This window comes from Cryptotermes secundus, unplaced genomic scaffold (assembly GCF_002891405.2).
Source record: "Cryptotermes secundus unplaced genomic scaffold, Csec_1.0 scaffold610, whole genome shotgun sequence".
NCBI lineage: Eukaryota > Metazoa > Arthropoda > Insecta > Blattodea > Kalotermitidae > Cryptotermes > Cryptotermes secundus.
In genome coordinates this window covers 351223-418976 of record NW_019734319.1, presented here as the reverse complement: position 1 = coordinate 418976, position 67754 = coordinate 351223, and the positions used below count along the sequence as shown (strand labels likewise).

The 67754-nt window shown below is 40.3% G+C and overlaps 3 protein-coding genes across 8 annotated transcripts; all 3 read right to left on the bottom strand.

Moving 5' to 3' along the window:
* Positions 1-7184: 7184 nt before the first annotated feature.
* Positions 7185-21022, bottom strand: LOC111868608 (zinc finger protein 467-like). 3 transcript variants are annotated; one of them, XM_023859422.2, is made up of 6 exons: positions 20803-20991; positions 19969-20027; positions 19158-19322; positions 15449-15613; positions 13259-13426; positions 7185-7858 (listed from the first exon to the last, which is right to left on the bottom strand). In XM_023859422.2, the coding sequence occupies exons 2-6, from the start codon at positions 20023-20025 to the stop codon at positions 7358-7360; spliced, it is 1056 nt and encodes a 351-aa protein (XP_023715190.1). In that variant the 5' UTR covers positions 20026-20027; positions 20803-20991; the 3' UTR covers positions 7185-7357. The 3 variants fall into 3 exon arrangements, with proteins under 3 accessions (XP_023715190.1, XP_033609007.1, XP_033609008.1); XM_033753116.1 differs by having other exon boundaries at positions 19158-20990; XM_033753117.1 differs by lacking the exon at positions 7185-7858 and adding an exon at positions 12229-12455 and having other exon boundaries at positions 19158-21022.
* A 4044-nt stretch (positions 21023-25066) lies between these two features.
* On the bottom strand, positions 25067-55299 carry LOC111868601 (DNA ligase 1). 4 transcript variants are annotated; one of them, XM_023859395.2, is made up of 18 exons: positions 55231-55299; positions 55011-55082; positions 54635-54751; positions 53035-53144; positions 50515-50612; positions 49641-49854; positions 48126-48312; positions 46154-46326; positions 43277-43500; positions 42757-42885; positions 40702-40841; positions 39109-39310; positions 38674-38880; positions 37659-37875; positions 34905-35140; positions 34261-34458; positions 33197-33289; positions 29215-29429 (listed from the first exon to the last, which is right to left on the bottom strand). In XM_023859395.2, the coding sequence occupies exons 1-18, from the start codon at positions 55248-55250 to the stop codon at positions 29349-29351; spliced, it is 2718 nt and encodes a 905-aa protein (XP_023715163.1). In that variant the 5' UTR covers positions 55251-55299; the 3' UTR covers positions 29215-29348. The 4 variants fall into 4 exon arrangements, 3 of the variants coding, with proteins under 3 accessions (XP_023715163.1, XP_023715164.1, XP_023715162.1); XR_002843533.2 differs by lacking the exons at positions 55011-55082; positions 55231-55299 and adding an exon at positions 25067-26102 and having other exon boundaries at positions 29287-29429; positions 54635-55000; XM_023859396.1 differs by lacking the exons at positions 55011-55082; positions 55231-55299 and adding an exon at positions 54844-55000.
* A 1979-nt stretch (positions 55300-57278) lies between these two features.
* Positions 57279-64208, bottom strand: LOC111868599 (ubiquitin-like modifier-activating enzyme 1). Its single transcript, XM_023859388.2, has one exon. It carries the CDS (start codon positions 64039-64041, stop codon positions 60886-60888), a length of 3156 nt encoding a protein of 1051 aa, XP_023715156.1. The 5' UTR covers positions 64042-64208; the 3' UTR covers positions 57279-60885.
* Between the last annotated feature and the right edge of the window lie 3546 nt (positions 64209-67754).

Sequence of the window (67754 nt, the reverse complement as noted above, 5' to 3'; positions counted from 1 at the left end):
GTTACTTCAAGTTATTCACTTCAGACCATACTAATTCAGCGAGATTTAAGAAAGTATAAATTAAACTGTAAGCGCCATCTGTCGACTACAACCTCATGGAAAACCACGAAGTGTAGTAAAACATGTGGCCGCTCAATACACTGGCCTAACTGACTCGCGTCGCCGCACCTCCGCCCACCAACCACCCGCCCTTTGGGGGTTACTTCAAGTTATTCACTTCAGACCATGCTAATTCAGCGAGACTTAAGAAAGTATAAATAAAACTGTAAGCGCCATCTGTTGAACAGATGTTGTAATGTTCAACAGATGGCGCTGCACTTTTATTTCATACTTGCTTAACTCTCGATGATTTAACTGGGTCTCAAGTTATTAACTTTCTGCGTGACCCCAAGATCGGTCGTGGGTACGGTCCCACGCTTCGCCATCTGTGGAGTAATGTTCAACAGATGGCGCTTTTTATTATTTCATATGAAAATGAATCGTAAGGGAGCTGTCCCATGCTTCGCTATCTGTGGAGTAATGTTTCACAGATGGCGCCACTTCCCTCGCTTCCATAGTATTCATATGAAATAAGAAAGTAACGCCATTTGTTGAACATCACTCCACACATGGCGAAGCATGTGTCCGCTACTATAGTATTCATATGAAATAATAAAAAAGCACCATCTCTTGAACATTAGTCCTCAGATGGCGAAACGTGGGACCGTAACCACGACCGCTCTTCGGGTCAGGCAGAAAGTTAATTACTTGATACCGAGCTAAATCTGCGAGAGTTAAGAACGTATGAAATAAAAGTGCAGCGCCATCTGTTGAACACATGTTGTTTTAATATTCAACAGATGGCGCTACAGTTTAAAATGTTTTCTTCTTAACTCTCGATGATTCGGCGTTGTCTCAAGAAATTAAGTTTCTGCGTGATTAATAAGGGTGGTTGAGGGTGGGGTCCCAGGCTTCCATCCTCGGTACCTCCTGCCCTACTCTATAAAATGAATTCTTCAGAGGAGCGGTTTGCACAGCCCAATAAGATACTAAGATGCTATATTTTAACTACACTTCGTGGCTTTCCATGAGGTTTTAGTCAACAGAATGCGCTGCAGTTATATATGAATTTGTTGCTAACTCTCGTTCATAGAACTTGGTCTGAAATGAATAAGTCAAAGTCACCCCCCTAAGGGCGGGTGGTTGGTGGGCGGACGGTGAGCCAAAATTTTTTTCTTTTTGATCCCATGTGGATTTTAATAAAACCCGCTTAGGTTGAGTGTCTTAATGAGCGGCCGCAAAAAGCAAAAATATTCCCTCGCCCCGGTCCCTCCCTCTATCTCTCCCTCCTCCTTTACCCTACCTCCTAATTTCTTTCAAATTTTTTTTTCTCAAAAATCCTACTGGTTTCGAACCAGGGACCTTCTGAACACTAAGCTGATGTCTTACCCCTAAGCCACCAGCGCCACTGAAATTCACTTTCTTTTATCTTCCTCTTAAGCTACATCTTCGGTTATAATTTCAGAAAAATCAATTAACTTACTTTCTAAATCACAAAACTATACTTGGTTTCGAACCTTCCAACTCTTGTTCACTACGCCGGTGTTTTACCAATAGGCTACCGATGCCACGGAAATTTTTGAGCTTTAATCTTCCTCTTATGTTACATTTCGCTATATAATTCCATAAAAATCTTATTACAAAAATACTTCTGTATTCGAACCACCAACTTCACATTTACAACGCCAGTGCCTAACCGCTGGACCACCAAAGCATGTATGAAATAACTGTCTACGATCGTCCTTATATTATACGACTTGGTTTATAGCTGCAGAAAAATCACATTTATCATCCACTTTTCAATTTCTATTGACAAAAGACACCGCGGTCTCTAACTCCGTATATTCCCAATTCTATGCCAATGTCTTACCCATGTACCACCAGATCTATACAAATTTGATACCTTCACCTTCCTCATATAGTATGACTTGCTTCCTACATGCACAAATTTCTTAAATTTTTTTTCTCACAAAAACTGTTATGTCTTCGAACCACGTAACTTCTGAACCATACACCAGTGCCTTACCAAAGGCCCACCATGGTTATGGCAAATATTCGCCTTCGTCTTCCACATATCCTACCGCTTCGTTTGTACAAAATTCCTCTTTACTTCTTGCTTCGTGTCAAAGTAATTTTACGACTGATGGTTGGCCAGTCAGTTTCTCTTAATTTAGAGCCCATTCATACCCTCTTGACCAGATCTTAGTCTTGAAGTGGCTTCACTGTCTGGCCTTTAATAAGAATCCTTTCTGGTGACAAGACGGGTGTATCCCTTCTCACTTGTCATAGGCAATTACTTTCTATATTTCGTCCATCCTTCTCTAAACTAACTGCACATGGCTTTATTGGCAATATACGAGGGGAAGTCAATAATTACCCGCAATTCAGTTGTATTTGTGTTTCCATTGGCAGCACTGTCGTTTTGCGCAGCATCGCCATGCGTGGTTTTCTTGTCATTATTTCTGCACAGGTTTGATGTTGCTAGGTCAGTTCCATCGTCGCTGCCTGGCCATTAAGCAAGGCGAACAAGGTTTCTCCGCTGTTTGCATCAAAGAGGAGCAACGTTCAGTGATCCGGTTTTTGTGGTCAGAAGGTGTATCAGGGGCCTCAATCCATCAAAGACTTTCAGCACAATACGGGAACAGTGTTTTGCCGCAACTGAGTGTCTACGAATGGATTGAAAAATTCAGAAATTGTCGCACAAGTGTTACGCATGAGGAAGGAGCAGGACAACCATCCACGACCACAAATGGGAACAACATTGAGCGTGCACGTGACATGGTTCTGTTAGACAGACGAGTGACTATTGATGAAGTGGCAAATCGTCTGCAGATATGTCATGGTTCTGCCTACGAAATCATCCACAACAGACTTGGGTTTCATAAAGTCTGTACAAGATGGGTCCCAAAACAATTCACAGTGTTGCATAAACAAACACGCTTGGACATCTGCCAACATTTGGATCGCTACGATATCGAACGTGACGTCTTCTTAGACAGAATCATCACGGGTGACCAAACATGGATCATCATTGCGAGCCCGAGAGTAAATGGCAGAGTATGGAATGGAAACATCCACAATCGCCCAGCAAGAAAAAGTTCAAAAGCCAAACATCCGCAGGAAAACTGATGCTTACAGTTTTTTGGGGGCTCACAAGGCCCAGTACTGGAACATTATCAGGAGAGGGGCACAACAATAAACAGTGCTCGTTACAGTGAGATGCTTACTGACAGGCTAAAGCCTGCAATTCGAAGCAAACGCCGAGGACTACTGTCGAAGGGTGTTGTTGTTGCATGACAATGCCCGTCCACATACTGCTGAGACCCTCCGGAAACTCAAGTTTGATGTAATGGCTCATCCTCCGTATAGTCCTGATTTCGCCCCTACTGACTACCACTTGTTTGGTCCACTCAAAGAGGCATTAAGGGGCCGTCAATTCACCTCGGACCAAGAAGTGAAGGAAGCGGTGCTTGCGTGGCTTACTGCTCAGCCAAAAACCTTTTCTGAGGGCATCAGAAAGCTTGTGCAACGATGTACCAAGTGCGTTGAAAAGCGAGGGGACTATGTTGAAAAATGATGTTAATGTAAGTTTTCTATTTGTATTGAAATAAAATTTATAGCTACATTGCGGATAATTATTGACTTACCTACGTATGTAGTATATAATCGCATTTCGATTTCCACGAATTAAATAGTGACCAGCCCCACCACATCAGAAAGCTAGGAGCCGCCACTGGAATTCCAGCTGGAGAGGTTATTCACCACAGTTTACCTGAAGGGCACATAAAATTACTTCAGTACAACGAAGTAATACTGGCGGTTTGCGACGTTTCAGTTCAGTCCTGCCTTTAGCTCACCACGCTTTTGTTATGAAGCGAAATGGCGTATTTTTGTGGTGGTAGCAGATTTACGGAAGAAGTATGTTGTGTCACTAATGAATTAATGATTTATGGATCATGTAATTTCGTGAAGTCTGATAAACAGTAATCCGTTTATCTTGCCCAGTGTGGTTAGATTACCACATGACATATGAGACTACGAAGTGAAATTTTAATATCTTCAAGGTTACGTGTACAATACATTGAATTTGTGCTGGGATCTCTTGACAGATTTCAACACGATTCCCTTCTGCATACCTGGGCAAAAGGGCATGCAATGGGCGTTTTTTGGTAATCATCTTTGTGGTTAATTTTATGGTTCCGTCAGCATCTTGATTGCATAGCGTAGATTCGTAGGATGATTGATCAATTGGAAAGGTTCTGGAAGGAGGCAATTGTGGCCTGAGAGACGTACTACCTAGGCATTAGCTTTGAGAGGTTGAGGAAAACTATGAATAACCTTCGTCGGAATAGTCTATGGACCACGCAGGGTGCCCATACTGGCACTACTACATATATCTAGAATTTCTTGTTATGGGCTGCAAGGCTGACGTACAGAATAAGCCGTATGACAAAATACAACAGCTAAATGGCCATTCCCCACTATGTATGCACTGATGTCTATTCAGATGACTCCGACGACTAAATGATTTATTACACACGCTGCAGCAAAATGTCTGCTCCCCACTGTGTATGTGCTGATGTGTCCTCAGATTAAACTGTTGACTGAATGATTCACTATGCTCATCACAGGAATATGACTGCTCCTCACTATGTACAGGCTGAAGTTCATTCAAAGTACTCTGGAAAATGAGTGAGAGTAACATGACAAGTCCTAGTAGGAAGAGAAATGATTTTGACACCCCAGTGGAGTCAGATGTTAAAATGGGTTGGAATGAAAGGGGTGACAGATAAAAGTGGCATGGCAAGGAGAGGGAGGAAGACAGAGTACACGACCCCTTGTGTGGTGCAAGCCTGTGTGTCTGTTAGCAAGCATGTCAGTTGTGAGTGAATAAAAATTAAAGATGTATAGGTGACACAATCTTAGGGGGTTGGGACTAAATGCACTGAATTTAAGTGTAATTCCTTCAAGTTATTAGTGTTGTGTCATTCTATTATATTAAACTTCTGAATTCCAATTAACAGTATGTAATTTTACTGAACAATTACACAATCACACCTAAATTTAAACATACTTCACTATTTTCAGTTGACTGCTCTCCTCCACAGCAATGGTGATTGGAGGGGGAAAAAAAAGAAAAAAAAAGTCCCTAATATCAAAAACACCTTTTTGTATCTCATGATACAATTTCTTTGCTATATGATATTAACAGTAAAAGGAGGCATGCAAGTCTTTCATAATCCCTTCAATTAAATCCAAGTGTACTATTATATTAACCCACAAGCTGATTCAACACTTCTTTATTGAACTTTCTTTTTGTAATCAACATACAAAATGACATTTTACCTGTTAACAATCAGCAGGGCATACAGTATGTTCATGTGACCAATCAATAATAGTCACCTCAATTTACCAAATTCAAATGATGTATCNAAAAAAAAAAAGTCCCTAATATCAAAAACACTCATGATACAATTTCTTTGCTATATGATATTAACAGTAAAAGGAGGCATGCAAGTCTTTCATAATCCCTTCAATTAAATCCAAGTGTACTATTATATTAACCCACAAGCTGATTCAACACTTCTTTATTGAACTTTCTTTTTGTAATCAACATACAAAATGACATTTTACCTGTTAACAATCAGCAGGGCATACAGTATGTTCATGTGACCAATCAATAATAGTCACCTCAATTTACCAAATTCAAATGATGTATCAATTTGTAACTAAATGAGCAACAAATTTATTCACAGCACACAGTGGAAGGGCAGAGATAACATAAGAGCAAAAGACAAATGATTCTGCAGAATTACGTTTACAAGCTGTTGTTCAGTTTCAGTAACTATGCTCTACTAATCAACAGCTTCCACAGCTGAAGTAAACATGATAACTATACATGAATATCAAGTCACGCCTGTTTCCACTCAACAAGACGGTCCTGTGCACATTCAGCAATTAGAATAAAACACATAGTGAAACGCAATGACATTTTGTACCATGGGATGCATGTATTTCCCATATCTACAACCTCTTTATTTGACCGTCACAACACAGCAAATATAGAACTTCAAGGACAATGCTCAGTATAGTTCTGCAACTATAGTTCCCATATCATTCAGAAAGGATAGCAACTGCAAACAACTCCAGTATCTTACAGCATTCTGCAAAAATGCAGGACGCAATAGAGTAAATATGTGACTTATGGCAAGAAACACTGTAGCATGCCACATGTCACATATATTTCCTTTAGTCTAAACCCATCTCTACAGCTCTATGATTTACTAAACATATCAAAATGTTTGCGCTGATATGTCTTCAAATTATGATGATGGAATGACTTATTATACACATTACAAATAAATGGTCATTCCCCAGTATGTATGACCTTGTGTTTCCTCAGATCACTCTGCTGATGGAATGACTTATTACACACATTATAGATATGTAGTGTGTTCAAAAAGTACCCAACCTTTGGTCGGCAGAAATACATTTATTGATTTGGAGGTACAAAACCCTAATCCCCTTCAAAGTAGTCTCCTTGGTAATGCACACACTTCTCCCAGCGCTTCCGCCATTGTTGAAAACACTTCTGGACGTGTCTTTTGGAATGGTGATCAGCCAGGCGGTTGCATTCCGCATGATGTCTTCTCTTGACTCAAATCGGATTCCTTTCAGCAGAATTTTCAGCTTGGGAAATATCCAAAAGTCACACGGAGCCATGTCGGGGGAGTAGGGAGCCTGACGAAGCACAGGGATGTTGTGTTTGGAGACGAAAGTCTGAATCAGATACACAGTTTTGGTACAAATTTTGCGGACACTCTCCTCATGCCCAAATCCTCGGTCAAAATTGAATGTACCGATCCAATGCTTACCCCTATCTCGTTCGCAAGTTCTCGGACTGTGATACGACGGTCCTCCATGACCAAAGTCTGCACTTGCTCAATGACATTCTCATTTCGGCTTGTTGAGGGTCTCCCTGAACACGGTTCACTGTCCACTCATGTGCGGCCATCTTTGAAGCGGTTGTACCACTCCTTTATCCGTGAGTTGCTCATGGCATCATCCCCGAAAGCCTGTTGAATCTTGCGAATGGTTTCCACTTGGGTATCGCCAAGCTTTTGGCAAAATTTGATGCAATATCGCTGCTCATGTTGTTCCGTCATTTTACACCTTACTGGAATCCGACGAGCGCTCACTACACATCCACACTTATAGGCCAACTGCCAGCGACTGACGCTTTCTGCGGGCAGGAAAAAATTCACAACTGCGCATGAACGTACCCTCCACATCTCCACCGAAGGAAGCCTCCCACGCTTCATTGGTATACACCGGAAAAAAGAAGGCTCGTAAATGGCCGTTCCCCAGTATGTGCGCGATTATGCCTCCATAGATAACCCTGATGTTTAAATGATATATTACAAATATCACAGCTATATAGCCGGTCACAACTATGTAGGCTCTGATGGTTCATCAAGTATTGCTTAAGACTGAATGACTTATTACAAAAGTCACAGATAAATGGTCGTTCCCCACTATGTATGCGCTGATGTTTCTTCATATTACTCTGATCATGGAATGACTTATTACACACATTACAGATAAATGGCCGTTCCCCACTATGTATGCGCTGATGTCTATTCAGATAATCCCGACGACTAAACGATTTCTTACACACGCTGCAGCCAAATGTCTGCTCCCCACGGTGTATGTGCTGATGTATCCTCAGATTAAACTGTTGACTGAATGATTCACTATGCTCATCACAGGAATATGGCTGCTCCTCACCATGTACAGGTTGAAGTTCATTCAAAGTACTCTGAAAAATGAGAGAGTAACATGACAATTCCCAGCAGGAAAAGAAATGACTTTCACACCCCAGTGGAGTCAGATGTTAAAATGGGTTTGCATGAAAGTGGTGACAGAAAAACGTGGCAAGGCGAGGAGAGGGGAATACAGAGTACACAACCCCTTGTGTGGTGCGAGCCTGTGTGTCCTTTAGCATGCATGTCAGTTTGTGAGTGAATAAAAGTTAAAGATGTATAGGTGACAATCTTAGGGGACTCAGTTCACTAGACACAGCCACCCCGTTACCATGAACAAATGTGTGCGAGTCATTTCCATGGATGCCATGCAATATTCATTCAGAATGAAAATGTTTGGCTTTTGTCAGAACATGGGCACTCCTTCCAGATGTGTAAAATAGTAATGGGCACATCACACTGTGTAGAAGGTGTGAGTACACTTCACAACAAATGCATACGTGTCAGTCAACTGTGCCTCATTCAAAGGCATATATGCATGATTCCCTTCTTCCTGATGAAACTGAATGACTGCCACGATGGAATACATGGCTGCACCAACTGCATTTTGTTATCCTGTCTGTTGCTCCACACGTCTTGATATGACAAGACTGGACACCAAGAAAGTAAACCCGAAACATTACCATCAGACATTGTTCTGCTGACAAACTCCCAAAAAACGCTGCTTCACTGGTTGCTGCATTCAACGTTGGTACAGTGGGTCCTGGTTATCAGTGGTTAATTGTCACTGGAAAGGTGCCACTTGAAGCAAATCCCCTTAAAGAATGGATTTCCACCCACAACACATAATATAAACAAAAGAGTTCGAGTTTAACAGGTGTCTGTAAACTGAGAAGGTAGCATGCCTGCCATGAGATATTTTAAAAAAGGAACTGCAATTCAGCAAACCGAACACCAACTCCTGCACCCATTCCAAATTAATGGCTACACTGTACTGAAATAACAATATTTTACATATACAGTGCGTTCAGTTAAGGAAGAAACTTTCCAACACCGCTGACCCAACCCAACATTCCTCACAGATTGCTACTGTACCTGCTGACAGCAGAATGAGTCATTAGTATGGATAAATGCACACCGTTACAGTTACAGCAGCAATCTGTGAGAAATATTGGGGTCAGTCAAGTGTTGAGAAGATTCCTCCTTGACTGAACACCCTGTATAAATTTAACATATAAATATAACACTTCATACCTGTTATTACCTTCCAAAGTATACATAAGAATAACTTTACATTGTGTCTGTGTGCGTGTGAGAGTGCACACTGAAACCTGGAAGGACCTGCCCTTTGGTTCCAGCTCGCAGTTTTGCTTNCCACTTGAAGCAAATCCCCTTAAAGAATGGATTTCCACCCACAACACATAATATAAACAAAAGAGTTCGAGTTTAACAGGTGTCTGTAAACTGAGAAGGTAGCATGCCTGCCATGAGATATTTTAAAAAAGGAACTGCAATTCAGCAAACCGAACACCAACTCCTGCACCCATTCCAAATTAATGGCTACACTGTACTGAAATAACAATATTTTACATATACAGTGCGTTCAGTTAAGGAAGAAACTTTCCAACACCGCTGACCCAACCCAACATTCCTCACAGATTGCTACTGTACCTGCTGACAGCAGAATGAGTCATTAGTATGGATAAATGCACACCGTTACAGTTACAGCAGCAATCTGTGAGAAATATTGGGGTCAGTCAAGTGTTGAGAAGATTCCTCCTTGACTGAACACCCTGTATAAATTTAACATATAAATATAACACTTCATACCTGTTATTACCTTCCAAAGTATACATAAGAATAACTTTACATTGTGTCTGTGTGCGTGTGAGAGTGCACACTGAAACCTGGAAGGACCTGCCCTTTGGTTCCAGCTCGCAGTTTTGCTTGTAAAATTTCTTTATAGCCTGATAACACAGCATCCAATTCAATTCAACCTTGGCAGAATTTTCACAAAAAGGATCATGGCGCCAAAATAATCCACAGCCTTATTAATTTTGCTGAAGGTTTCTCTTAACCTTTAAGAGACAGCCCTTTAAATTCCAGTAATGGCTGCGGGACGGATTTAATGTAAATACCCACAATTATAAAGCAATAAAAACTGTAATCATTTACTAAAATTGCTGTGATTTCTACAATTTTTGTGATAAACGAACCAAATAAACACTGCTTTTTTCTAGAAAGAATATAGAATCAGATATTGTAATTTACAGACTTTATAAAATGTGTAAATATCTTTAGACTGATTTCAACAAAAATATTCCCCAATTTGTCATCTGTCTACAAGAATTCATACAGTTCTTGCAAGTATGAATGCTGCTGAAGTGGCAACACAGCAGATGCGCTAGCCGGGGTTAGGCCTGCATGTGTCAGTGTATATTCACGTACGTTCTTTCGGTATGCAGAGATATGGGCGAGTATCTATTCGTTCATAAGAACCCTGACTGTTTTTTATCGCTTATAGCTACACAACAAGTTCTCTGTTCTGACAGTGCTGAGTTAGTTTTTATAGGAACTTTCAAGGCTACCGTCCTTATGCCACAGCCAAACAGTATCATAACTTTCAAAGCTAGCATTCAGTGAAGTTGTCAGCCCACACCATGGCGACGTCTCGTTTGGAAGACGCTGACATATTTCAACTCATAAACGACTCCAAATCATATTGTTGTACCGACAATTCTGAGAGTGGCGTTGAGGAAAGTGAATCAGAAATTGATTTCGACNCCCATCATCTTCGTCGGCAATCTGGGGACCACCACACCAGCGTGGCAAGAGGAGTGTGAATAATTATTCAGGTGGAGCTGTGGGGTTAAATACCAATGAAGCTCCACACATGAATAATGATTCCACCCCTTTCTGCGTTTTAATGCTCTATTTCGTAGGGATTATCCGTCTGCTGGTGGAAGAGACGAATAGGTACTACCATCAGCACATAGACAGACGTCAAGACGGACCTTCTCCGCGGCCTGACGTGACCGAATCCGAGATGTTTCTGTTTCTAGAAATAATCATTCAAATGGGACATGACAATAGAGGCAGACTAAAGGACTACTGGTCGACTCTAGAACAATTTGCCACGCCTTTCTACTCTTAGACAATGAAACGCGACCGTTTTCTACACATTCTTCGTTTTCTTCATTTTGCAGACAACAGTACAGAAATTGACAGGAATGCCGACAGTTATGACCGACTATGGAAAATTCGGACCATCTTCGACACTCTCAATGACGCATTTGAAAAATATTATAACCCTTCCGAACATTTGGCCATTGACGAAATAACTGTAAAATACAAAGGGAGGGTGGTTTTTAGGCAGTACATTCCTAAGAAACACAAACGTTTCGGAATCAAAATCTTCAAAATTTGTGACGCCGCTGGGTATACTTATGACATGAAAGTTTACCTAGGAAAAGACAGGACACGTGACAGCGACACATGCTACAGTTAGGGACCTATGCAGACGTATTGAGGGCGTAGGTCACAAACTGTACATGGACAATTTCTTTTCTTCACCCGACTTGTTTGACGAACTGATGACAAAGAACATAACGTGCTGTGGGACAGTCAGACCTAATCGGAAGGGCTTGCCCGACGATTTTCGACGAAGACAATTTCGACTGAAGAAAGGGGACATTCGTGTTAGGGTGAGACACAACTTGACAGCACTAGTTTGGAAGGACAAACGTGACGTTTACATACTGACAAATATGCACTCTCCTCCAGCAGAAGGCAGTTTCTGTGATGAGCACGGAAATGCCATGAAGCCAGCAATTGTTGCTAACTACAACAAGCACATGGGTTATGTCAACAAAGCGGACAGAATAGCAAACAGTTATAGCATCTGTCGTCAAACCTGGAAATGGACAAATAAATTATTTATCCATCTCCTGGATCTGACGATTCTGAACAGTTATATCGTGTTGTCATCCTGTGGCGCAAAATTGTCACACAGAGAATTTCGTCTCGCCCTTGTGCGGAACATGCTGGAGCATGCGGGAAGGGGCCCCCCTCGCCCTCAATGGCCCAGGGGTCGACCCCCTGCTGTTTCATCGGAGTCATTTCGAATAGAGGAGGCCAAACAACAGCACCTGCCGACTTCCTCTACTTCGAAATTGAGGTGTCGAGTGTGCTCTTCGCGTGGGAAACGAAGAACCGTCCGGATAAAGTGCGTGAAGTATGACGTCGGACTCTGCATTTCCGGATGTTTCCAAGATTTCCACACGAAGCCAACATTCCGTTAGATGACGCAGGTGGGAAGAGGGACAACTTATAAAGCTGGTGTCCAAAAATCATGCAAGTAGAAAAAGAATTTATAACTTAAAATTAGATTTTAAAAAGCCGGCCGCACGCGTGGACTGTGCGATGACATATGGAGTCATTTGTCCCCTTGACTTTATTTTTGTGACTCCATATGTCACCTTTAGGCTTTAAAAGGTTAAACCTTTTAACTGTTCGGGTATTTATTCTGAAATCACACTCCCACCTTTATCATCCTATGCTTCTTTATGTCTGCCAGCTCAGTGATAAGCCATCATGGCATGTAGGGAGAAATACTGCACTGTAAGGATAGTCCTGCGTTGCAAACTTCACCATCTGAGTACAGAACAGGATATGCTTCTACAGGAAGAATGGATGTTCTCACGTTTCCTCACATGCAAAATTTCAACATACATGGTGCAGAAGGCACAAGTTTAATACAGACTGCAGTGTTTACACAAGATTTATGATAATCTGGACTTCACTGTTGAGCCATACACGAAACATAAATTGTCCATTTTAGAGTGGAACAGAAGCAGCAGAACCCGAAACACTGTCATCCAGTCTCCGTTTCATAACATATTCACGAGCAGAAAATAATCAAATAATTAAGTAACAGGAAAACACCAAGTATAACATGTAGTAGTTAAACTTCACTTACAATGTAAAAATGTGCCTGTCATGTTTTGGCTCTATAGGGCCATCATCAGAGGGTTACATGCTCAAGAGGAAACTGCTTTGTGTACACTATTTATAGCACTAACATTTAAATAATACCAGCAGACCCTGTGAATCCTGTAACGTAGTACAAAAGGACAGCTTACTGGATTCGATGGACAAGGGATATGTGGTAGATTTTTCACGCAATGGAATTTGTCTCAAACATTTTTCAGTTTACACAGTATTTAATTTAATCTATGCTAGATCTCACTGAAAGAAAACAGGAGTGGCAAATCAGAAGGAACATTCAACAAACTAAAGTTGTCTCAGACATTTCAGAAAATCCCTTCAAAATCCAGCGAACAGCATGATGAAGTTGTCATGTATGCAGACAGAGATGGGAGATCAGAAAGACAACTGGCATTTCTGCTTACTGTGATATCTGCCTAAAGATGGACGTATAGAAACATAGAGCTCACCTCTGGTTCAGCCTTCACTTCTGGAAATGTTATTGGGAGAGGATCTGCTTTCTTTTCTGCGTCTGAGTCTTCTTCAGTTTTAATATTCATGTCCTGACTTCCATTACAACATGCTGGGTATGTCTCACCATATGGACCCACTAAAACTTTATCTGTATTTGTGTAGCTCTGTAAAACAATCATATCTTTATCAATGATGACTGTACATCATACATGAAACGGTGTCTGGTTTCCATTACATCAAACCCATAACAGCTGCTTTGTACAGATATTTTCTCTACAGCTTTGAAAATCATTAGAAGGTAGTGAGTTCAAAGCACAGTAACCTTGTTGAGAAACTAATGATCACTGCAGTAGAGCAGAAAATATCTATGACTCCTAAAAATTGCACAATGAGGAGCCTCATAACATGATCCTTTGCAACCACAATTACAATGACCAAGTCAAAAGGGATGAAATGGAAAAGCATACAGCAGGAACGGGGGAAAAGAGGAATGCATGTAGGATCTTCGTGGGAAATCCAGGAAGAATCAGACCACTAACAACACCCAGACATAGGTCAAAGGATATTGAAATGGATCTTACAACACAGGATGGAGTGGGGTAGACTGGATTTATCTGGCTCAGCACAGGGACCTGTGGGGAGAGCTTTTGTCAACGTGGAAATGAACTTTCAAGTTTCTGAAGATGCTGCAAAATTTTTCAGTTGCAAAGCAACTGACAGCATATCAAGAAAGGTTCAGCTCCATGGAGTTCATTATGGCATCTAAGGGCTCCTTACTGTCTTCACACATGCCCCAACTTGGCTCTGTATCCTGAGGCAAACATACCCAGTCCAAACCCTCTGAAATTATTTCTTTAAAATCTGTCTTAATAGTGTGACGTGTTGCGCTATGGATGACACCCCTCCCTCCCCGCCAGTCGTGATGTGCCGAGAGGAGCCAAAGTGAGCCGAGTCCCAGCACACTGGTCACTATGCAACACGAGTAAACAGCGGTTGCTAGGCAAAGCGGGTAAACAGTGGTTGTGAGAGACGACGGTAATAACAGCGGTACACAGCGTTGCTAGCACCACGGCGGCAGACAACAGTGGTGCCTATGACGTGGCTGTTTCCTGTGTTGTCCGGAACAAGGCTAAATAAGGAGCAGCGAAGAGTTCACGAGTTACAGTTCTCAAGTTCTTGAGTTCTATAGTTACAAGTCAGTCACCAGTTAATTGCAGTACAGTATTTGAGATACTGTCAATAGCAGTAATGTTGAGCTTGTAAATTGTGTGATTGTAAGAGCAAATGTGAAATAAAATTTGCTATATCAAATACGGCGTGAAGTTATTTGTCGCGATATACACACAACACGTGACAACAGTATCCTTCTATCTACACACAGGTCTCCCAAGTAGTCTGCTTCCTTAGCATTGCTGTCAAAAACTTTGTATGCATTTCCCACTCTTGAATGTGTGCTACATGACCTACCCACAGCACTCTACCTGAGTTGATCACTCTCCTACATAATATGCCAAACGGTTATAATGTCTACATGTGTGTAAGAAACTCCTCACATGGATTATGAAAACAAACTCAAACTTGTCACAATATATTTACTTTCTTTGGCTAAGAGAACTGACATATGACAATAAAATTCTAGTCTATGCGTACAAGAATAAGGTACTCACCATGCTTTCTTTCACAGCAGGAAATGTTTCTTCAGCTCTCTGTAGCACAATTCTTGGCAGTCTTGTTGCAAGAGAATGCAGAAACTTTTGTAACCTTGGAACTTTTTTATCATGTATGATATTTTGTGGGGCTGACTGAAATTAACATGTGAGAACCCAAGTGACATATAATGTCTTGGTTCTAATAAGTGTACGAGCAACTAACTGTGAACAGTTCCCTAAATCTGTAAAGATTTTTCTTGCCACAGAATTTATCTCAAACATTCTGAATTTAAAAATTATTTAATCTCAATTATATTTGATCTATTTAAAAAGTAAATGGGTGCGGTATATCACAAGCAAGATTCAACAAACTTCCACTGTCACAAGCACTTAAGAAAAAGCTCCCAAAGTCCAGTTGGCAGCACAGTGAAATTGTTCCATGTGCGTAGACAGAGATGGAGATCAGAAAGACAACTGGAATTTATGAGTATCTGTGTTATCTTCTGAATAGTGGACAAACAAAAACATACAGCTCACCTCAGGTTCAGCCTTCATTTCCTGAACTGTTATTCGCAGAGGATCCTCTTCTGCTGCATCTGAGACTTCCTCAATTTTAACATTCATTGCCTCGTTTGCACGTTCGCAAGCTGCGTATATCTCACCATGTGGACCCACTAGTACGTTCTCTAAATTTGCGTAGTTCTGCAAAATCATATCATATCAATCATGGCTGTACAAGACCATACACAAAACAGCATATGCTCTTCTACCTACAGTGCTTCTCCAGGACTTCTAGCCCATAAGAGCTGTTCCATAGAGATTTCTTCTCTACAGCTTTCAAAAGTATTAGAATGCAGTAAGTTCATAGCACAGTGACCTTCCTGCCTAACTAGTGCCACTGCAGCAGCATGGAAAATATCTGTTTCTTATGGTACCTAAGAACTGTATAATTTCTGTTTAATTCGCTTAGTGGGAGGTGGAGTCCAACTGGGTGGCCACTGATTGGCCTACTGTAGCCTGCCCTGGGTGATTATGATGGTGAAATTGGTGGAAGGAAGATCTGCAGGGAAAACTGAAGTACTAGAAGAAAATCCGCCCCAGTGCCACTTTGTCCACCACAAATCCCACTTGACCAGACCTGGGATCGAACCCAGGCCACCCCGATGGGAAGCCAGCAACTAACCGCCTGAGCTATGGCGCAGCCTTAAGAACTGTATAATGAGGAGCTTCATAATTTGTACCCTTTACCAAGCATGACTAGAATGATCAACTCGATGATGATGAAATGGAAAGGCCACACAGCACACATGGGAAAGAATAATTCATTTAGGATTTTGCTGGGAAAGTCAGAAAGAAAGAGACCTCTAGAAAGACAAGGTGTAAAGGTAAAGCTATCCCTGCAACATGCCATGGAGGCCCATAGGGTTGTGAGGCATCAAGGATACCACATTTTTTTTAACAACTGACTCAATGATGGAAGTGAGACTGTCAGCCTTTACAGATTTCCTGGTACTTATTTCTGTTACAGGCTGAGTTGACCCCAGGGTCATGACGCAGCCACATTACATAAATTGAAAAATTCAATTACCTCCAATGGGAATCGAACCTGCATCCTTAGTGATTGTAACATAGTATCTCAACAAACTACGCTATCGTATGCCCAGGCCTAAGTGAAAGATAACATTAACGGGCAAATGTCACATATATATGGCGCAAGCAGCAACCTGAGTTGGCCGAATGACACATATATATGACGCAGGACACGTGCTCTCTTTGGGAGTGCTGACAGTTTGACCTTGGGTTTGAAACCAAAACAAACCTATGTGAGGTCATTGTTAGTGGTTCATTTCTTAGCTCTGAACAAAGAAATTGTTTATCACGTTACTGGTTTTGATTCTTGAGCCATGCAGTGGCTCCGGTATGACGTCATGGGCTTCCAGCCCCTTGATCGAGGTTCTTAAACTTATCGCCCACCCCCTCCCCATGCGGGACTGGGTCACGTGGTGTTGCCCTCTCCCCGCCTATCCACCCCTGGGAGCCTTGCTTGGAAGTTAATTCGAGTTCGGAGGACAGTTCTGGTTATGCATCCATAGGGCCTTGCTCGGGGCGCCGAGCCAGCCGAAGTGACTGTCAAATTCCTGTTCGGCTGGGAGTCCAAAATTGGTTTCGGCAAGTAGTGGGCTGGTTTGCGGCCGGCAAGATCGCCCGCAGTCGCCCGTCGTTGGGTTTGTAGTATGGCGGCAACTTGTACCAGTTTAGTTAAACCTGTGTTTATAATTTATATTGTGTATTTGGTTTAGACTCAGCCTGTGGCCCAGCTAGAAAGTAGTAATGTTTTCATGCAACCAAGGCAAATTGTTGCACCAGTAAATATGGGCCATTCTGCCCGAGTTAGATGCCGCTGTGTGCGAGCATGTAAATGCGCAATTAGTTGAGTTGTTCTGTTTAATTTCTTGGGCTCGTGCACTGTAACGATGATGAGTTCTTGTCTTTGGTTATGTGTTAGTTGTGTTTATTAAATTCTGTTATTTGTTATTATATTGACTGCCATCATTTGTAACTAGACTTACCTCGCTGCTAGCTTGGATCCCTTACTCTAACTTAGGGAATATGCGAGCATAGCACGGGAGCCGTATGACGAAGCACTTTTTTCCCCCTTCCGATTGAGGAAAGGTAGACGGAACCGGAAGGTACCGGAGATTGTGGGTGTTCAGGGAAGGTGTGGCCGAAGATGAGGAGCAGCACAAGCTGTCATCCCGGCAAATTCTTCAATCGCACAAGCCGAATATCATGGTCAGTGGCGTTTCTCGGGGGAAGGCCAAAGTTATTAGGGGGCCCAACTGAGTTGACTGAAGGTGAAACATTCACAACACTGGTAAACCAAAGGGAAACAAAGATGTCGTGTGTTTCGCTAAATAAGAAAAGCAGGAGGACACTCTTCTATTGTAAAAAGGGTGGTGTTCCTCTGTGAGAGGTGGACTGCTTCAAGAAGTGCCACGCATGTCAGAGTGTATCATAAACTGTGAAGTGACGCAGTTCAAACTTGTGTACAGTCTGAACAATATATTATTGTATACAGTGTGACTATATTTACAATATCACCATGATTCAAGGTTGAAGCAAAAACAATGGGTAAATCCTTTGGAATGTCATAACATATATATACAAAAGACTACATTTTGCATTTCATGACAAAATAATCACAGTTAATTTTCGTTTCTAAAAATTGATGCTTAACAGTTTGGGATGAGCTTTTATCCAGTGGCACAAATTCATACGCTGTGCATGGTCGCCTGGTTCCAGATGTTGTACCCTTTGATCATGGTAAGGATATAACACTTCATCATGTAAAGTTCGCCACACCTGCATACGTGATACGCCGATGCGAGAGGCCATTCTACGAGTGGACAGACACGGACTTCTCTGAACCATCTCAAGAATATTCTCTCGTGTGTTTATCATTCATACATCCTCCCTTTCAGACTGCACAGAAACACTTGGAAGAGAACCAGTATCACGCAATGTCTGGTGAATTTGCGTAAATACACTTCGAGATGGAATCCTTTGATTGGGAAAACGCCTTTGGTATTCAACAGCAGCACATGCATTGCCACCGCAAAATCCACACACAAAATGCATATCACAATATTCCACGTGTGAAAACACAAGAGGCATTTCAGCAACTCCGTACAACTAATTTACCAACCATTCACGACACGGCCGCAACGTACTCTGTACGTAGCACGTGAGCTTACGGCTTGTGTGAATCACCACACTCAAGGACAAACATAGATAAGACGTCTCAGCTGACAGGTACAGTGCGTGGACTCGAAGACCACACTTTTCTCGGGTCATTATCTCCATAACCGTTCACCTTTGGACATAGGTGTTTTGGGTTATATCGGCATACTTTAACATAAGGAACACCCTCCCGAAGTTTGGCACATTCCTCCTGGGACATCCTGTATGTATCAAAGCACTAAAACGCCAATGCCAGGGAACGGCTGGCATCGTCCGGGTGCAAAAATGCGCCCACACCAGTCAAAGAGTTAAATTGTGGAAGCGACACATCACAAGGAACATTCAAGTAACTACAACTATATACACACACTTCAGAAAAAGGTCTTCAAAATTCAGTCAGGTGCACAGACAAACAGAAAGACAGATGGAGATCAGAAAGCAAGTGGCATTTCCGCATATTTGTGATATCTGCCTAACAGTGGGCATACACAGATACACAACTCACCTCAGGTTCAGCCTTTATTTCCTCAACTGCTACTGGCACATGATCTGGTTTCTCTTCTGTGTCTGAAACTTCATCTCTTATGCTCATGGCCTGATTTCCATCATGGTATGCTGGGTATATCTCACTATGTTGACCCACTAAAACATTCTCTGAATTTGTATAGCTCTGTAAAACCATCATACCTTTATCAATTACAGCTGTAGAACACCATACAAGAAACAGCATATGCTGTCCTTGCTATGGCTGTCTTTCATTACATCTAATCCATAACAGCTGTTCTGTACAGATTTATTCACCACAGCATTTAAAATCATTAGTAAATATTAAGTAAACAGCACAAGGACCTTCATGAGAAACTAACGGTCATTGCAGCAGCACAGAAATTATCAGCTATTTATGGTATCTAAGGGTTCATTTCTGTGCCCTCGGGTACCCATAATGGTTCTGTATCCTGGACGGAACGAAATGAATCCGAACTCTCCCAAATTATTTCTTTAAAATCCGTCTACATAAATGTCTCCCAAGTGGTCTCTTCTTTTCAAGTCATCTGTCCAAATCACTCTACACATTTCTCATTCTCACATGTGTGCTACATGACCTACCCATTACACTCTCCCTGAATTGATCATTCTCCTCATAAAATACCAAACTGCTGTAATATGAACAACCTTGTGTTAAAAGAAACTCGCCAGGGAGATTATGAAAAACTAACTCAAGCTTGCCATAAAATGTTCAGTTTCTTAGGCCACAAGAACTGAGAGATGATGACAATAAAAACTCTTTTCAGTGCACATAAGCACAAAACACTCACCATGCTTTCTCTCACAGCGGGAAATATTTCTTCAGCTCTCTGTAAAATTCTTGGCATTCCTGTTGCAAAAGAATGCAGAATCTTTCATAATTTTGAATATATTTTTAATCACGCATGATGTTTTGTGGGTTGCAAATTAATTCACTTACAAGAATCCTTGCGATACAGTATCTTATTTCTAACAAGTGTACCATTACCTAACTTGAAAAAGATGCCAAAGCCTGTTAGAAAGATACTACTGATTGTGTACAAAGACAATATTAATGTGGATTTTTTGGTTCTCTCAGAAGAACTACGAAGCTTAATGTCTTATGAGGCGTTGCAGAGTGTTACAGTTTGTTATGTAAGTTTCAAAGGCAGCTGATTCACCAGTTTTGAAGTAACCCCCCTGCCCCAAAAACGTCGGTAACGCGTTACCAGACTGCACGGCAATACATCCTAGAAACAGTAAACATAATTTACATAGTTATTTTTCGGAGCCGTAAAATAGTATTCACTAAGCATTTGTACATTCTCCTGCAACTTCAACCAGTTCAACATTGATCACCTGCTCTCATGACTTCCTTTATAAGTCGGATTGGTATATGTAACAGGGGAGAAAGGTTATTAACTGTAAAAACTTGGAATCTAAAGGAAACATGACGTTCAGAAAAGGTGTTGAAAAGTTTACAAGAATGCAAAGCAGAACTTGCAACAGAACATCACGGTCACAAAACGTAACGTCGTTTACTTCTAACAATTTTTAAAAATCTGAAGAATCGAGTGAAATTTTTCTAGTGCTCGTAATCATTCCCTGAAGAATACACACATTAATTACACAAACACAATGCTTACCTACACTCGACTCAGCAACATGCGCAACACTAAAACCATTAATATCGATTAATGTGATTAATATGTCCTTTGCTCTCCGTTGCAGTCGTTGGTCGTGATCCTTTGTCCGCTGATTAGTACAGTCTGCGTCCACTGGGAAGCAGCACTAGCATGATCACTACGATCACTACGTGCGATTTAAAAAATGAAAACCAGTGAATTTTTGGCTACGCACGGCTGAGAAATAGAGCACAAACCATTTGTAGGATTCGCATCCATAGATATAAGTGATGGTAAAAAGGTAAAGTTTTCCCTGTGCTTAACTATTTTTATTATTGCTAGTGGGGTGCGACTAAGTCCCTTGTACTGCGGCCACTTCTGGCCAATTGTACCAGCCCTAGATAGGTGAGGGTGATTGGCAGGGGAAACCGGAGTACTCGGAGAAAACCTGCCCCAGCGCCACTTTTTCCACCACAAATCCCACTTGAACAGACCCCGGGCCGCCGCGGTGGGAAGCCAGCGAATAACCGCTTCAGCTATGGCGCGGCCACTGTGCTTAACTAATTAAGCACTACGCCATGAAGGCGTATGGGGGAGTGTCTGTATAGGAGTAGATCAATATTTTCTTGACCTCGGCACTAGCTGGAGGTGAGTGGTCAGTCGCGGCCGCTCTAACCCATGGGGAAAGAGCCCCCGGTACCCACTGGATAGGAGGTTGGGTGGACCCCCTAGCCGGTCTGGATTACATGGAAAAAATTCATCCTACCGGGACTCGAACCCCGACTCCTCGGTCGTCCAGCCCGTAGCCAGTCGCTATGCCGACCGATGGCGACTACGCTTATAAGTGATGGTATTAGCTGGAAATTCTGGTTAGCCAAGATGGCGCCCACTTTCACAACGGAAGCACTAGCAATTGGTGAAACATTAGAAATCAACGAAAAAATAAACTCGGAACAAAATTTCGTGATTTTGTCGGACTGGGAAAGCGTGCCAAACGGAATCTGTAACACATCTACAATGAACAACATATTGCACATCACTCAAATGCTTAAAGACAAAATAAAACGACTGGAATCGCGGGGGAAAAATCCAATTTTACTGGATCCCTGTGGAGTTGAAGTTAACGAGAGAGTTGACTTGAAGGCAAAACATTCAATCAAAGTAACCAGAGATAGTCAACTACTACTACCAGTGGTAGATCTTAAAGCCAAATGGTACATAATAGTACATGCGTCCTTACAGTATACACTGACCTCCAAATAAGAATTACCGTATTTACGCATGTATAGGCCGCACATTTTTTGCCAAAAATTCAAGAGGAAAACTGGGGTGCAGCTTATATGCGAAATCACACTTCATTTAAAAAAAATATATATTCATAATTAGTAATACAGGGTGTTCTACTCCTGAAATAATATTCCAAGAAAATTATTTTTTCTATAATTTCTGTCTGAAAATTGTGCTGCGGCCTACACATGCGTAAATACGGTACATATATCTCACTTACCTTTCATGTCAGTGTCATTACAACTTGGGCACCAAGATATGCATAGGCATATCAAGACAGAAACATTTTAACAGAGAGCACCATACATCCATGAGACACTAGTCTGAATTGCTGTTAGCACATTTCATTAAACGCATAAAAACAAATAATTCAATGTCTTGCCACACTGGTTCAGAAAGACTGCATGGAGCAGAAGACAACAAAACCACTGATTCATGTGTTCAACTTCAAACCCACCTGCAACCAATCTCAAATCCTACAAATAAAACATCCTTGGACAAACCTCCATGTAAGTGTGTAATCAATTTCCAGTGCTTCACAGAAATGTCTGCTTCCATTCTGATGAACCTGGAGAACATCAGGTGATCAGGTGTTCTCATCATGTATTTGGTCATGATCAGCTTCATTTAACATGGATAATGTGGAATGAAGGAAGCAGTCCCAGCACTTGTGTCAATGGTTATGCTTTGCTGATGTACACTGGTAGCTAGGTTCTCAGACAGACTTACATTAAATCCCATTTCTCTGATGATATCAGGATGTAACCTGGTCTCAAGGGCCAGTACCATTTTCAAACATAATGCAGTACTGCATACAATTAACTACAGTATACCACAGCAATAACTACAACTACTGAACTACAGTACTCATTGCAACTACAGTATACCCCAGTACTGGCAAGAACTACACATGCCACACTAGCTACAACTACATGCCCACCAGTCCAGCCCTGTTACATCCCAGCAACTTAAACAGGAATACAGGATTTAGTCTAGGCTAATCATGGACCCTGGCTACCAGCATACATCAATGAAGAAGCACCTCAAACACGCAGCCACTAGTAACGTTTGCTAACATCTGAGTCTTCCCACGTTAGAAAATAACAACTGTTGCCCTGGATATAAGTCAATGCCTGACTCCAGCCACTGGTCTCTCCACTAGACCCTTTGCAAGAAGGACACAGATTCCAAGGGCAACTGCATGTATACACTGGCTACATTGCTGCATCACTCACACAATTAATCCCTGATGGTGGATGATGAGACTGCCATTAAAATGGAAATTCATTCATTATTCATACAGCTAATCATCCAATCAAAACAGTTTCACACCCTGTCTACAAAATATTTAAAAAATGATATGGGTACAGTAGGCCGCCTCTGTGGTCTAGCGGTCAGAGTTCCTGGCTACAGATTCCCGACACTACCAGATTTTCTGAGAAGTAGTGGGTCTAGAACGGGGGTCCACTCAGCCTTGTGAGGATACCTGAGGAGCTGTTTCAAGGAAATAGTGGCTCTGGTCTAGAAAACCGAGATTAACAGACGTGGGGAGCATNGGATTTAGTCTAGGCTAATCATGGACCCTGGCTACCAGCATACATCAATGAAGAAGCACCTCAAACACGCAGCCACTAGTAACGTTTGCTAACATCTGAGTCTTCCCACGTTAGAAAATAACAACTGTTGCCCTGGATATAAGTCAATGCCTGACTCCAGCCACTGGTCTCTCCACTAGACCCTTTGCAAGAAGGACACAGATTCCAAGGGCAACTGCATGTATACACTGGCTACATTGCTGCATCACTCACACAATTAATCCCTGATGGTGGATGATGAGACTGCCATTAAAATGGAAATTCATTCATTATTCATACAGCTAATCATCCAATCAAAACAGTTTCACACCCTGTCTACAAAATATTTAAAAAATGATATGGGTACAGTAGGCCGCCTCTGTGGTCTAGCGGTCAGAGTTCCTGGCTACAGATTCCCGACACTACCAGATTTTCTGAGAAGTAGTGGGTCTAGAACGGGGGTCCACTCAGCCTTGTGAGGATACCTGAGGAGCTGTTTCAAGGAAATAGTGGCTCTGGTCTAGAAAACCGAGATTAACAGACGTGGGGAGCATTTACGCTGACCACGTGACACCCTCTATCCACAAAAGTTGGCACTAACTTTGCCAACAAGCAGCGGTGCCTCGGTCAGTATAGTTTGCTTGTGGACTGCAGGCCATGGAGTTTATGGGTACAGTAACTGCTGCTAGCAGGTAAAAGCACTCTGTTCTTTAAGAGGGATGTATGTTGCTGCATATAATTTCAATAATCTCTAACTATTCAATGCAGGTTTCTCATTTATGGTGTAGGCTGACAAATACTTAGGCACATAATGTTTCTTTGTCATCTTCAATGTGTGAGCATCAGACTGGACACTGCGTCCATACTGCATACTGTGGCAGGCAAACCCTCAGGTACTAAATTCTTCCATTTTTATTACAATGGGCATAACATCACATGAACAATTACTGCCTTTTTCCACATCCTTCTATTTTTCTCATAATGTGTGTTGGTCGATATCTCCACCACTGCAACGGAACACAGATGAGTTAACACGATGTCTGACAAACTTGAGATACAGTATATGCTACTCACAGGAAGACTGAGAAACTGAACTTCCAGGCAATGGAGCATACCAGTCTTCTCACATTTCCATTGCCGCGTGGGTTCGTAGTGTCAGCTGGTCCATAATGTGCATCAGTGATTCCTCAATTTGCACTGCTCCATTTTGTTATGCGTGTTCAACTCAAGGTGATAAAAATTCTCAGAAATTGTGGTTGCCAGCTTCGACAGTGTGCTCTCGCCTTTAATCATCTCTGGATATCTCCAAATACCATGGATATTGAAACGTTGATAAGTGCGGTACAGTATCATCTGCTGTTATGGGACACTGCAGGCGCTGATTACAAAGATAAAAAAAAAAAAAAAAAAAAAAAACACCAGGCTTGGGTTGAAGCATTGAAGATTTTATTTGAAGACTATGACAACCAGTCTCAAGACCAACAAAAATTAATTGGTGAGTACAATACCATGCTACAACGGGTACTTTGTATTGTTCTAATGTTATTGTTTACATGCTTTTACATGGGAATATGAAGTTAGGCTCTTTCTTAATCCTCTCAAGCTGCCATGGCAATTTACCACTATCACTAACAAAATATTTAGTCAACATATCTCGAAAACGTGTGGTGTTTTATTTACAACAAAACTACTAACGGTAGGCCTCTCTTCTAAACCACAAAGTCAAGGAATCATCCAAATTGAACCCATCTTGATCACGTACAAAGTTATGTAAAATATAACAGCATTTGACAATGTCAACTGCAAAATCAACGTTTACATCCAGTGGCCTGTGAAATATTCTCCATTTATTTGACGGAATGCCAAAGGAACACATAGTGTCTAGCTCGCGATAATCTGTAGCTGAAGACACGTTTCTGTACTGGCAAATGTGTACCAGAATATGGTCGTAACAGATGCATAGACAATGCAAATGCTTCATCCCCCACAAAAGCAAATGGTACTGCGTCATTACTTCCAGGCAGCTGTTTAGGTGGAGAAATTCTTAGAAGGCCGAGCTCCATTTGTTTCCAATGCGAAGAATTCTTGAATATAGTGGAGTCTGAGCCTTTGCCGAAAGAACCCATGTCAACATAAGTGAACCTGTAACTTGCATCGGCTATTGCCATTAACCCAATGGAAAAATGTTTGTAATTCATGTACAACGACCCACTTCGTTCAGGTTTAACTATACGGATATGCTTGCCGTCAGCTGCCCCAAGACAGTTGGGGAAAGATGCTGTATTTTGAAAATCTTGCGCAATTCTAGCCCATGTGGCCTCATTTGGAGTATGAAAGCATTCTTCTTTCAGTACGTGCCAGATAATTTGACAAACTATTCGTACGACTTGACTGGCTGTTGATCTACCTACTCGATAGCTGTAATGTAGGTATTTGAAACTGCATCCACTTGCAAGGTACCTGGAAAGGGAAAAAACTACTACAGAAAGAAAGAAGTTAGTGCATATCAAAAACCAGACTGTCTAATTTAAAAATAAACATATGATAGAAGCAATTTAAATTGTATTTTCTTTTATTTTTCTGCTGTTTTAGTGCAAGATGTGGCATAAAAACTACGTTACAAACCTAAAAAAAAATCCATAAAATCAGGTTCCAAAGCCAAGAAAGTGAAAACATACACCTACGGTGAGCAATTATCCTTTCTAAAGAAATCTTTGGAACCAAGACCTACATGTAGTACCATGGACACTCAACCGGACTCACCCGAAAACGAATGTGGAGATAGTAGCGAAACTGAAGAAGACTGCCATACTCCTACTACCAATGAAACAATGGTTCCTCCTCAACAGCTCCCATCTTCACGTAAAAGAAAGTTAACAGATGTTGAACGTTGTTTCATTACGGTTATGGAAAGTCACAGCACGAAAAAGGCAACACCACAAGAAGATGAAGATTTAGCTTTTTTCTACTCTATTTTGCCCACTGTTAAAACACTGATGCCAAATGAGAAATTCACATTCAGGATGGAAAGTATGAAACTTCTACAAAACCTAAAACAAGCCAGATCATTTCCTCTGACCCTTACTCCCTACCAAGGTACAACTCTTTTATAGACCGTCAAAACACAACAAATAGATAAAATCAGGGCTTCGCTACATGTTTCAGCCACTAACGGCCATCATCAGGCAAACACATATCAACAAACATACACCATTGAACTGCTGTACAATAGATTGGATACAATGTTAAAATACTTTGTGTAAAAATATACACATATATACATCGCTACACATCGCGACCACCATCGAATACATCGGCTGCTTCATTATTTTCAAACTTATCACCGAACACGGAGGCTTCAAGTGATTATAGTTGAACCATAAGAGTTGGCTACTGCTATGCAATGATTCACTAATTACATTCCCATGGTGACGAATATGCACACAATAGAAGAACTGGTGGAAGTCATGTTTTACATGCAGTCCCCACTGAAGTCATATGAGGACCAAAAGGACCAGGACAGTCAGAGCAGAGTCTTGGTGCACAAAGTAAGACCATGCTGGTGAGGGCCAGCAGAAATTTACCAGAACAGACCAGGACTGTAATCCGTATTGTGGCATATAGACCTGTTGCTGGGCAGAGACCTTGAAACGGACGAGTACAGTCGTTGCTATGCAAGAGGCAGATAAACACTCATTCTTAGGAAATGACTCGATAAACGGGTTCCAGCAACAATAGATGAAGTGACGTGAACTACCTGGTTAGTGAGTGACAGAGTTCAGATGCAGTTCAGTTCAGTTGAGAGTCAGCTTGTAAGAAGACTAGGTAGTTGGTGTGAAATGGCTGCCAGCCTGGGACTCAATTAGCTGTCAGATGACAAGAATCCTGCATGGACAGCTGTGGCAAGAGGACCTGAGTGCAGGAAGCTGTAGAATTACCACTGGTAGAAGCTGTTGCCAGGGAACGGCTAGTGGAGACTGTAATACACTGAGGACACTAGTCTGTGAGTGTCAGTCATCTGTAAAGTGTAGTTCCGAGTGGGGTATACAAGTGGTCAATAAATCCAATGACCGATGTATACCCTGTCTATAGTCACTACAATGTGACAATATGTAAGTGCAAATGGACATGCATGGGAAGCATAAGACACTTAAACTTGGTGGCAGTCAGGCCTACAACAATTCAAGTCACTAACTGCTGTTTTAGAGTGGATAAATAAGTTAAGGCATAGCCTGCTGCATTGACAGAAGTCATCTGTATATGTTGCACAGATATTACTCATTGTATAATGCGACAAAGTGTGTATGGTGTCCATAAAGTACTGATGCCCTTCCCTGGATGCTGTGCGAGTACAGGTACACTTGTGCTGAATTATGGTGCAACAAATGTGGTGCCTATTCAGAAAGACCAACTATTCCTCCATTGAAGAGGATCACCCATTTCAGAACATATACGATGGGGTACGCAAAAGAAACCGAACTAATTTTTTTGTGGGCAGAGCTTTTGTAGTACCGCGTTTTGCAGCTATGAGCGCATAGAGCTAACATTCCTGAGTCAATAAGCCGACTACCGTTGTTTCAGAAGGTAAGGACTAGTTTCGGCAGAGTTTATAGTGACAACTGTTTTGTGTCATCGTCGTTTTTGCAATGGCTGATTTTTGTGAACAGCGTGCAGCAGTGAAATTCTGCTTTTTGCTCGGGAAAAGTGGAACAGAAATTCCTGAAATGTTAAAAACGATGCTATGGGGAAAACTCAAGTGTTTGAGTGGTTTTCCTGTTTCAAAAATGGTGAAATGTCAATTGATGACAAACCTCATTCTGGTCATCATTCCACGGCCCGAACACATGAAAATGTTGAAAAATTTCGTGAAATCATCAAGGAAGATCGACGACGGACCATTGAAGAAATTGTGGAGCTGTCGGGAGTGACTTGGAGCTCAGTTCAGCGAATTTTGACAGAAGATTTGGGAATGAAAAGGGTGGCTGCGAAATTCGTGCCACGACTGCTGACTGCTGAACAAAAACAAGGTCGCGTGGAAGCATGCTGTGCTTTGAAAGAAGAGTCCCGAAATGATCAAAACTTTTTTTCAGCGTTTTGCTGATGTTGCTGAGGTGAAGGAAAAAAACGACGGAGGCGCTGTCAAGCATCTCAAAAGATGAATTTAGACAATGTTTTGAAAAATGGAATAAAAGACTAGACAAGTGTATTAGTGTAAGTGGAGAGTACTTTGAAGGGGATTGGAGGTTTGTGCTTAAAATTTGAATAAATAAGTTTAAAAAAAATAAGTTCGGTTTCTTTTGGGTACCCCCTCGTAAGTGGTCTTGGAATGAAAAAAGGTACGGTCATGATCATGGCTCTGCTCAGGGCAGTCTGTCATGAGTCACTAGTCAGCACTCACAGTTGGTGGTTAGCTATGAGCTTGGAAGCAAAGGAATCTCTACTGTTAGAAGCCACTACCAAGTAACAGATAGTGAAGACACAGCAGACTAAAACTTAGATGTGCTGTAGTTACTCGTACAGTATGTAAATTAGTGAGAGTACTATGATTATTTGTAGTTATAAGCAATAAGCATTCAATAAATTCAATATATTATCCCACAAAACAAAATTTATGCAACATCATAATTTGTAGCTGATGACTGACATGATTACTGATACAGAAACTTGTGAAAACTGAATGGCAAAATCAGACGATATGTAGCCCTCCTAATAGAAGTCCTCTTCAGCAAATTTACTGGAGCCCTGCTGATTCTTGATCTGCTCCTGGCTTCCATAGAGTTCAGCCACCTGACAACACAACATAACCAAAATTACTGATACATGAATTTGATAAATTCTCATACCAAGTCACACAGTGTATTTATAAATTCCATATGCTTAGTTCATTATCTTATAATAATAAACACACATAAACAAAGACAAAATTGTAATCAAAACTTGCAACAAGATATATGATTACAGCTACTGCACATTTCTTAGTCATATAAATTCATTAATAAGAGGACAAGGTGTGAGTCAAAAGGAATTCCTTCTACATCATTTTGAATTAAAGAGTACTGTTGATGAGATGCCTTGTGGTGTGGTAGAAATGTACCAACACTTCAAGCAATGAACTGTTACCATCTTCAGGGCGGAAGAAATGGTAGCATTGTTTTCCTCCAAAACGTTGGTACCTCTATATGAAACTAGTGTCACATTTCAGAAGACTGCAATTTCAGTACTATCATCAGAAGTGCAAATCTCACACAGTGACCTTACTTTAAAATGAAAGGAGAGGCACTTAATTTTGAGGACAAGCTTTTATATAGTTCCAGACTTGTTTCTGATAAGACTGTAAGGTTGGCAGCTTGTGTGAAGATCAAGATTTTGTCTCATGTTGACTGCGTAACATCTCAGTTTGTCTGAAACACTTCTAAATTGTCAATTATAAAAGTCATCTGAGATAAATACTCACTGACTAGGGGTACTACAGGGAACTACATGACTCTTCTGTGGGCACTTCCTATGATTCTAGTAGCTTTCTTTTGTACAGGGACATTTTACTGCTGTCAGAAGTTTGTGTCTGAAGTACTTTACAAGAAAGTCGTGTCATTTCATGTCAGGCATAAGGAGAGGAATGCAAAACCCCAACTTACCATACCATTCTGAATGTGTTTCAAATGCATATGAAATGATATTAATTGACATCAAAATTTCAAACATGTTTTCCTGCAGCTCTCGAAAACTTGAACAATAATACAGACAAGAAAAGGGGCTTGGGAAAGTATTACATAGAACAGCAAAACTTGCAGATAAGAGTCTACGTAATTACGAACCAAGGCAACATAAACTGTGGTTTGATGATGAATGCTCAATATTATTATTAGATAAAATGATGGAGGTTAAATTGCAATAGCTGCAAAATACAAGTCAAATTAATTAATGGAGATAATCCTAAAAGTAACAGACACTTCAAGACAGCTGGACAGTGTGCTTTGTTTCCATTTACAGATTCTTGCCATTTGGCTTACACTTGGTCCAGTCCCACACTTCACTACCCTCATGTTTGCACTCACTTATCAGTTAAGAGGCCAGCTACATTGTGTAAAGAAGCTGCAACAGAAGCATTACTTGCTGATTGTGAAGTATGGTACAATCACCTTGAAATTAACTGCAAACCTTTGGGGCCAATCAGGCGGAAGTGTCAGATGCTCCTCTAATCTAGCTAGGCTATGGAGATTCAGACTGCCAGTGTAATCAACGTACTGCCTAATGACCCACAAGTAAATGTTGTCCAGTTCACACCAGATGCCAAAGATACCCCCTGTATTTGTCACTGTCAGTATAGTCTTCAAGCCAGAAACTGTTTCATTGTTACTGGACAATAAAAGAAAACAATTCAAAGCAGCAAGCATTCACTGAGGATGAATCAGTACTAGAACTCCCTCCAGACAAATATAGAGAGCATTCTCTCTGATTTCATCTGTACCTACTCTGTTCACTGTGATAGCCTACATGGGAGGAGAAACCAACATTTTTGACCTAGAGGCTCAACTTCTGTGGAACCATGACAGAGTATCAGGTTATAATGAGCAGCTGGCAGAAGGGCTCTTTGCTCAGTACAAGAGTTCTGTTGAATGCAGTGTGTCACACGACAGTGTCATGTGTCAATGTGCTGCATTTCTTTAAGAAAATACCACCAGCTGAGAAGATGTGCCATGTGTGCAAACAACATGGAATAATCAGTCCAAAGACAGCGCACACATTTTCTCATATAGAATTTACTGTGACTGTTATCCTGGAAACAAAATAAATTGTTGTTCAGTAGACCACTGTTGGCCACTGATTTATACGACAGAAATGTATATATTCGTAACAACTATTAATTGTTTCATGCATGCCTGAGGAATCTCAGCCTTCTATTACACTGAAATAAACAGTTCATAAAATATATTTACACCCTTAAATATGGTATTAGAGTAAAATCCACAAACCATTCATGCCATTCTTTTCAGAAAACTGATACTTCGTATTTGGGCCCCTAGTGTGCATACCATTATTTTCCTGCAGCTTCATTTGGGGCAATGGCTTCCATAAATTACTGAAATGTATTCAAAATCTTTACAGCCATTTTCATGAATATCACTAATTCTTTTCTGAGGCCCATTTGAAGTATCCCTAACAGAAAATTATGCCTTTTCATCTCTTTCATGCCCCAAAATGATACCTTCTAAAGATGTATTGAAATATAAAGAACTGTTAGTTTTCTGGACTTTTCTCATCATCTGGTATTCTAGAAATTAGAAAACATGACATTTCAAAAACTGGATCTGTTTCTGTCCTCAGGTGAGGGGTGGGGGGAATACACCTACTCAGTTGTGTCCCATAGAAAGAGCTTGTAAGATGTAAATAGAGCTGAATGTTACAGCATTAGCGAGTTAGTGAGCTGGTCTGAAAAGTGGCTGACATACTCATGAAAGGGTAATGAAAGCAGTTACTGAACATACAGATCACTTCTTGATGGGCCAAAGTCAGCTTCACCAACTGTGACAAGAACATCCAAGTGAGAGCTGAACATGCTTTAAGCAATAAACTGACAGGCTGAGACCTTGCCAGCTGTATTAGTACAAAGTTATTTCTTGTATCGTTATGACTGCATCTGAAAGTGACTTACTGCAGTATGTGTCAGCTTTCTTCATAGTTCTATTCTTATGAAACATTCAGAAATCTGTTTTGAGTTATCATCTATAGTATGCAGCTGAAATAGTGAAAAATACACTTGACTGGGTTTTTCTGTATGATACCCATGTGGATGCATTTTTGTAACTGCTTTCTAAGGGCAGTACATGAAGGTTTTCTCAACTGAAGCTTGGCTCCATCTCTGTGGTTATATCAATCCCCAGAACAATAGGTACTGTACCAGTATTAATCTGAGACAGACTTCTGAAGTGCGCCTCACATTCAGAAGATTCATGCATGATGTACCATTACTGCTACATGAACAGTAGGACCCATACTTTTAGAACAGACTACTAATTCAGAGCAGTATGCCAGTGATATTTCATGGCCCTCTTATGGGATCAGTACAGAAGAAGAGAGTATCTTTTAGTTATTTTGTGCAAGATGGTGCTACAGTAGACATTTCAAATGAGGTGTCTGAAGACATTATGTTGCTGCAAAGTCTTTAGACTTACATCTACCCTGATGGTGACTACTTCTAACATTTTATTTAGGTTAAGAAATACACAGCCATTTTTATAATGTGCAGCATATCAGCAGCAAGTTCTTAGACTGTTTTCTTGGCAAATGATGGTTAAGGTTCTGGCTAACAGGCTGATGGTACGAGAGTCAGGCAATTCAGCCCCCTGAGAGAGAGACACTGTATTTTGAAGCTACAAGGATGCTATGTAACTGTGGCACAAATTCTATTTAAAATACAGATGGTAAGAGAGCCTATGAAACTAAGAACATTGTTACATCTCACACATTGTAGCAGTGAATACAAGAAAAGGGTGGATGTGCATGAGGGACATAATACAATATTTATTACAAAACAAAACATCAAACACAATCACCTGTGATGCTGTGGTAGCATCTTCAACTGCTTTATCATCACGAATCCTGAGAAATCGAGGAAATCTTAATGAGATTCCTTTCACAGGATCCACCTAAAACAGAGGAAAGTCAAGATTGCAGAGATCATTCCAATACAGACAGCAAATTTCCTGTTCTGGATAACTGATCTAATGCTTTTGGTCTCATACAGAATGTAACAATTGCATTGAATTATCATGTTATGGATGAATGAGAATTTCATAGAAGACACAAATCAAGAAGTCCAAGCATCGTTCCTCCTCATGAATCCAGTTTTTCTTACATACTCAGACTGCTGGGATTTATAAAATTGGACACCACAGTATGTTACTGATTACCCTCGGCAATCATGAGGAGTAGCAGTGTGGATGATCCAAATACCACATTTAGTAGAATAAGAGATGAATATCTCTTTCATACCTAAAAACTCAAGAACAAAGACATGTGAGTCTGGTGCTAACTGTAACAAGAATTCTGACAAATCTAATGGAACATTACACAGAAATTGTTGAAACACAATTTTGTATGCAGTGCTAACAAAAAGACATGTCTCTATTTGAAATACAGCAAAGAAAAAATACCCTTGGTTACTGCCGGGCAAATATACATTAGTAGCACTGAGAGGAAATATTTGTGATCATATGCATCACAAATGACATCACTGTAGAAGAGATATAAAAACCCTGTTAAACTCAGATCTGCTTAATACAGTTAGCTTCCAACACTCAACCACAGACAAGGTTCAACACAAAATCCAAGCCAGCAGCCCATACCAAGGATGGGTAACCCACATACAGAAAACTTTCATATACTGTATATACACCAATATATATAAAATTATATACAGCAACTCTACAAGACACAAAAACCACAGTCACCTATAATATCACAAACTTCATATGATGACCACNCTTGCAAAAAAAAAAAAAAAAAAAAAAAAAAAAAAAAAAAAAAAAAAAAAAACATTGAAAACTACAGTAACTAGTTATTCATTTATAATTAAATAAATGCAAGCCAGCCATTCATGCATAAGGATGATGCTTACAATTCCAACGGCAGCTCGATGGACAGGAGACAGAGACAAGTCAGCACACTTTATTTCCCAGACCTGGACCACATCAAACCAATGGTCTGGTTCATGCTGGCTGTCATACCGATAGTATGGCCGTGGCTGTGCTATCACATGTTGCTTGAAGAACTCTGTGTGTTTCTGGAGATCTTCATCACTGAATCCTGTGCCAATCTGTAAGCAACATTTAAGGCTATGCTACTAGTGAACCACGAGCCACGGTAGCTGAGTCAGTCAGGCTGATTCCTGGTAGGGACATAGCCCCCTAGGGTTTACTGGATTCGTAACTTTGTCTATCATTTTATATTCCAAGCAGCTGCAGAAACTGGATCTGTTCCTGTTTTCCGATGGAAAAGGAGGGGGGGCATCTATTTGGCTGGGTCTGTCAGAATGAACTAGCTAGAGACAAGATCTTTCTAAATCATGGACACGCATCACATATTAAAGATCAAAATCGCTGATCTACTCACACCTAGTGGGACAGAAGAGAAGAAAAACCAAGGACTTGGGCACTGACAGTGGCAATGACAATGACATGCAAATTACACGTCTTTTCACAAAATAAAAAGACCTATACCACTCCATGGTTCTCATTTTGGCTACTGCTGTTCCCCACTCACCCTGCACAAACTTTGGTACTCTTCACTCTCTCGATCATAACAGGCTAACAGGAAACCTCCGTATGTTCCTGCCCGCTTCCCATGCCCCAAGTAGCCTCCCAGGACCACCACGTCCAGTGTATCTCCAACACCTTCAAGGTAATCCTTCTTCAGCTTCAGCCAGTTTCGTGACCTTTTGGCAATTTCATACGTCGCATCTTCTTCCAGTGTCTTCACCATTAGACCCTCACAGTTCCCTGCCAATTGACAAAAGTGTGGCAAAAGTTCAGAAACATGTTGATTAATGGACAATCTTGGCTTTACACTTTCCCTGCATTCAGTTCTACTTATGAATGCATACACACACCCCCATACACATGCACACACAAAAGCTGAACCATTACAATACCATCAGTGATGTTTCTCAGCAAGTGAAACAGTCCCCTGAGTTGTAACACCATGCAGCTCAAAGCTTTCTCTGAAATATGTAGCATTACAACCCAGAAGACTGTAGTCTTCATAGTCATTGGTGTGAGAACCTCCAATCCAAAGTCTCTCTCGGTGTTGAGTACTGCATAACAAAGTGGAACAATGCACAGTGTAACCGCATCATCGAAATCCTTCCCCCTTTTCTTTTGTTTCAGCAGCTAATAGAGTTAAAAAATTCCAGGATATGAATAAATCTGTGAAGATTTATTCATATCCTGGAATTTTTTAACTCTATTAGCTACTGAAACAAAAGAAGAGGGGGAAGGATTTATGAAGAAACAAAGGTTTAAGACACACTGTAAGAACAAGGAACAGGCAATGAGCAGATAGACCAAACTTGCGCGGACAAGGACATCTGCTAGTCCTTGTGGCCGAGCATCTGGTGTTATTTTCCAAAAGGGCAGAAAGTGATACTTCAAGAAACCCCACTGAGTTTCTTTAGAAATGTAGAATTAGCCTTACAGTGGCAAGACAATTTGAGAATATGATAAGTGACAGTTTCTACCAGCCATAAGTCAGAAGTGGGAGTGTCAGGAGATCATTAGCGACCCCTCATAAGTTGCATCGCTGTCAATTTCGCCGTTTTGTCTTTTAGCGCGAAATTCTCTTAAAAACAGTCTGTCATTAGCCGGAACCAAAATTAAGCCAACTCCCCTTATTTGAATCGACCTATCAGGGAAATTAGGAGAGGAGAATAGGCAGATACAACTCAGTTAAGACCTCTGGCTCAGCAGAGAGTTCAGTCTAAGATTTTTAGTTGTCTATCAACTTTTTTGAACTTGGCAGAGGCAAACCCCGCATCACTCACACTAAAAGGTAATTCTAAGAAGTACAAAATTTTCTCTCATAATGACTCATATTGAGATTTAGCTTAATCAACATGAGCGCAGCACCAAGGAATTTGGCGAGCTGATCGAGTGCATTTTAGTGAAAGTGCAACATCTGCTGCTTGTTAGCCGAAACTATATCAAATTGTGAGAATTTATGCAGCCAAGTGTCTTTAAGAAGAAGAAGAATAAAGTGTTGTGGTGGTACAGTGAATCGTGTTGATCAGAGGTGTTTCACCCTCACTTGTCCAAGCCTGACCCGTATTCGACCTGAAGAGAGACTCATCTCCACTAGCTAGACAAACCCACTGTCAGCTTTCACATGCTCACTCCTTCCCCACTTACTATGAATCATAAACAGTCTCTAGCTGTTTGCTGGCGCCCATATTATCCAAATCCTGAAACCCAAACACTAATAATCTCAACTAAAGGAAGAAGCGGTGGAGCCGGGTCAAGCCGAAACAAGCTACAACCCAGCAACTTCAGCGGCGGCAACACCAGGTAGGGCAGCATCAAAGTAGTCATCGGAGCAGAGGGGCCAATCGCTATCAACTTCCACTCCCTGCACTACTATTCAGATGGAGCCACAGGCAGAAGGTAGGATGGACAGTTACAACAGTTCCATTATCATTCTTCATCAGAAAAACTTTGATACTGGGTACATGCCAAATTGCATAAGACTGAACTCAGTTGAAGCTAATAAGCTTATGTGAGGTAATGCATAACGACAAACAGTGATGATGAGCCTTTCAGGATCTGAAACGCACATGTCAAGGCAATCAAAACTGAATCCAGTGAAAGTGCACAGGCAAGGTGTACTTCTACTGATAGCCATAAAGTATGGAAGAAATAATGGTCAGTTCCATGTACACTTGTGTTTGCAGGGGACACATGCCTCAAGGAAAACACTGTTGTCTTACATGTCATGTTACTCTGTAGTCAAACAGCCAACCCTAAGTACTGTTTTAGAAAGGAACAAGAGAAGGAATGATAATAGGACAGAAAGGTATGAGTGACAGAAAAGGAATATGGGAGAAAGAACAAGATAAAGGGATATGACAAAGGAATGTAAAAGGATGAGGAAGTATGTCACTATAAAACTGAGACTATACAGTGTCAACGAGAGGATGTTTAATGAATGTGGAGCAGTTGATGGAATGAGAATTGGCACGGGAAACTGACAGACGTATTCTTTGTACACATAAGTGTTCATGATTAAGCAAAATGTAGCAGAGGGAATGGCACTCGGCATTGGGAACAACCACTTGTGTCCTATTAACAGTCTGTAACTGATTTAATTTTGGAGTCTTTTGTTGAAGTTAATGTCCACAATTGCACTTACCGACTGTACTAGCTAATCAGAGTAGGAGTTTTACACAGGCTAGGGAGGATGCAGACATGGCAAAGCCAACAGGCACATTTTTCCAACTTTTCATTGAGAATGTGCAAAAAAAATTACCTTTAACAGATTCTTCCAAGAAGTCTTGGACTTCTTCCATAGTTGAGGTATCAATACTCGTGGCAAACCTAAACTCTCCTTCCACTTCATGGAACGTTTCACGAAGCAGGTTGCGTCTTTTGAACAAAGGCTCTCGTACAAATGCCTTCCCGTTTAAATATAAGAGGTCAAACATGAAGACACAAACCTGAACTTTTATCTCCGCTTCATTTGCATCCTGAAAATTGTAGGGGAAAGAACATTAAAGTGAAATCACTTAAACAAAAGTAAGTGGAGCACTGAAACAACACAAGACCTGTCTTTTTTTTAGAAAATGAGACAAAAACATAGCGATAAACTCCTCCGACTTACTGTGCAGACTTTCTTGGTTATTTAATGTCGCTATGCCAAACTACCTGGTCACAACAAAGGCTGGACGATAAGACTTCCCTCCACATTGCAACTTCCTCACTCCCCGTCCGACTTCACAGCCTAATTTTACCTTGCCTGATATGTCTAATGTTTTTTTATTTTTTATGCATACTTTGAAAAGCGCTTAAAATGAGCATGAAATGTCTGTCCACATCAATCACCTCAGAAACTAATGAACCAACTTCAATTAAGTTTTGGCTCTGCATATCCACATTAAAAATTCTCAAGTGAGTTTTATAATTTTGATTCATACCAATACAATGGAATGCTTAGTTTAAAAATGGAGCATAGAACAAGCTTAAAGAAAAACAGCTCACTGTACAAACATTTGGCAAATCAGATAAACATACATTAAGATCTACACCTTTTTGTCTGAAAAAATTCTGTATGATAAATACATCAGGAAATGTAAGAAATTATAAATGCTGTCTTTGTGAAGTATGAACAACTTCACGACTGACTGTTGTTTGAAATAACAGAACGTCACAGACACTGAAATACATAAAATCACAAAGACTGCATCTGAAAAGTATGTGTACTCCAGTTTGGAGGTATAACTTTTCAGAAACTACACTGTACTATAACATCAAAACAACAATGTCACCTTTCTTTTGCGGGTGCTAAGGACTTGGAATGGCAAGATATGCTGTTTCTCCTTGTCCCATGCCACAGCTTCACAGTCCAAGATGCATGAGGTGACATCTTTGCCCAGTGCCTTATGAAAGTGCCCAATAATGTCTGGATACTTGCTGGTGTTGTTTTCTTGATTGCGACTGTAAATAGTTACGGCTCCATCTTCTGCGAGGTGTATCTGAAATGTGGCACTACTGATACATCCAGCTCATTTTCACATCAAAACATTTCTATTATGAAAACATTTCGGTCCATGATGCCTAAGAATTCTTCAAATGCAAATTATGGTGACAATGGGAGCATAACTAGTTGACACTGGTGGGAGATTTAAAATACTAATGTAGGTCTCATGTTTGTTTATACCTAAATCAAAGGAGAGACCCTCCTCCTTTAAAAACATAAATACCTGAGCACGTTCACCATCGTACTTCCATTCACAAGTGAACTTGAGATCCTCAAATCGATGTAACACCTCCTGCACACCTTTAGTAGGATGTGCCAACATTGGTTTCAGGGGGATTCCTGGAGTGAGGTGGCAGTGGTTGGGGAGAGCCCTGATTCCTTTCTCAAAGAGCACTGGAATTATCCTGTTATAATTTGGACACTCACTGTAAGAAATAGAAATAAACATAATTATATTGGAATTGTCTTCTGGGATGTGACATCGTGTTGTCTAGTAGACAGGTGTCATGTTTTGGAGGAGCCTACTGCCTCCATTTCCACTTCTCTTTTCCTAAAGACAGTCCATTCCTGTGAAATAACGATACTTATCAGACTGCAAGGTGTCACATCCCAGAAGACCATAATCTTAATATTCAGCATTGGTTGGTTGGTTTATAATGCTGCAATATGACAATTAAGTCATCTGTTCTTTTGACCTCAACTGGCTGGTATATTTGTAACTCAATTTCTATTCAGATACTATCTGGGTCTGTTACATCATTCAGTTGCCCAGCATACTTCAGTCAGGTTGGGAGATCTTTTTGAGTCATTTCCACTCCTGTCCACCAGAGGTTTCTGCAGTCATGTGACTGCAGTGACATCTAGGAGCAGAATGGGAAGCTTTGTGGGCAACCAAATGTAGCGTCCAACTTTCCATTCACTCGTCTGTTATCATGGGTGAAAGGTTCTTTCTATATGCAGTAAATGTATGACATGGGACTCTCAGCTTTACTTCCCTTCTGAAGCAAGTTGTGCTACAGATTTTTATCACCCTTTAAATTCCACTGACCTTGGCCAGGTTTGAACTGAAATCACAACCTCAAACTTCATTATTTCACACTTTTATATCTCTGAAACTAAATCGTGGAAAGAAACAGAGAAACATGTTCATATGGCTATATGACACTACTGCAAAACTGTTTTTACATTATTTAACTGTGCTTTCACAACTACACTGGTTATGTAAGGTTAGATGGAGAGTGAATGTGAATTATGAACTGGTAAACACATGAAGAACTTCAGTCATGATAGCCAGCCTTCAGACTAAGAATCAATCCCAGGAAAAGTGCCAATATTTGTTAGCTGTCAAGAGAGAGAAGTTGTGCAGATTGGAGACAGAAGCACAATGAGCTTGAACTCATTCCCAGTGTTTACAGAAGTTCACGTTCATGCTTTCAGAGTATGAGAGAACAGTCTTAGCATGAAGACATATCAGGTGCATTGCCTTCCTGTGTTACATACTGATGGCCACTTCACCACTGTAGTCAAGGAGATGAAAAATTTCAAAGATTTCTGTAACAATCTGTCTGAAACAGTCTTCTGTAGGACTGTAGGCTAAATAATACACTGTGTGGGAAGAATTTATTAATGGTAAAACAAATGGTACATATAGTTACCATTGGTATTTAAAGCCTTAAAATGTAGCCCTAATTGAGCAACAGAGCCCAAAAGTAAACTCTGGTGTCTGAATTTTCATAGCAGATGCAACATAATATCCCATCAAAACCTGTATATAACATCCTCCAAGTTCAAGTAAGGGCCATTATATGGGTCTTACCTATAAGTAGCCTTCAATATAAGTGCTTCTTCATCCACTTTAGCCTTAAATGCATCCTGTGACATACCCTTAGCTGCATTGATAACTGCAGGGGGGTACGGCTGCTCTGGGGGTGTGGTAGCGCATGCAACAGCAAGAGCCTAAAACAAACAGAGAAATCAGATCTGAGGTCTTGAGGAGGGCCAAGATTCATATTGTGGTCTTATGGGTTGAAATCATGCAGCCTGGTAGGTGGCAGCATGGCTGCAGAAGAATGTACTGCCTTCACATCTAGGGCACAAGTACTTCTTCTGACACTGACCTTTGTGTTCATACAATTTCTTTATTGAAACCGTCACAACACAACTATATTAAGGTCAGTGCCTAGCCTGGTTCTGCTACATGTTTCGGCTATTAAAAGCCATCATCAGGCAAATACATGGCTAACATATATACACCACAGAACTGCAGTACTAATAAAACTGGATACAATATTAATTATATTAAAATACTTGGCGTAAAAATACAATAAATTAGATTATATAAATCAAAAGTTATAGTATAAAACAAGAATAAAAATCTTCAAGTGATGCTTTACATCATCGAGTCAGTTGGTTTTAGTGATTTTGTTGTGTTCCCATGGACAAATTGGAGCATTCTATATTTTGTGTATATACAATAAACTGTTTTGGAGGCTCGTGATGTAGATGTAGTAATATTAATGTTAATTATTTAGTCGGTGCCTCATCTTACAAAGTATTGTCCGTTCTGTAGGGAATGTAAACGACTTTGTGTTGATGTTAACATTATCTCACCCTCTTATTTTGAATATGTTGTACTGCACAATTAGACAATTACTCTCTAAGATGTACAACATTTTGAGTCAGTCTTAAGCAGTCTATGCTTGGGAAAGTGCATTACACATCAGTCAAACACGAGAAGAGGCCGGTCACTTACTGAGTTAACAGACACGCATCCTGCGTAAGAAGAGAGCATCACAGATGCTGCTAGAAGATACAGAGAAAAACATCGTGATAGAGAGTGCCAAATCATTTTACCTTCCTTTCTGTTGACCACTGAATCTGAGAAATGGAACATTTCATGGAATACAACATGTTGGCCATCCAAGTTCTGTATGCAACGTACTGCCATATGACTGAGTGATGGTAGACCAGGTTTGAATTGCTAACTGAATTTACTGAACACTTAAGTAAAAGTATCATTGTAACAGGCCATGGAGGTCCATAGGGTTGTGAGATGTTGAGGTTCCCACATTTTCTAGACAATCGGCTCATAGATGGCAGCAAGCTTGTCAGCCCTACACACCGGCCACCCTTTACCCCCAAGAATATTCCAAGAATATTCCTGGTACTCATTTCTGTTAGAGGCTGAGTCGATCCCGGGCCATAGTGCGGCTGGAAGGATTAGGTCAATTTAAAAAAAATCCAATGACCTCGTCGGGACTTGAACCCGCAACCTTCCAGCTTGTAGCATAGTGCCTCAAACTTACACTTGTAAATACAAATAACGACAGTCTCACTGAGTTATTCATTTCAAACATCACTGTAACTACATCACACATAAAGGTTTCTCAGTCCTCACTAGCCACTGCTTGGTAGCGGCTTCCAACAGAAGACGTTCCCCTTCCTCTGGGTTCCTGAACTGTCACTGGCCTCAGCTACCAGCTTCTCACTTCTCACAACAGCAAAAGTTTCATTCATGGATGAAGTGTGTGTCCCTATGGCTGGATCACCAACATTCACAGTAAATATGTGTTGTCAGTTAAAAATGTTCACACAACTTGTGGCTTATGTCACACCACGCTATTAGCAAAACCATGGTGATTTGTGACAGAACAGCAACTTTTGACAGAGCTGTCTCGAACTGTTCATGAAACATGAACATCTTGACACACTCTGTCTATGTCTGGTTATACTGGCATATGTGGACAAAGTTTATAATATTCATCTTAAAGGAAACATAGTCCCCATGCCTAAGTGCAATACCATGAAGGCATACAGAAAGCACGGAAGTTCATCTAAACACACATTCAGACACGTAAGAGGCAACTCTTACCTGCAGCACAGACTGTTCAGCAAGACCGATACGCAGCTTGCCAGCAAGGGAGCGGATGAGGAAACGGGCCTCTGAATGTCGACATGCCACAAACATTGCTTGAATCTTGTCCACTTTCTTGCTCATTGCCTAAAATCATAAATTGGAACCATCTGCAGACCACAAGAAAATATAATGTGTAGATGTAAACCACCTGTCAAATATAAAAATCCCGCTCATTTAGAAGGCCAAAAGCTATAAACACAACACATGCTGAGCTATCAGTGCACAGTTTTATTCAGTTTATGGCTTATCCACATGCCTCTTTTAGGCATGCTCACAGCCTAGCAGGGCACCCACTGAGTTCACTCAGCCCACAGATTGACCTGACATCTGCACAATGTCCTTCAGCTTGCTGTTAACACCCTCTGAATGGTAAGTTTTGTGTTGTTATACTCACATATTGACCAGACATCTGCACAATGTACTTTAATTTGCTGAACACGCCCTGAACAGTATGTTTTTTGTTGTTTATACTCACAGATTGGCCAGACATCTGTGCAATATCCTTCAGTTTGCTGAACACACTCTGAACAGTAAGTTTTGCAGGCTGGAATATCATACACTGATTGCTGCGACTCTGTTCAGCCACAATACCCAAATCTCCAGTGTTATTAACATCTGTCTTGATTTGAGCAATAGTTCTTCCTGTACTCTGTGCAATAGCCTTCATGAGAGTTGTCTCTGCTATGCCAAGCTCAATACCTTAAAGATAAAGAGAAATTGTTAAAATTAAAGGGGTTAACAAGGAACTGCTGTTTAACACACTGAATTTCACTGAAACATATCAGTCCTATACTTGCAGCAGTTATGGTGGAATTAAGCAGTGCTTTTTGAAATCTTTCTGTAGCATGAAGTCATCCATGCTATTATGTTATTTCAGCTCTCATTTGGTATGCATTAGTCAAATTTTCAAGATAAAAATCAAACTGAGAGAAACCATACTACAATTCTGATTTACACACTGATTTCTCAGTCTCAAATTCAAGAATTTTCAAATAATTCCTTTTGCTTTGCACAGTATCATGCAAATTACCCAATCCATCACAACTGCAATGGTTGGTGAAAATATGTGGAATCAACTTGTCAACAATATCTCTCTCTTTCTGCTCACGGTAAAAAAAAGGGACATTGTCCTAAAACTGAACTTTTTAATACGACTTATTAAATGCTTTTCAATGAAAAAGGATTTGACACTAAAAGGGATAAGTAGTGCACTTTTAGTATACCCCAAAAAAGTGACTAGTATTATAAATTGAAAAAAAAGACTTTTGCAGAGAAAACCCTTATTCTCATCTCTAACCTCAAATTTTTCCAGAATGTCTCATGCAGAAAACATAATTGCAACATATGCACATTACAATTCAGCATGTAGTATTGTTATTAAAATACACTGGTCAAAGAAGATGTGCATGCTTCTTGGCTTCTAAAAACTTCAAGCAGACCCCTATAAGTGGCTGCACACAATTTTCTGAATGTGCAGCTATGAATTTTTCATCAATTGATATGAAGTTTTACTTTAAGAACAATATTAAATCTATAACTGTTAAATCATGCTTTCATTTTGTGGTTACATGGTTATGACAAAGTACAGTCTGATAGGTGGGTGCCAACATAATAGACCAATATAATTCCTCCACCCTCATGCCACTACCCAGACCACCATAACACAAATGTTCACTGCTACTGAGGCCTGAAGTCTTTCACACACTTATAGTGTTCATATTTCAGAAACCACTTGCCACGGCTAAAATTTAAAGTAGACATAGCAGCTCAACAGCTGGTCACTAACAGATGATGCACTTCCTATGGCTTGACCATCCTCAGATCATGCGGTGAAGCTTCTCATGTGTGTTGCTGCCTTACAGTAAGTGATAAGATGATAAAGACACACTCTGTTGTGTGACAGCTGCACAGACAGTGAATGCATTAGTATTACAATACTAGCAAAGAGCTTGTTGACACTACTCAGTTACAATGTCCTCAAGAAAGAGGTTAGAGACCAGTGGAACTGAGCTAATTCTGGATAGCAAGAGTGATGCTTATTCTGAGGAGGAGCATGAGACAACCCTTCCCACCCTCCACTGCAAGGCGGCTTCACCCCAACAGCAAAAATTTTGGAAGTGCAAATTATTTCAGAAAATAGTAACATACATACAAAACAAATAACAGGCAATTATTCCATAAAATGTACAAAGTGTTATCTCAGTGCAGAACGGGATAAAACACATGTATGGAGAATGACGGATGCTCTTCATCTGCCTTTTGTTTTATACACTTGGAACAAAATAAAGAGTAGCTGAAATATTGGCCTGTTATCAATTCACTGCATCACAACATGTACAAGGCTTAAAAAACTTATGCCACGGAAAATGCATGAGAATTTAAATCCTAGCACTCAAGGGATTAATCTTAATTTTCTATGACATGTCATTCAAGGGCGAGTGTGTACCGAAATGGTTGGTATTTAACCTTAGTTTTCTAAACATATCATTTTAAGGTGAGTGTGTATCTAAATGACTGATAATATCTGGAATTTTCATAATGAATAAATGTGTTAAAATCTTCTGGGATCATCAGCTGATGAGCTAAAAACCAACATTTCAGAGATGTTCTCCATTTTCACCCTCAGGATCAATAAATGACATTAATCCTGATGATGGAGATGAAGACAGTCTCTGAAGCAGCTTTTAACAATGAAGTTTTTAATCACCTGAGAAGATTTTAGTACAAGACTGGCTGGCATTTCAAATCAATAAAGTATTAGTGATGCAGATCTTCTGAGAATTTTAGAAAAATCTGTTGACTGTTTTCCTTGCAACTGTTCAGAAAGCAAAGTTTTTGATGATGAGAATGATTATATTCAATTTAGTTATGGTGACTGTGACATCTGTAAGTTTATACTTCTGTGGTACGAATATAATCTTACATTCTCCAAACCTTCTTCGACATGTATGTATACTTTGTGGGCTAGTGGTCAGATTGTTCAGTTGACAATTCAAATTATTTACATAGATGCAACTAACAACAGGGTACAAATGAAATTATCATTACTATGGGGTGCACTCAGCACTGACTAAAGACTAGCTCAAGGGATTAAATTCAGGCAAATACTGATACATCCACACTGACAGCTTAATTTCTCACCATGCTCAGTTTTAAGAATACTCTCTTCTGGGATGCAATATCACATATTGTGACAATGCCTGGGGGAACCTGTCACCACCATCTTCCACCTCGAAGTTAGTTCCAAAACAAATATGCCGTCACATCCAAGAAGATTACTATCTTAAAGACAAGTTGGTTTCATCATTGGAAAATGGGAGACACAAAGAGAGCATAAAGACAAAGATAATACCTTCATAGGCCGGAGCCAACTTGTTAAGGCAAAGGTACACACTGGGCAGCAAGTCATCTGGGCTGAGAAGCATCACTGAGCGAAAGTAGTTCGCCAAGATTTCAATTATCTTGAGACGAGCACTCACGCCTTCAATTGCCTCCAGGGTTCTTGTCAAGGCAAGGTATGGCACTCTGCAATAGACCAGTTACTGTACTTCCAGAATCATAAGATATGTCCAAGTTTTAGAAGACAAATTCTGGGGGAAAAGTTCTGCTGCATACATTGGGAAGCCAGTTTCATGAGTATTTACTAAGGAACAAGGTACATAAAATGTATACAAAAGTACACAGTCTACACAACAATATTCTGTATTTAAAACAAAGTAGACACTATTTGCATCTATAGACACATTTGTTTTTATTGATGCTACATGTTATGACCCTTATACTGGGTTATCATTATACTTTTGTATGCATTTTATGTACCTTGTTTATGACACACAACAGGAAGCATACTATTAAGATTTACTAAGGAAAACAGCCAATGCAGCATAAAGTTTTCACTAGTCACAGACCCCCCAGAAAATCTTCATGACTGTCATACTCATCATTAATGCTAATGTCTGGATTTTCACTTTCTTCAAAAATGCCATTCTCAGTGCCATCAAGGACACTGCTGGTGCTACATTTCTTGAACAACTTCACAATGGTCTCATGTTTCACAACTCCCATGAGTGCCACTTCATTCATTGTCTTGATGTCAAATTGTAACTTGGTCCCTCCATATATTTGGTCCAATTTTCATGTATGAATGCTTTAAACAGTTTAATAACCTAGATGTCTCATGGCCGCAATGGGCCAGTAAGGCCTCAAATCACAGCTAATTGTGTGTTTAATCCCTTAACTGCCCTTTTTGTTGGCACCACTACATGTGCCCTAACAGGTTACCCAGTGAATGGGATGGCTTTTCAGTAGACCACCTGTACTTTTTGCCCATGTTTTCTCTAGCCACAGATTCGTCCCATTTTCACCCAGCCATCTTTTAAAATGAACATGGATAAGAATTCCTCACAGAATTTACCTTTGGGAATCTAATTTTGTTTGAAATTAAAATTGGAGGCAATCAGCACAACATGCTAAAATGACAGTGTAATGTGTTTTTCAGAAGTTTTAACTGCCAATACTTTAGCACCTCAGTGCGCACAGTTCTGCTTGATGGAACACTGAAGTCACAGGTACTTCACCCATGCTGATAATCTGCCCAATTTCAAAATATGATTTATTCCTTGCAGCAACCACAAATTCCTGAAACTCCAAAATTTTGGTATCATACATAGTTGGCATCTCTTGTGCTACCCTAGTTCCAGCATGCATGCTAGAGTTACGCCTCTTAATATATCTGTGGCACCAATAAGGTTTCCCAACAAAATCAGTGACACTGTGTGCAACCACCCACTTCCTTGCTCCAAACATTATAATTTCTGTATACACGAAAATTCCATTGTTTCTGTGATCTGTTAGCCATTTCTCAAATCTTCTAGTTGAGGTCAAGAGCAGGGAAAGCGTAGTCGGAACAGTGACTAGCTACTGGGTAGATGACCAAGGGGTCAGAGTATGAGTCCCGGTGGGGTCAAGAATTTTCACTTCTCCATGTAGTCGAGACCAGCTCTGGGGTTCACACAACCTCCTACACATTGGGTACCGGGGTCTCTTCCCAGGGGGTAAAGCAGCAGGGGCGTGAAGCTAACCACTCATCTCTAATTAGTGCCGAGGTCAAGAAAACGTGGGTCTATACAGCCAATCCCCTATACACCTTCATGGCGTAGTGCTTACTTAGTTAAGTATATCAAAAACTTTACCTTATCTTTTACTTCTACAAGTATCATGTTTTTGGACATTATCCAACATCTTGTCTATACCGTCTATATTTAAAAACTGTCCTGTTTGTCTTTCAAAAGAGGTTTCAATCCATACCACTGAGCTCCACTTACTTATCTCCTCTGCTCCAACATGCATCATCCACGGGATGATAACTTTGTTTTGTGGGGTCATAATTCATCCCAGCATCCTTTGGTGCCATTTTATTGCCACCAGCTGGTTTTCTAGACAGACTACCGGCTTTCTCAGGTGATGGAGATGTTCTCCTTTGCTGTGTTGCATTTGTGCTTTTATGGGGAGCTGAAGCAACAAATTAATAATCGGTGGAATTTTAGATTATACAAAACTTTTGGTGGTACATAACACTCATATTTCTTTAAAATAACTTTCTCAGATATTAGTATAAGTAAGCAATGAAATCAATACAGGTGCCTGGAAGAAAGGTATCCAAAATAAAATATAGCACAGAAAGCATTTATTATACACATTTATGGGTTACACCATTACAAAGGGTAACTATCAAAGTTTTTTCTGAGTATATAACTTTCTCAATAAACTTCAATGTGGGCTTCTTTGGTGGCATGGCATATATTCAGACGATATTTGACCTTGTTCCACATTGCTTGAAGCATGTTTGGTGTTACCGTAGCCACAGCATCATTTATGCAGGTTTTCAGGTGTTGAAGGGCATTGATCTTAACCTGGTAGGCAATGTTCTTCATATAAAACCACAAGAAAAAACCAATGGGGTTAAATCTGGCGACCTAGGAGGCCAAGCCAATGGTCCACCTCTGCCAATCCATCTCCCAGTCATCTCTCTATCCAGGTGATTTCTAACATGTGACAGAAATGTGGCAGCACATGAATGTAAGTTGGGCATGGCAAAAAAAAAAAAAAACTTTCAGAGTTTTCCTTTCCGATGATATGAACTGGATACGTGTATGACAATTAGATTCTGAGATATGAATTTTTTATTTTTTATACCTTTCATCTGAATATCATGTAGTATCTCGAAAGAGGATGAGAATACATCTGTACCATATTCATTCAAATGAATGCCTACCTCAGATTTAAGACAAGCCCCATGTGAGACAACTCACTCTTGACAGTGGTAGACTGAAGAAAGAGGGGTCCAATACTGAGTCAATGTAAATTGTGGGAAAAAATGTAGGACTACAGGTTAGGCAGGTCATGTTTACTTTTCACAACTAGTAATGATTAAGGAGCTTAGCAGTTATGTACTAAAATAAATGAAATCCAGTATAACTTCATCACAAACATTTTTCAAATAAGGATGGCATTCTGAATGTTTATAACACTGGACATGATCTTGGCCTCCTTCAAACAGGCCTTACTCTCACTTATTCTACACTGAAAATTAAAGAAGCAGGTTCCTCCAAATGCTGGTACCTATCTACCAAACTACATGGTGTCACATACCTGAAGAATGTAATCTTAATTAAGAATGGTGATCAGTAAGGTCTATTTAAAGGTAATTATCCTGAAGAGACTGAGGAAATCCATGATATATCTAACTAGTGGCAGCAAACATTCAAACTAGAATACATTACCACTACATAAGCCTGCCTGGAGAAATAGCAGGGCCAGGAGTCAGTTATTGTGCTTACCGAAGAAGCTGCGAACTGTTTTTTTTGATGATGGTACTTTCTTGTTCTTGTCTTTCTCTATGTGGCTTCCTTCTGTAGCCTGGTTCTTCTCTTCACCTGCCCCTTCTTTAACACTGGGCCCTCTTTCTTGTGAGGCAACATTTTCTTCAGAGTCAACTTTTTTACAATTCTTCACTTCTTTCTTAACATCTGCATTCATATGCTGCACACTCACCTTAAGAACACAGAAAAAAAAAATCCTCCCATTTTGTCAAACCGAAGGATGATCACAAAAATCAAGTCCTGTACGGGTCATGAGTGGAGTGTGTCACACCAGCAGAGACTTTCATGATATCTGGCACTGTAACAATTTAACCAGGAACGAATCATTACTATAACCTCAAACCTATTTCTTTCATACACTGCCTCTGTGGTCTAGTGGTCAAGAGTTCCTGGCTCCAGAGGTGCGGGTTCATTTCCTGGTGCTACCAGATATTCTGGGTAGCGGGTCTGGAATGGGGTCCGCTCAGCCTCGTGAGGATAACTGAGGAGCAATGTCAAGGAAATAGCGGCTCCAGTCTAAAAAACAGAGATTAACGGTCACGGGGATCCATTGTGCTGACCACGTGACACCCTCTATTCACAAAAGTTGGCATTAAGTTCACCAACAAGCAGCGGTCACTCAATCGGTATAGTTCACTTGTGGACTATAGATCACAGAGGGGTTTCCCCCCCAAATAATAAATGTCGAAGCTTGAGACAGAAGAAAAAATCCTGTTATAGAATTTTGCCATTGGAAATGTCTCTGCATCTTGATGCACTGTTAGAATAAGTTATACCTTTTGTTTTGCAACTGGATCTTAGGAGTACAAAAGCACTGTAAGCAGAAGCATACCTGTTCCCCTTCTGTATCAGCTCTGCCTGCTCTGGCTGCCTCAACCACCTTGGCAACGCTTGCCAATGGCTGTTCCGTTCCTCTGAATGAAGTGGGAGCTGCAACACAGCAGCACACTGTCACTACCACACTCCTACAGACTGTCCTCAGTTCATCTCTTCTCTCATCTCAGTTGAAACTACACTGAAAATGCTTAATCATGGTGCAATGATTACATGCTTCTCTGCCAGTACAGCATGGCACATAGATAATGTGAATGTGAGTCACTTATGACATGAGACCAAGACATTCATTAGTTTTGTACAAATCTGTTACAGCCTCAAATGTAACATTTATTACTGTCCCACATATATCTCCTAATGACAAGGTTTGGCCATATACAACCATCATCAGGTACATACCAATTTTGTGAAAAATGTTTCACTGTTATTTCTTTCAATGTGAACACAATGATTTTTAAGTATAATTTTATATGTATAATTCACTAAAAAGTTTGTTACAAATTCATTACAGATGTGTTCACTGAAATGGTGGATTCTATTGAGCTTGGGTACTGCATTCAGTGCCAATATGTGGGTATTAAGAGAATACAGTTGTGTTATATAATACTGTTTTCATTGTATTGTACTTAGTTTTGCGTTTGTTTCTGATAGTACTTACATATATCATACCGCCCTGCATGTACAGATACTGATGCACTGTTAATGTATGGGTATCATCACTAATATGTGACTTGTTCAAGTGTTACTGTTGTAGCAATTATGAATGCGAAATAAAATGAATGAATGTAAGGATATTGTATTATACAAGTGGTCCAAATTTAAAGGTACAACACAAATTACATCAACATATTTATTGCAAAAAAATCTGTAATAACATCAAGAAATGCCACATACTAATGTTTATTTTTCCAAGTAGTCACTGTTAGCATTCAGGCATTTATCCCATCATTTTTCAAGTTTAAACATTCCTCCATGGTAGTGTTCCTTTCCAATTGATGTAAAGGACCTCCTAAATACACATAATACTGTGAACAATGTCAGAAATCATGCGCACATCCATATAGGACGATTCGAAGTTCTAGGGCAAAACTCCAGGAGGCTCCTGTTTATCACTTCATCACCCCTGTCAACTTACTTTCATCACTTTTTAAGAATATGAAATAACAGTTACATTTAACATCCTTTTTCATATTTTCAATCACAATAAATGAAAGGCAAAATTTCTAAAGTTATTAGCTCTACTCAGTTTGAACTTTACATTACATCTGATAGAAAAGTCTGATCATCACACAGGTTGCTCAAATTGACTTCCTTTAGTTCACAAGCATGCTTCATGATGCAGTGGAGTACCTACACGAACCAGTTTTTTTAGGTTGGCCTCTAACATCTCTCGCAGCTACCTAGAAGCAGCCATTTACATTTCCTACTTCAAATTATCTAAAAAAAAAACTCTGAAAGTTGGTCACAGGATTCTGAATCATCCTGCTTAGTACCACTTGTGGCACTGAATATTGCAGAAGTGTGCAACCAGAGATCAACATATCAGTGACACAGGACTGCAAGAAAATACAACTCCAAAAACATTTCAAATTGGAAATTAATGGAGAAAGAATCTGCTCTGCTTATACAGAGTGTTTCACGACTTTAGGGCATAACTGCAGGAGGTGATTTCCTAGGTCTTTGTGTTCAAAAAAGTTTGTATAAACATGTGTCCGATTTTGGACAGTTACGGAGTTATGACCACTTTTTCATTCCTGTACACGCCCTCATATGAACGGCATCTGTCAGCTGGCAGGTTGCTATTTTTAGCCAGCTACAGACAGAGCGTTCTCGTTATCTCGACACTTGAGAGTGGGGTGGGATGGTATGTCCGGCATGGTTCACAACCGAGTGGAAGCCTGTGTTGCGGCTGGCGGTGACATTTTCGAAAATCAGCTTTAAGCACCAATAAATTCAAATTAAAGGTAATTTCACGAAGTTAACTTTACATTCATACTTTAAATGTATCATGTATTATGCTGGTTTATTATTTTGTTCCGTTTATTGTCAGTAATCGTTACCTTCTATTCTGAGTTTAAAATGGTCATAACTCCGTAACCGTCCAAAATCAGACACGTGTATATGAACTTTTTTGATCACAGAGACCTAGGAAATCGCCTCCTCCAGTTATGCCCAAAAGTCGTGAAACACCCTGTTTAATTGCTCTGCAGGTGTATGAGTTTATGATAGCAAATTTATGTGAAAAATACAGACATGTCCAGGTAATTTTCAAGTGGAACTCAATAACTTAAAAGACAAGAGAAAATTAGAGTATTAAATTCCACGTGATTAATGCTCTCTTATGTGGCCTTCATATTTCTGAGTCGGCAGCTTTCCTTACATCTTACAGGCACTAACAAGACACAACTGCAAAAATGCAGGCAATGCATGAGAAACATGATCTGCAGGTCAGGGGCCTGCAAAGCTGCATTAACACAGCCTTCTGCCTGATCTAAATAGTTATGTTAACCTGCCTTACCTGTCTTCCTCGGCATAATTCCTTCAGGGGCAACAGAATGGTTTCTATTTCCATACTGCTTAGGGGCAGGATCAATTGCCAACACACTTCTCTTCCCTGGTGGTGACAAGCTGTGAAGGATGGGAAAAATAAGTGAAGAATGGCACCCTGTCTGCTCTTGTAGCTATACAGAGGGGTCCAAAAAAATGTATTCACTCTTTGATAGTCAATACCTTTGGAACAAAATGACATGTAGTTACAATTCTTGTGTGGAGAGAGAGAGAGAGAGAGAGAGAGAGAGAGAGAGTCATTGTATGTGTTCAAAGTGACCACCATCAGAGGCTAAACAGCGTCGATGCCGCCGAACTGCTGAGCGAACTACAGCTGTCAGTGTGTCTGGTGTGATGGTTGCACACAACGCTTCAATGGTTTCTCGTAGCGCATTCAGTGTAGCTGGCTTCTGTTGATAAACTTCATCCTTCAAGGTTCCCCATAGGTAGAAGTCGAGAAGTGTTAGGTCTGGAGACCATGGTGGGTACTCAATAGCACCTCTTTGACCTATCCATCATCCAGGTAGAGTGTCATCCAAGTACGCCCTGACATCTCGATGGTAGTGAGGTGGAGCACCATCTTGTTGAAATCTCTCCAAACAGCTCTCGAATGACAGGGAAAATCGATATCTGAAGCATATCGAGATACACCTGACCAGTTACAGTACCTTCAAAGAAGGATCGATCAAACCACGCGATGACGGACCACACCACACATTACCACCTGGTAGATTCACTTCCTTGCCTACATGAACGTGTGGATTTACAGGAGCCCAATACACACAATTGTGGTGGTTAACAGTATTGTTCATTTTGAATTGCGCCTCGTCAGGCCGGATAATTTTCCTTGCGAACCATGCCTTCAAACCACCCACATTATTCAAGCCTTCGATCCAGGTCATCCTCGTTCATAGCAGTCTTGGAATGTACACTTTCCACTTTGCAGCCTTCACCATCTGTTGAGAAAACATTACACTACACTACCACACATGAATTGTAACTACATCTCATTTTGTTCCAAAGATATTGACTATCAAAGAGTCAGTACTGCTACTTTCAATGTGTGCTACCTTCAAGATGAAATTATAAAGTTCACATTTTGATAACCACAATTATAATGAAGAGTACAGTCATCTGAGATGAAACACTGTGTAGTCTGGTGAAAACATGACATTTTGGAGGAACATACTGCCTCCATCTTCAGGATTGAGTTGTGCCAAACAAGCACTCAGAAGATTGTACTCTTCATATTCAATGCTGTGAGAAATTCATACGTTAACAATTTCATGTTATTTGACTGTGGAAACTTGGTACACTTCAAGTGAACATACTTACTGAAATTAGTATCACTGCAGCTTCTGAAGCATATGAATGAAGCATTGAGGAGGAGAGAGAGGACCTGATTCTGCAGTCTTCCCTGACCCAACCTTTATCCTGAAAGTGCTCTTTCCTGGTCACATTTTTGCCTGTTTAACTGGTTTAACTATGATGGTTTAGCTTAGGTGAGCCCAAGTAACATTCTGAACGTTTACAATTATTCACAATGCGCAATTTTTAAGTACTACACAAACCTGGTTGAGGCATCCACATCTTCATCACTATCGCTCAAAATTCTACGTCTCTTATTTTTGGTTGAAGTTACTTTAATTGGTGAGTCGTTTCTCTCCGTCTCTAATCCATCTTGCTGTCTGGATGGGCAGAATGATAAAATTGTAGTCACCGTTTTCAAACACGACCTCAAGTAATTATCTGACATAACCAAATGTTTCGGAATCACTACCTTGTGGTCATTTAAGAACACACAATACTGGCGTCTACAATTGGTTACCGGTCTACAAAAATGCCAAAATTTCTTTACATCACATAATGATTTAATCATAACGATTTTAATGTCAAACGTACTGCAGTTCGTAAAATTACTGTGAGACTATTTAAAAAAAAACATACCCATCATCATTACAAATCGCTTCATTGGCACTAGGCTCCCTGGATTTCGCAGGGGCACTAGAGAAGAACGACCTGTATGAAAAACACGTAACTCAATATAACCTCAATGTTTGAAAAAACATTAAAATCGAATTAATATAGTAACAATAACAATATTTTAAGACGCTCTTGGTTTACATATAGATATTTACGCGAACAAAACTTATATTCCTTTACTTACGTAATTTGCCTCTGATACATTTACCCGCGCTTTTCAACCACTCTCCCACAAACTCACGGATTACTACAGGCTGCTGCATAACTATGCCGGGTTATTCAAACCACAGATTACTAAATAAATATCAATTATATGTGATGGATAATCTGCCCCGCTTCATTCAGTAACATATGTTAAACTCAGGCTGATAACAATTTGCGGATATTGAGGTTGCGTTGCGGTTGCCAGTTTCATTGGTGTGCCCTCACCCTTATTGAAAGGTGCGGCGCAAATTGAGGAAACGGCAACGCAACTCGCGGAGACTCAAACACTCAATTTCCAGGAAACGGAGCATGCCAGTCATCTCACAATTGCGTTGCCGCGTGGTTTCCTACCATCAGCTGTTATCTAACGCGCTCCAGCGATTCATTCTTCTCTTAAGGTGATAAGAAGGGTTGACGAAGCTTTTCGTATCGCGTGTGAACGCGATATTTCCTTATTAAAATAAATTGACCTTAATGAAATTAACATCCCAGTATTTTCCTTATGTTCATCGTCCTCTTCTCACTCTGTCCCAACTACTACTAGTTTTCTTATAGGATGCAAGCCCAAAGAAAACTTGTCTTTCTTAATATCTCATCACCAGGATGTCGTGCAAAATCATAAGACAAAGTCTGAATATTTGGGAATGACAGTAACAAACTGAAATTGCATTCATAAAGAAATAAAGAGCTGATTATGTGGGGAATGTTTGCTGCCATTCAGTCAAGAATTTCCTTCCTTCCTGTCTTCTATAAAAAATGTAGAGATTAAGAGATACTGAACTATAGTTTTACCTGCCCTTTTGCATGGGTGTGAAACTTAGTCTCCAACATTAAAAACAAAGACTGAGCCTACTTGAAAGCAGCGTGCTGAGAATATGTGGGCCCAAGATGAAGTTGGGTAAATGGGCAAAATGCACAATGTGCAGCTTCACAATTTTTACTACTTACCAAATAATGTATGATGATCAAATCAAGAACGATGAGCTGGGTAACAGAGATAACACACAAGGGGCAGAATACATAGTTCTGGGATGAAAACCTGAAGGAAAGAGACAATTAGCAAAACCTACACATAAATGAGTCAATAATACAGTGGAACCCCTATTTAATACTCCTAAATAGAAGTTTTTCCCTCATTTAATTTGAATATATTTGTAACATATCCAAACTTATAACTCTCCGATATCTATGCACATATTCCATGAATGAATATTATCAACATAATTGGTCATAAGTGTGTAAATTTGTAATGTATTTAAGTCAGTTAATATAGGTAATTTAAATAAAATTGTATTAATTCAAATTTTATAGTAAGTTATTTTTAAATCATTTCATTAAATTTTTTACTTTATATTACTATTTATGTTAATCGATTAATGCATGTGATTTTGATTATGTGACTCCTGTAATTTTGTATATGTATCTTGATATATCTATGAGACCACTTCCACATCCTAGGTTTGTTACCTGTGTGGATATATTGAAAATAAAGTAAATGAATGAATGAATTCCAAGTCAGTTACCCCAGTGCTGAATTATCTTCATTTAAGATTTTCCTCAAGTGTTCAAATTCACTTCCTCAAAAGAGACCTTAAATTAAAATGGATAATAAAGGAATAGAATGATTGGGTGTGGAATGGCCTCATCTGGCTCAGGAAAAGGCCCTGTGGTAGGCTCTTGTGAACACAGTAACAAATCTTCATGTTCCATAAAATACTGTGAATTTTTTTAGTGATTGAGCAACTACTGGCTTTTCAAGCTTAAGCTTCATGGACTTAGTACTGTGAGTGAACAACATAAAATAGTTTACAGGTGATTAAAGATTTGTAAAAGGGGCAAAGCAACATAAATAAAGTAAACTTTACCATTTTGGCCAGCATGTCAGATGTTCACATGTAGAGTCACCTGTCCTTTGGAATTCTCATCACACCAGATTCTGTTTAACAAGACAATAATCAGTGCTAAACCAACATATTTCTGATCATGCAACCTTATCTTGAAAAGGAGCGCTGGAAGTACCAACACTGCTACTGTTTAAACTCCACCTATTTTTTTAATTTTTTTTAAAGAGCTCATACAGCTGAAAGTTATTCAAAGAATCTCACAGACTCTGTTGTACACTGTACATTACCGATACACCCTATCCCATCATAACCCTTTAGAACAGATTCTGAACAGTACACTTACATTCATCTGAAGCGTTCAAGGTCCTTGTACTACAATTAGAGTTTCACAGGCAATTTCAGTTTATTTAATCAGATTTTCACAAACCATCCAAATTTTCTTCTGTCTCAAACACTAACAGGAAAATTACTGCCACACACTAGCATACAAGTGGGCAGTTTTATACAATGTGCACTCATACACCACAGAGCATCTTCATGAGGATGTCACATTTGTACACATACTGTGGCTATAGCAAAAGTGTGCCCTAACTTAGAAAAATGTCTGACACAAATTCTCCACAACATTAATCCAACTCCATTATATTTCACAGTAACTGCAATTTTGCTAGAACACTCTGGTTCCATGATTACTTTTGCATTTATAATTTTTCTAAACTAAACCTGTAAATTCTAAATTCTTAAAATCATGACTTTAGAAACAGAAACAAAGGAAATCTTTCTTTATACCAGGAATAAATTCTCATGGTTCTCTTAACCACACATAACTGAACTAAACAATTCTACATGTAAGTGTATTTTTCAGGAATTTTGTAACTTTGGTCTTCAATATGAATGGATGTTGTAAACAATTCATATGGGCATATTTTTGGTGCAAAAATAAAGGTTAATCAGAGCATATTATATTGTGTAGTGCATCATTCAAAGCAACTAACAATTCAGTACACTATTCTGAGCTCTCACTATGAAACACTGCAGTCTTTGAGTTTAATATATCAGACAACAATATTAATATATAGGAAGGTTATCTGACAATCAGATGCAAATGTTTCGGCTGGTCCAGTGGCATGTCTGCACTTCATACACCCCACAGCATATACTGAAAATGTTTCATTAGATAAACATTTCATGTGAACCTCAGCAAGATGTTCACACTCAGTGCCACAAACTACCAACTTTAAACTTTAAATGCTGGTCTCATTTCCAAGTGGCTGTGGGGTTTCCAATGAGAGTGTCCAAGCCTAGAACGGATTTCATCCAGTCTCTCCTGTGAGCACTCAGCATTTTGACTCAGTTCTTTTTTGCCCAGTAATGATGCTCATACTTAGATTCATTTATGTTTGTATGAATGTATATATATTTTTTGGAACCAAAACATCCTGATATTTATACAGGAATCTTATGCTCGCTTTTCAGATGGGTATGGTACATAAACACTAAATGTGTAATTCTCACATGGAATTCTGACACAAAAAGTAACACAAATGAATGTTTAATATTAGCAGGAGCAGCTTGAGATTATGGTCAACAGGCACAAAACTCACAGTAGCTGTTCAAAGACAAATTGCTAATACTGGAGACAGTCATGTGTATAGCCTACCAGCCTGTCTACTACACCATGATTCAGAACACATGGGGGTGCAAGCTCACATGAAATTAGTACGTTCCTCCCACCAAAAGATATGTGGCAGACTCTCAAATAACCTCCCTATACTGCCAAGATTTATGCAAGTGTCACGATTACATGATCGAGATGAAATTGGATCTGCTTTTAGTGTCCTGCAAATTGTATTAAGTTTTGGTAAAGACTTATGCTTGGCTCTGGAAATCTTAATATTTTCACCCCTGTTTTAAAGTAACAAATTTGCACTAAAATCCCAAAGTCACTTTCCATAATAATGTCACAATCCAAAGGGAACAGTTCCAGAAGAAATCCTGATATGGGTGGTTTCAATTGCTTTTAACAGCAACCTGTGTGAGAAAACAACATTTCCACCACATGGCTTGATTAAAGGTAACTCTTCATTATTACTGCAATCTGCTGAAGACTAACCCTCTCTGTGAACCCACCTCCACACCTTGTGTACAGCAATGTAGTCCATGCATGTCATCACGAAGGCCAAAAATCAACAAGAAATGGTCATATACACTTTATACAGACCGAGGAACATATTGGGGCTTGAAGATTATAAAATATAATTACGACCCTGACAGTATTCAAGCCCTTTCCCTTTAAATGAAGTACTATTTTCATCTGACAATCAATTTTCCAAACATTGTGATATGCACATTTTGTACATGTGTAGCAGCCATTCTGGATGATAGCTATTGTAGTAACAACCTTTATTGCAATGTCTGTGTTGAACTTTCTCTGCCAACATGAAATACAAATTTACTCTTACATATTTATTTGAAACTGACTTTCATAACATGTTTTCTTCATCCTATCATTATTAGCAATGAATTCAAGATCAAATGTTAGCTCAACACACATCTACTAGCAAAATTACATAAAATTAATCTGACATCTAATCTTGAAATTGCATACTTATATTAACTTGTAACATTCAATTTTACTCATAAAGAAAAATGTATTTCACACCAATTTCCATGTAAGTATGCAGAAAGAGACTGAAGTGCCCAAATTATTCACAAGATAAGGCAAGTCTGTAGAATGGAACTTATATATATAGAAAACTATGAAGTAGTTTTACAAACTATTCTATCAGAACCAAGCAGGTTGGCATAGCAGTAACATTCTGGACTTGCATTCAGGAGGTCTTTAGTTCAAATCTTGGTTGGGTCATTGGCTATTGTGATTGTGGTTTCCCTCAGTCTCTTCATGCAAAGGCCACAACAACCACTTCCTTTCATAAATTTCCCAATTCATGACTCATCCTACCATCTGACATTACAGTCTTCAAAAGACTTAACTCACAAAATGAATATTTATCATTCCAAATAATTCATGATGACACCTCATTTACAGAATTATCATCTTGATTCTGGAGTGCTATGCATGGAGTCATATTACAATTAGAACAATTTAGTAATTTTCAATAGTATTTTAAACTTTTAAACTACACACCCTGAACAGGGGAGCTCATATTTTTCCAGCATACTGGAATATATTCTACATTTCAAATGTAAAAACACATAGAATCTCAGTATAAATTACCCTCACCTTACAAAAAAATTCTACCACTTCACAATATCATTGTTAACAGATAAGCAGTATGATTCATTAACAGAAGGTGAAATAATTTTGAACACCAAACACTTAACATGAAATTCTGTTATAAGTTACGAATTTCATGAAGTGCCACTTGTAAAATGCCTTTCTTGTTGGATCAAATACCTAGAAATCAAATTCACATGTTTACCTCACAAGCAAACAATGTTACTTGCATGGGAATGAAATACAGGAGCTATAAAATACCTAAACTGAGAGCAGAATTCTAATGTGCTATTGTCAGGCTCCATTTTCTTTTGATTTAGAAACATGAAACTGTTCAAAAGATCTCATTCTGGTATAAAGGTTGATTCAGACATAGCACTCTACAATTCCTGCATGTACCACAACAATCATAGAGCTACACGCAAGACATTGGGGAAGGGTAACCAAGTTCAAGTTCTTTCAGTGAGAAACAGGAAACCACTGCACAAGTTATTACACATAAATGCAAGTCCTATGTGGAAGCAAGGTAAATCCACTGTGATCACTCTCAGAATTAATTATCAGGCAGAGTGTAACGAACATACGGAACTTCTACATCGTTGCCATCACTGTCGTTACAGCACAACTCAAACACCAATGCTCTGACATGGGGCTCCAACCTCTTCTTCGACACCTTCTTCACTACTTCAGACATGAGAAGGGGGAAACGTTCCTCACACTTTGCCTTGGCCATGAAGAATGAATACAGCATGCACACCCCTTGTGATAGCATTGTGATTTCCAAATTAAATTTCTCCTTAAAGTAATCCAGGAACTCTCGCAGGGTAAGTTCTCCCTCTACTTCAAAGCGGTCCCACAGAGTCCATTCCTCTTCATAATACTTCATCTTTGGGGCAGCAATGGGCTCAGAAAAGCCAAAAAAGGGCAGAGCCAAGTTAACAAACCCATTCTTGAAAGGCTCTAATGTAGTGAAACCTTGTGCAAGCTTGTACAATTCAAGACACACCAGACCTGCAACTACTGAAGTTGTTGTTGCAATGGCAGGGATGATTTTGCCTGCAATAAGTTTGCTCTTAAGGCGATCAGCTGGAGGAATATTGTAGTTTGCTGCACGAAGATTTGAAGCAGCAACGATGAAGTCCATATGCAAGTTTGTATCATCATCTTTCTCGAACTCCAACGGAGTGATGGTCAAGCCTTTCAGCTCATCCCTTGAAGGCAGTTCGTTTCGAAGCTGACTGATCTGGTCATGATCCACACTGCCAGCACCATTAGACACCTGCATCTGTGCGTCCGTGACTGCAATCTTCACTCCAGATTTGGGGACAAATTCAGGAACTACAACACGCTCTGCCATATTCACTATTGCATCCCTGTCTCGGTTTTGTGGAATTCCATAAACTTCAGCCTTTAGATTAGCAGCAGCAAGAATATAATCAATATGCAGAGGATCATCCACTGAAAATGTAAGTGGTGTTGGACAGCGTTTTGGTCCGGACCAGAATGGCTGGCCACTTGAAGTAAGCTGATCCGGAGGAAAATTGAATAGAAGCTGTCGAATCTGGTCACTATATTGCTCCTGCCAGTAGCAACGTGCCCATGCCACACAGTCTTCAAACGAAGATGGACGATGATCTACCAAAGCATGCTTCACAGATTCCAGAACCTCCAGAGGCTGAACCCCTGGCAACTTTAGAGTACGTTCTACAAATGATGGTTCTGCCAAGTACTGAGCTGCATTCTCAGCTGCCTGGCGAAACAGCCCCTCAAAGCTATCTCTTGCCCACTGCAGTGTGTGCTCAATTGCATTGGGAAAGTTCTTCAAAGTACAAATTGGGATACTTTTTTCTGGTGGGTCTTGTGAAGAGCTATATGATTCAGTAAGGAAAGGTACCACGACTTGTGTATTTCCTTTTGTGCCCAGAGTACCAGATTCAAGAAGAGGCTTGCGGTAATAGACGCAGCGCCGATCCATGTAAATGCGGGCATCCACATTATCAAGAGCATTGGCTACACCATCCAGAGATTCAAAAAAGGCATCATCATAAACTCGTTCCGTCTCTTGCCCAACACGATTCTCATGGGCCACAACATTGATTGCAGGGTTCATACGTCGTACTGCTTTCGCTGCACACACAGACTTAGGTCGTTGTACATCTGAAGGGCGGAAGAGGAACTGCCTGTTCAGGTTTGATTTCTCGATCAGGTCCATATCAGTCACTGTTACTTGACCACCTTCTGAAGCTCCTATGCCCATCATAGCAAAATTCTTCAAAAGTTCACAGCCAATGGCACCAGCCCCAACCACAAAATATTTCAGCGCACCCAGACGCTGCTGGAATGTGTTTCCAAAAACAGCTATCTGACCATCATATCGACTCCCTGCTGCTTTGCAGTTACCTTTATTGAGCAGAGATAAATCAGAGGGCAGACATTCCAAAGCATCAAAATAGAGCCATTGGTAAATAGGATTGAACTTACCACTGCATGCCTTCATGACTTCTTGTGCAACAATTCCCCCAATGGTAGCATTGAGAGGGGGGATATCACCAGAAGAAACTTTGGCAAATGTTTTCAGTAACTCTGTGTTGGGCTCTTCGTTGTTTCCGGCAGCCGCAACTGATTTAGCGAGGGACACAAATGAATCTGCATCTTCCTCATTCCAAGGTTTCGGTGCTTCTCCATTTTGCTCAATGAACTTGTGTAAGGTTATGAATGCAAGATGTACCTGTGAAGGGCGATCAAATTTTGCAAAATCTGTGACGATAAACTCGGGTTCTTTGATAGATTCCTTCAGAGGCTTAAAGTGTGTGATTTTTGGCATCTTTACTTGGGTAACAATTCCCCCACGTATATATTCAGAATATTTACTGGTGTCACCAATGCTGAAGGTGTATGGCCCCAAAACATGTATCTTCTTCGGTTCACATCCATTTAATTCAGTCATACCAAGAATTTCTGAGAATGTTACAAAGTCTCCATCTTCTAATCCATGACGTGTATCATCTAGACAGGTGACTACTCCTTCTGCTTCCCGCGAAATACTAGCAATCATTGCTGAAATCGGACTTTCACCTGATGTATCAACAACAGTAAACTCTTTACCAAAGTCACAAAATACCTGAGCAAACAGACCTCTTGTATCTGCAACAATGAGAGCTATATCATTTTCATGTGTCACTTCCGCAATCCTCAACTGCTCTTGTAGACTACTATTTGTCAACACAACTACCCTGAAACGTTTTATGAAGTCGTCTGTAAGTCGATCGGTGTAGGTTTTAGTAGGTACATACATATTCAGCTCTGACAGCTGTGGTAAACATGCTTCGGCTCTATTCTTCCCAATATCAGATTCTGTCAGGTAAAACTGAGATGTCAAATCTGCGACCTTGCATACGGCTTCGTCATGCAGTGTCACTGACTTTACACCACCTAAAATAACATTTTTCGCCACTTCTGCGCCCAGTCCTCCTAGTCCAGAAATAAGAACATCTGATGTTGCCATTCGGCGCATAGCTTCATGACCCAGCACATACAGCTGCCTTGAATATAATCCCTCGTCGATCTCGTTGGAATTCGATGAACCATTCTGCGCCATGTCTGAAGTAGCCAATGAAACGGATTTCGCTGCAGTATTGTCTCCTGTAGCAAGTTTCCGCTTCTTGGCTGGAGGATCAACGGAATTGTCCACCACTTCAGCACTAGACATCGGGCACAAAGGCCGTTTTATCAGCCAATTTGTTTTAGAAGATAAAGTCGAGTCACTGATTATTTTCTAATTATGGAATGCGAGTAAGTTACTCAACCTCTACCTATAAAGAAGACAATTGAAGCGTGGAGAGCACTAACATAAAGCGGAAGTCAAATCCTATGACAAATTCATATATCAGATTACAAAAACATTGTCAATATTTGCATCATTCGAATCAAATAACACAGTAAGAAAAGTTGTGAGTTAAATTAATATTTTATAAATGATTTATATATCGCTTATATATTAAAACTAATTATTAAATACACGTATAATGTACGTTGAAATGAATTGTGTTTACTTCTGGAAGTGAAAGATTATCATGAACACTTCAAGGAATTTTGACACTATCCCATAGATGGCACGGAGTGCAAAATCGAGACGACAAAGTTCAATCGGAAAGCACACAACTGCTCGGGTGCGTTCAGTAATGCAGTCTTAAGTCAGAGGTTCACGTTTATTTGAGAAATTAAAAAACTATTGCAAAATCGAAACCTGACATTAGAAAATTTGGTTACTACTGAACTCCGAAGTTATAATTTTAAAATAAACACTCCGTAAGATTCCTTCAATTTTACTTAATTTCAACCAAGGAACATTTTAAAAATTGCATCTGCATCATAAGTAAAGTAAAAGTAAAGCTATCCCTGTAAGAGGCCGTGAAGGCCCATAGGGTTGTGAGACGTTGAGGGTCCCACATTATCTAGACAATTGGCTCAAAGATGGCGGTAAGGTTGTCAGCCTTACGCGCCGGTCGCGCTTTACTCCACAGGAAAATTATTTATTTAATTTCTGGTATTCATTTCTGTTAGAGGCTGAGTCGACCCCAGGGCCATAGTGCGGGTGCAAGGATTAGGTCAACTGAAAAAATCCAATGACCTCATCGGGACTTGAACCGGCGACCTTCCGGCTTGTAGCATAGCCCCTCAAACAACTACGCTGCCGCCTGAAAAAGAACGCACATACAGCAAATTAGTCGTTTACGTATGAAAATGCCCTTATTTGCAATTCATCATATATTAAATAAGCTATAATCTGTAGTTACAATTCGGCCAGTATTTGTCCTTAAGTTTAATGCAGAAATTTCATGGTGGGGAAGTGTGTTTTCACGCTCACGTGACTAGACTGCCGTTGTAGCGGAAGCTACTAGAAATTGGACATAATCTCTTGTACTGAGCCTGGACTGACAGAGGCCCTGTATATATTTTATTTACATTTATTAACATGTTTGACATGTAAAATGCAAATATCCTTTACATTATGACAAATGACTCATTACTGCAGACAATGACTCTGATAAGAGACAGACCCGTCCTCTCGTCAGAGAGGGCGCCCCACAAAACAAGACCGTAATTGCCAAACAGTAATAAATACCTGATCATGAGCCCGAGATGGGGCTTGACACCAAGACTTACTGACTGACCGTCAGCCGGAATGTGACTTTGACTTCACAATCAGCCAGTAATCCGTGTGGAGGTGGGGTCGAATACCTCCACCGTGACCCTACCAGTCGTAGGAGGTAACGAAAAAGGAAGTCCCAAATCTGAGGAAGTAACATATGATCGCGAGTCCCCGAAAAAAGACTGCACCGGCAGCATATACAAAAGACAGACCCGTCCTCTCGTCAGAGAGGGCGCCCCACAAAAACGAGACCGTAACTGACGAACAGTAACATATGTGGTCATGAGCCCCAGATGGGGCTCGACACCAAGACTTACCGATTGACTGACTGACTGACCGTCAGTCGTAATGTGACCTTGACTTTGAATCAGTAATTTGAGTTCTGCAAGGGAGGCTGTGAAGAGATGACGCTATAATTTAGTTGACAGTTCAGTTGTGGGATATTCGCCGGACAGTAACGACATGAGCACAGAAGCCGAAGAATTTCTACTGTTGAGAACTGTTACTAAGCAACGACTAGTGAAGACACTGCAGGCTAGAGAAGGCTTAGCGTGTAATGATTTGTAAAATGTGGAAATCAGTGATAGTGTTACAGTTATTTGTAGTTACGACCCGTAAGTGGTCAGTAAATCTGTTCACCAATCCATACCCCGTCTATGCATGTGACAATAGTAATACCGTCGCACGCCTCGCTTGCGCTTTCTTTTAAATGCGCGTTTGTTGTGGCGATTTATATTCCTCTAGGTATGAAGAACATGTCTCTTGGTGTCACCTCTTGTTCGTCGTCGGCGGTGTTGGGGACTTCTCGTGGGATGAAGATGGGACAGCTTCTGAGGAATCCACACTAGCACACGCCTTGCTAATGCCACTGCTGTGTAAGTAACACGTGTAGGTCAGTCTGAACAACACTGCGAGTGCCAAAGCGGCCGCTCAGGACCGTGTTCCTTTAGTAATGTGTATAGGTTAAAGGTGCTACATTTGTCCAGTCACCACTTCTCCCTCCACCTAACGGCGTGCACCTAGCCTCACTGGTAATATCGTCCATAACTGTGACAACCAGTTTCGCAATCTTACAGTCATCTCGATGTTGTTTTGCAATGCTGTCTCGCTCACCTATCGAAGGGACCATGTCATTTCTCCTGCACTGAAAAAAATTGTGGTTTCAACACTTCCCAGAACACAGTATACTTCCAATGAGTAAGTAACTTCAAATTGAAACCCGAGGAGTGCGTTTATTGTGCACTTCAGTGTCATTTCTGGGTAGCGTTGCCATCAGTGTAAATTAACGTATAATCGGGTCTGATATTTTTCATGTACCTAAGTGGAGGATAGTGGCTACACTGTGTTATCTAGCGTGTCATCTGCCGCGCGCGGAACTTAAACAATGGGTAAACGTTCAGTGGTGAAGACTACGCAGGCGCACCGCATGCATAAGCAGCGTATGGGGCACAAGCGAATTGGCTAGCTGCAGTCTGATTAACCCAGATGACCTCACCCACAATTACTTCGAATAAGCGAGGGTTTACTGTACGCCAGATGGCGGGACAGAGCTTTCAAATGGTGCAGGAAATTTCTCTCATGTGTCAAGGGGTCGATTTTCGTTAAGATACGTTCGAGGACATGGCAACACTTCTATCCTGAAGGAGACAATACATATCTACTAGACTACATCACATCATATCACATCCCAGCAAGGAATAATCTAATTATTCACTGCAGTCAAGACCTTAAACTTCGTCAAGTTGTTTCGTGGTTTTTATTTACAATACCTCAATTAAGCGTTGACTATTTCCTTCAACATCCTCTCCAATTAGCTGATGGAAAACCGTTCTTTCATAACATTTTCTCCCGCTGTTTTGTTCGGTTTTTGCACAGTCGTCTTACAGCGAGTGTTATCCCATATAAATATTATCTGATATAAGGGACATATAGCATCTTGTGTTACGAGAAGGAGCGGCTAGGCGCGGCTTGTCTCCTGCAGAGAGGGCCGGAGAGTGTGAATGAGCTGAGCTGCATACAAACGAGTGACATGATTGACGTCACTCGGGTGGAAGCTACAGATTGGGACAATATGATCCAGGATTGGATAATGATGAGATAACAAATAATGCCACGTAAAAAAATAATTAGAAAGGGATTACGGCGAAACGTAATCCCGTCTGTTATCTCAGAATTAAAAGAACATTTTAAACAATAGTCAATCTTAGGCTTAACGCCGTCATGCAGATTTCAGGAAACAAGTCGCGGTATTGCGCAAAAAGAAGATACAG

Coding starts and splice junctions, on each gene's coding strand:
- LOC111868608 (XM_033753116.1), bottom strand. CDS start 19,382: ATGCTGTTTCTTGTATGGTGTTCTACAGCTGTAATTGATAAAGGTATG. Junction 15,614..19,157: donor AAATAAAGGCTGAACCTGAG/GTGAGTTGTGTA, acceptor ATGATTTTGCAG/AACTACGCAAATTTAGAGAA. Junction 13,427..15,448: donor AAATGAAGGCTGAACCTGAG/GTGAGCTGTATG, acceptor ATTGTTTTACAG/AGCTACACAAATACAGATAA.
- LOC111868601 (XM_023859394.1), bottom strand. CDS start 54,942: ATGATTAAATCATTATGTGATGTAAAGAAATTTTGGCATTTTTGTAGA. Junction 50,613..53,034: donor AATTATGCCGAGGAAGACAG/GTAAGGCAGGTT, acceptor GCTGTGTTGCAG/CTCCCACTTCATTCAGAGGA. Junction 29,430..33,196: donor ATGCTACCACAGCATCACAG/GTGATTGTGTTT, acceptor TTGTGTTGTCAG/GTGGCTGAACTCTATGGAAG.
- LOC111868599 (XM_023859388.2), bottom strand. CDS start 64,041: ATGTCTAGTGCTGAAGTGGTGGACAATTCCGTTGATCCTCCAGCCAAG.